At 42.4% G+C, this 52,486-nt stretch overlaps 5 protein-coding genes and 1 long non-coding RNA gene across 6 annotated transcripts; 3 read left to right on the forward strand and 3 right to left on the reverse strand.

Moving 5' to 3' along the window:
* Nucleotides 1-3,542: 3,542 nt before the first annotated feature.
* ap3s2 (adaptor related protein complex 3 subunit sigma 2) lies at nucleotides 3,543-14,588 on the reverse strand. The gene is made up of 6 exons (XM_080756705.1): nucleotides 14,391-14,588; nucleotides 12,868-12,959; nucleotides 12,223-12,334; nucleotides 9,614-9,685; nucleotides 7,077-7,184; nucleotides 3,543-5,726 (listed from the first exon to the last, which is right to left on the reverse strand). The coding sequence occupies exons 1-6, from the start codon at nucleotides 14,457-14,459 to the stop codon at nucleotides 5,601-5,603; spliced, it is 579 nt and encodes a 192-aa protein (XP_080612831.1). The 5' UTR covers nucleotides 14,460-14,588; the 3' UTR covers nucleotides 3,543-5,600.
* A 2,159-nt stretch (nucleotides 14,589-16,747) lies between these two features.
* LOC308310468 lies at nucleotides 16,748-19,585 on the forward strand. The gene is made up of 3 exons (XR_013963494.1): nucleotides 16,748-16,807; nucleotides 18,397-18,578; nucleotides 19,535-19,585. It is a non-coding gene; the product is annotated as an uncharacterized lncRNA (long non-coding RNA).
* Nucleotides 19,586-21,305: 1,720 nt separating this feature from the next.
* LOC308319682 (transcription initiation factor IIA subunit 1-like) lies at nucleotides 21,306-22,715 on the reverse strand (the record flags this gene model as incomplete). Its single annotated transcript, XM_080769806.1, has 1 exon — nucleotides 21,306-22,715. The coding sequence occupies one exon, from the start codon at nucleotides 22,713-22,715 to the stop codon at nucleotides 21,306-21,308; it is 1,410 nt and encodes a 469-aa protein (XP_080625932.1).
* A 5,222-nt stretch (nucleotides 22,716-27,937) lies between these two features.
* LOC308309850 (endoplasmic reticulum aminopeptidase 1-like) lies at nucleotides 27,938-51,363 on the forward strand. Its single transcript, XM_080755785.1, has 18 exons — nucleotides 27,938-27,957; nucleotides 34,299-34,854; nucleotides 35,568-35,706; nucleotides 35,978-36,121; nucleotides 37,149-37,269; nucleotides 38,946-39,100; nucleotides 39,747-39,866; nucleotides 40,299-40,430; nucleotides 42,460-42,591; nucleotides 43,174-43,328; nucleotides 44,231-44,313; nucleotides 45,272-45,455; nucleotides 46,011-46,167; nucleotides 47,728-47,915; nucleotides 49,379-49,546; nucleotides 49,777-49,917; nucleotides 50,616-50,697; nucleotides 50,872-51,363. Exons 2-18 carry the CDS (start codon nucleotides 34,313-34,315, stop codon nucleotides 51,094-51,096), a joined length of 2,868 nt encoding a protein of 955 aa, XP_080611911.1. The 5' UTR covers nucleotides 27,938-27,957; nucleotides 34,299-34,312; the 3' UTR covers nucleotides 51,097-51,363.
* Nucleotides 29,056-29,388, forward strand: LOC308319687 (NADH dehydrogenase [ubiquinone] 1 subunit C2-like; the record flags this gene model as incomplete). The annotated part of the gene is made up of 1 exon (XM_080769824.1): nucleotides 29,056-29,388. One exon carries the CDS (start codon nucleotides 29,056-29,058, stop codon nucleotides 29,386-29,388), a length of 333 nt encoding a protein of 110 aa, XP_080625950.1.
* Nucleotides 32,233-32,553, reverse strand: LOC308319691 (transcription initiation factor IIA subunit 2-like; the record flags this gene model as incomplete). Its single annotated transcript, XM_080769836.1, has 1 exon — nucleotides 32,233-32,553. The coding sequence occupies one exon, from the start codon at nucleotides 32,551-32,553 to the stop codon at nucleotides 32,233-32,235; it is 321 nt and encodes a 106-aa protein (XP_080625962.1).
* Nucleotides 51,364-52,486: the final 1,123 nt, after the last annotated feature.

Raw genomic sequence — 52,486 nt, forward strand, 5'->3', positions numbered from 1 at the left:
GTGTGTGTGTGTGTGTGTGTGTGTGCGTGCGTGCATGCGTGCGCATGTGTGTGTTAGGGTCACTGAAAGAATGTGGCTGTATCAACAGCAGTGAACTCATTGTGAGTGAAGCTTTAGGGAGAGCTTACAGGAGAAGATGCTTAATGGTACAGAATGTACAGCAGGATCAGGTCGGTCAAATGGACACCTACATATTAAATATGACAGTACAGTACACAGGGTTTCACAGGGAATGACCTGAATGACTCAGGGCTGAGGCCAGTCACATCACTAACTTTTGGTAAATATAATGTTACCTTATCGGAAAACAAAGCATGACCAAACATCAGCCGACACCACAAGGAGTCCTTGTGGTGTGTGTGTGTGTGTGTGTGTGTGTGTGTGTGTGTGTGTGTGTGTGTGTGTGTGTGTGTGTGTGTGTGTGTGTGCGTGCGCGCGTGCGTGCATGCGCGCATGTGTGTGTGTCCTTGACAAAAAAAAGTGTGTCGTTTTTAGGGTCGGCCTTAGGTCTTTGGTTGCATGGGGGGCAGTCTGCTTCTCTTCATGTATACATGGCCTTTTATGTCCCAAAGGTGGATCACAAGATGATCTGGCACTGACAGACTCAAGGACAAAGAGAGGAACTGACTACAGTGAATTAAGCTACTTTAATAGGCTATTGTCAAGGAAAGGCCTAGTCTACATCCCAGTCTGAAGTTGTGAACCCAGTAGTTAACCACTGGTCAAAGAGCAGAGAAGAGTTGATAATGGCCACAAATCCTCCAAAGCTAGTCAGCAAAAGGTCAGTCTCATTATTTTTGGTTGTGTTTTTTCACATTGGGTCAATTTCATCTATAATAAATTTGAGAACATTCTGTCTCAGGGATTGAATATAAGCTTTCCAATACTCCCACAGGTCCATGACCTGACAAAGACGTGACAGATACATCGAAACGTTGTAAATTATTACTTGCACCCTGTGAATAAAATAAGGGCTTAATTGTCTGTCTGACTGCCTGCCTTCCTTCCTCCTACTCCCGCAGGTCTGTTCCAATCGTACTCCCAACATAAACTCTTTCAGCTACAAATGTACAGTATATCAAACTCAAATCACCAGAAAATCTAAAAACGGTCTATAGTCAATTCACTTTGATTCAAATTTCTGACCGTTAAAGTTTGATTTTGGAGGCAAACCGCGAACCACAGGAGAATAACTTTTTTTTGTTTCATGCCATTACTGTCCACCACGAGATACAATAAGCATTGCATCAATTCTACTTATACAAGCACACACGACACACCCGCTCAGTCCGCTGGTGGTAAGTAACTAAGTACATCTACTCAAGTACTGTACTGTACAATTTTGAGGTATTTTTTTTAGTTTTACTGAATTTTCAATAGGTTAGCTAATTATGTACTGCTCCATTTCATCAGAGGCAAATATTGTACTTTTTACACCACTGCAATTATTTGAAAACTTTAGTTACTTTGTAGATTCTGATTATTATTACAAAACACACATTAACCACTTCAGCCCTATACATACTTTGGTTATTTGAAAACAACGTTTCACGAAGCGACGAGTTGTGAGTTGCACACACCTTATATTAACATTCAGAGGTCCAAACATGGTCAGACTGTGTATCTGACTGTAGAGAACAGATGTTGGCAAGAGTTGTAGGATAGATGACACAGCAGGGACTTGGCCCGGTCCTAAAAAGAACATTTACATACTTTATTTACATATTTTGTGCTGAACCATGGCATTCTGTACCCAGGGGGAATGAAATCCCATGCCAGGTTTATTCACAAAGCTGGACATCTGTAACACAATTGGAATATGTTGTTGCTGTCGGGCAGAAACCTCTTACCTCCGTATTTTAACTGGATCATACTACAGCGCCACACAAAAACAAAAGTAGCAAATCCACATTCAAAAGTTCGAAACGTCCAGCCGGGGAAATTCCCCTCTGTCAGGTGAAAAGAAGCAGCTTGGACTCCTCATGCATAGAAGGAGGCATGAGGTCAGTCCGCTGCCCCCCCAGGTTGGCAGAGGAAGTGTAGCGCCCAGGATTACATTAGATAATTGGCACAGGGTGAAAAGAAAAACTGGGTTACAAAATTGTGGGATAAATATTATAAAGTAAAAGTTCGAAACGTGGCGCAAAGCGACATGTTTTGAGCTTGTCGATCTGCTACTTTTGCTGTTTTTGAATTTCAAATCCTGAAAAGTACCATAGCTGTTTTGGCCATACATGAGCTTGTAACAGCCTGTGGCTATATGTATTATTATGTTCGATATTATATTTATATATATTATTATTATATAATATCTATATCTATTTTATTAGTAGGCTTGTCTAGCTGTAGGCTACTGGGTTAGGGTCGCCTATTATGCCTGGTACTGCTTGTTGTTCCTGCCGTCCCTGCAGATGATGAGTGATGTGTCCCTAATGAGTTGCCATCTTGAGGGGGGCCTGGCTAACCAATGCTTGGAACGTGATCAGCTCCTATTGGCTAACCGGTCATGTGGCACCTCATAGTCCTGGCTACAAAGCTCAGTCTCTGTCAGCGCTTCAACGAGGGAACACCCCTCCAGCCACCTACATTCTGTTATTTTCGTCATGTCATGTTAATTTTGTTAGTTTGTGTTCTCGTTCTGCTCGTCTTTAGTTTACTCCCTTCGGGAAGGAGTATTACCGGTAGTCTAGTTTTCAGTTCTGTTTAGCTCTCGTTGTTATAGGTTCACAGCTGTAGTTTTGTCTCTGATGTTGGTTAGGGATTTGAGTTAGTCTTGTTGTCACTGTCGCATTCCTTTTGTTTATTCATTCATCACCTTGTATCACCTTGAGATGGGATATTATAGCTCAACGTCCTAGTCGAATATCCCCATGTATGGAGACTAAATATCCACCAAACACTCTGCCAGATCCGATAATATGAATGGAAGTGAGAGGAAATTGTTCTAAATCTTCTAAATGTCATTAACATATATTTGGTTGCAAAAAGGGTGAAGTGTCCCTTTAAGTTCATGTGCTGCAAGCTTGTACATCTGCTATTTTTGAAAGAAATTGAAAAATGCTAGACAGGGACATGGTCTCGATCTTGGCTTAGTGGACAAGGACATGTCTCTTCTTGGCTATAATACAAATTATGTTGTGACACCTGCATTGGCAATTAAATGTAAACAAATGTTTTCTCATAGGTCTACCAATTCAAGCTCCTTTGAATTGAAATTGAATTGTCTACAAAGAACATAGTAATATTAAACGGGCAGATTTCTCTATACCTAAATACGAGTTGAAGAGAGAACAACACCCACAGTATAAGGACAATGAAGCCTACTGTATGACAGGAAACTTGTCAGGATGAATTTTTACATTCCAAGGAATCCTCCCAGAGACAAAACAGATTGAGTGGAAATAACTAAGGTTTCAGAGACAACTCAGAAAATCGATTCTGGGAGAAAAGGAAAATGTAATGGTTTTTATAGGAACATTTCCCTCATAATCCGAATGAACTGTATTAGTTCTGGACTTTCAATTGAGTTGATCACACAGGGATTTGTGCTACAATTTGTTTTATTACATATGTGGTCATAATGCATTTTGATTTCAAAGCACACATTTTTAAATAATAAAATTTTGGGCTGCAACTATCAGTTATCTTATTAGCGATTATTCTATTTTCCCATTAACAAATTATCGAGATGCATTCCTTTGGTTTAATCTGTTATTAAGTGTCAAAGTTTCCCTGAATAAGACGTGCTCCTCTGCGGGCAGCACTCAGCTGGGTGAAGCTGGAAACTGAAATCCCCACGTGGGATGAAATAGGAAAATAATCGCTAAGAAAATAATCAATGGTTTTAACCCTACACTACCCTACAAGCAATATACTACTTTGGTTTGGGTTGTGTAGGTACCTTGCGACGATGTAACTCCAAGATGGAAAATATAAAATAATTGCTCTATTGATTAGAAATTGATCAATCAAAAAATGCTCCTCGACTTACATTGTACAGTGAAACAGTTCCCCAAAGTTGATTCAGACAATATAGAATTAACATCAGAAAACCCAGCACCGTTTGTTATTGTTTTAATAAAAATGTTCACTCCTGTTGATTAAGCTATTTTTATTAGGAGGAAAACTGGATCTGGGGATCCGGATCTTCAAGTTGACATTTTTATTTAAAAACCCATTTAGGACTGAGGCCGATTCTAAAAACGCCTGCTAAATCCTGAAGTTTTCTGAAAAACATCAAATATTTATTAAGAAATTACAAAAATGTTATCCATCTATATTTTTAATTATCCATGATTTCTAATCAATGGAACGATTATTTTGTATTTCTTGTCCACCTTTAGAGTTACTTCATGGCAAGGTAACTACACAACCCAAATCTCTACCAAAGTGGTATTCCTCTTAAGAGAACAAAATTGTAGGCAGTAGCCTATAATATAGAGAAATGCAGACGATAATGCATGCACAAGGACTGTCTGTCCACACACCTGGCCCTCATGTGGAAAGGTGTGAATAGATCTATCTACAGTGTCAGCCACATGAGGTGGCATGAGGGCAACAGGCTCTGAAAACCCTTATAGAGCACAGAAGTGGCAGCAAAAAAGGCAAAAAAAAAAAAAAATTGCTTTTCCATTTTCAAATATCTTTTGACACAGAATCAAATGCGTTATGGTCATGATTACCCAGGAGCCTTTGGTTCCATGCTTAAAATAATGAATAGAAATATTTTTTAGAATTCTCCATGCACTGAATGAATGGGCTTTCGATCTGTGGAACCAGTACCAGTAAAAAAAATGGCCACCACTGCTATGCTCTATACAACCTCAGAGATGTATGAAGTCATCATCGATTAATGATGGACCGCAATAAATAACCAAACACCAACACTACAGAAGTGCTAACGGAAAATGCAAACACATCGTCAAAATAAAAGGAATACACATGATTATTATTACTCTTGTTTTATGCTGCTACAGCAAAAACCTTTACAACGTTGTGCAAATCCCAAAACTGGAGTAATCCTGTAACTTTCATACAGCAGAACTCAAAATTGACATACACACAGCTCATCTCCCATAGGAATAAAAAAACAAACAAACATGTCAGCATATGGGACGGAATGAATGCATGGCTGAGAGAAGTAAGCTGTTGTGGTTCAAAAGTATTCATACACAAAACAAACTTAAAAACATTAAACTGGAACTATTTATAATGGCACACCTGGGCTGGTCTCTCTGCCCGGTTGTCATTGTCCCGCAAAGACAGAGAGCAGTAACGACAACAAGAGGAGTGAAACCAAGAAAGAGTTTAGACTGTCTCCTGGTTCATTTTGATTCGATATAAGCTATATATTATTTATTTATTCATGTTTTCTTCCAGGGACTTATCCAATTGAAACACTGTAAAGGTGCTCTAGTCTAAGTGACATCATGAGAATAGCAGTTCAACAAAACCGACGTTACTGCTGTCTGTATTTGAGGACAGAACATAATCTCAGTAGAATTTCAGCCTTCCAGCACTAATATACAGCAAGATCCTCCCGCTCTAATTTCCCCCCTGTATGCGCCCCAGTTGGCCCCAGACATGGACCCCCCCACTGGTCAGAAAGGGGAGAGGCTGGTCATTTTGATATTGAGGTCTCCTAAGTTGATGTTACGAGGCATCTCTGGAAGGTTCATGTTCTTCACAGCGGAGACGGCCCTCGCTGGGGCTGCAGACAGGCCGCCCTGAAGACACAGGAGGAGAAAAAATTAAATAAAAACGCACATCATAACATACCTGACCTCTTCACACTTTTCTTCATTTTCCCTGTAAAGTATCCCCCGGTAGGACGTAGCGCGTGGAAGGAACGTTATTCCAACCAGTTCCTTTCCCCTTCATCAGGCACCCCAGCTGATCAGGGGGAGGCAGTTTATAAACAGTAACAGGAGGATTACTGCATATTTTTTATGAGGTTACCTACCCTAGGCCAAAATGATTTCAGTCTCATTTATTTATCACCTCATCCACTGAGTCGGCATTGAGTGAGAATGTGGTTGCAATAATCAAGCCTTTGGTGTAAACATGATATGGCAGCCAATGCTATACTTATTTTTAGGACAGTTTGTTGTGGCTTTTATGGTTTGCTTTTATGCTTCTCATGCCCCGTTTGCTTTTTTATTTTTATTTTTTTTAGGATGGAGATGTGGGTCCAAACTTCATATTTCCAAAACTATTGCTTTTCAGGATTCAAAGTTTGTATTTTTGCAAAAATAACAGATCTACAAGCTCAAAACACGTCGCAGATCAACTATTTTTGTTACTTTGTGTGACAGTGTACAGTAGTATGACAAAGTAGGGGTAAAAAAGCATAAAGAATTTATATATGGAGAGGTTTCTGTCCGACAGCAACGATATCATGAAAACAATGTCTGTGTAAATGTATGCACTCTGGAGGAAGAACCCCTTGGGCCTTCCTCTAGAATAGGGGATATCAAACTAGTAAACTACCAGCCAATCTGGCCTGCCAGATCATTTGGGAGTTCAAAAACTCTCAGCCCAAAATAAACTTGATACTGTATGTGAAAATATAGTAGCCGGCTAGGAGGATATAAACCCTACTGATTTTGGTGTCTCCACTCCACAGCCGATCCTCTAGTCCAGCAGTTCCCAAACCTTTTTGGCCATGCACCCCGTTACCTACTGACGTAGCTGACGCACCCCCCCCACATGGAAATACAAATTGCATAAGCTATATAGACACATATATTTCCTATTTATCCACATATATGAACCTGAATATGGCATATATATGCAGCATAGGCTATATTCGGCATATACATGCCAAATATTGTCATAATTTGTTAATATAATATATTTAAAATAAAACCATAGCACCACCATTAGCCTTTTCATGTCGCACACCCCCTAGAAGGCGCTCGTGCACCACAAGGGGTGCGCGCACCAGTTTGGGAACCACTGCTCTAGTCAGTCACCACTGTGTGGTGCTTTCTTTGTTTTAAAGGCCCTGTTTAAAGTTATTTTAATTCATTGTAGCTTGTGACGCTGTCAGTGTGGCATTGTCAGTGGAGTCCTACCTCTGACTTCTCCATGCGGTTCTGCAGCTCCACCTGGGCCACGATCTCATTCATGTTGGTCTCCAGAACCATCCCACCCATCACCACCTCCTGGAGGATGTAATGGACCTGACAGCAATACAGTACAGTTACAGTACATAGTATGATACATACACACATACCGACTCCTGTAATCACAAACCAAGAGTGTAGGCTGCAAGACATTCTGGCATGATCATGGATAGAAGAACAAGATTTAAATGTGGCTAAGTTAGTTAAATTAAGTGTTAAAGAGCTCTATATCAATCATTGTTATAGAGTATGTGTTCAGTAACAGGGGTCTTCCCATCTCCTTAGCAAACAGAAAATGCATTTTAGTCACAAATAGTCTCCTTGCATAAGGCACTGGAACCGCCAGTTCCTCCAGTGGAGCTGTTCAGTGCCCAACAGTGGACTGACTGTGACAGTACTGGGCAGCTCCCAGTGGCCAGTGGAAGACTGGGACTGTACTGGGCAGCTCCCAGTGGACTGAGTGTGACTGTACTGGGCAGCTCCCAGTGGCCAGTGGAAGACTGGGACTGTACTGGGCAGCTCCCAGTGGCCAGTGGAAGACTGGACAGTGGCCAACAGTAGGACTGAGGTTCCTTGAAGATTAGCTGATATACAAATGTTGGACTGAAATAAATACTTCTGCTATGCTAAACACTTTGTCTGCGATGCTAACACTACAAAAACACCTACAGTAAGGCACGGCAAGGCATTTCACATTTTAACGTTCTTTGCGCAGAACACCAAGAAAGGAAACACAATTATACAATGACATACAAAAGTAAAAAAATAAATAAATAACAGTTACAGAGGAGAAAGAAAAATAACAGTAACTCAATGAAAGGCAGCGGCAAACAGTAGTGGCAAAGGTGGACTTTGTCCATCTGGTAGAGTTGATTCTTGTGTGTTGAATCCATGTGTGCATGTCTCTCTTTGGAAGAGGACCAACAGGGTATCTCTCCTCTCTCTGAATGTCAGTGTGTTAACATCCACACTGCTCTCCTCTCTCTGAATGTCAGTGTGTTAACTTCCACACTGCTCTCCTCTCTCTCTGAATGTCAGTGTGTTAACTTCCACACTGCTCTCCTCTCTCTGAATGTCAGTGTGTTAACATCCACACTGCTCTCCTCTCTCTCTGAATGTCAGTGTGTTAACTTCCACACTGCTCTCCTCTCTCTGAATGTCAGTGTGTTAACATCCACACTGCTCTCCTCTCTCTGAATGTCAGTGTGTTAACATCCACACTGCTCTCCTCTCTCTGAATGTCAGTGTGTTAACATCCACACTGCTCTCCTCTCTCTGAATGTCAGTGTGTTAACTTCCACACTGCTCTCCTCTCTCTGAATGTCAGTGTGTTAACTTCCACACTGCTCTCCTCTCTCTGAATGTCAGTGTTAACTTCCACACTGCTCTCCTCTCTCTGAATGTCAGTGTTAACTTCCACACTGCTCTCCTCTCTCTGAATGTCAGTGTTAACTTCCACACTGCTCTCCTCTCTCTGAATGTCAGTGTGTTAACTTCCACACTGCTCTCCTCTCTCTGAATGTCAGTGTTAACTTCCACACTGCTCTCCTCTCTCTGAATGTCAGTGTTAACTTCCACACTGCTCTCCTCTCTCTGAATGTCAGTGTGTTAACTTCCACACTGCTCTCCTCTCTCTGAATGTCAGTGTGTTAACATCCACACTGCTCTCCTCTCTTTGAATGTCAGTGTTAACTTCCACACTGCTCTCCTCTCTCTGAATGTCAGTGTGTTAACTTCCACACTGCTCTCCTCTCTCTGAATGTCAGTGTGTTAACATCCACACTGCTCTCCTCTCTCTGAATGTCAGTGTGTTAACTTCCACACTGCTCTCCTCTCTCTGAATGTCAGTGTGTTAACTTCCACACTGCTCTCCTCTCTCTGAATGTCAGTGTGTTAACTTCCACACTGCTCTCCTCTCTCTAATCCTCCTTGCTTGAATTGCTCCATGTGAGAACAATTTCCTGCCAGGGAAATTGAATCAAGATGGTGTGTGTGTGTGTGTGTGTGTGTGTGTGTGTGTGTGCATGCGTGCACACACACATATACAGTATGTCTAATTCATCCCCTTGCAACCACACATCTAGGTCAGTTTTGTAGAGAGATGGGGATGTGGAAGCATGACACTAATATCGTCTCTGTCGGGTGGAAACAACAAAAAACTGTTACTTTTCAGGATTCAAATTCAAAAGTAGCAGATCTACAAGCGTTGCTTTGCGCCACGTTTCAAGTTTGTGGATCTTTTGCATTACACTTTTTACCAAAAACAATATGGAGATAAGAGGTTTCTGCCTGACAGCAACAATAGGATGCTTCCATTTCATATTGTCAAAGTTTAAAAGCGACATTTGACCCCTATCTGACGTCGTGGACGTATACTGTAGCCTTCATACGGACGGCTAGGACACAATTTACCTCTCAAGGCTTAGTTTGAGGCTGAGCTCATGACAGGTATCCCGTAAAAACACCAAACATCAATTTCCTCTCACCTTATCCATATGGAAGATTAGGTCCAACTCGCAGACATTTTCAAAGCATTTATCCAGAGTTTCCACAAACACCTAGAAGAGGACATACGGTACACGTCAGACATGCGCTATACACAATGGAAATGTACCTTTGGCTAGTACACCCATTACACGATTATGACATTTTACATGACGATTGTACAGGGCAGATATTATATATAATATATATTTAACAACTTTAAAAAACAACATATATTTAACAACTTTAAAAAACATTAATAGTGGAAATATGGTTACAAGCTCAAAAAGCATTGTGATGAACATTTTCAAAATGGAAATGATAATTTAATTACAAAATAGCTAAATTTATGATGGTAGTTACTAGTGACCAACCCTGTATCTTTTTACATACATATCAATTCTGTGTAAAAATAGCGACCGGGGCCCTACCTATTTTAAATTTGTTGTACAAACAAATGTCACCTATAATGATTCATGAATGACATGCCCAAAATAGGGACACCAGGTCGACCAATGAAAAAAACCCATCAACAACAGTGTTTTACAATACTTAACGGTAAACGGTAAAGTAACGGTTCTGGAAATACGCCTAAAAGCTAGTTCATCCTTGAAATGATGCAAATCAGGGGTCTTCAACGTTTGTCAGGCAAAGGACCTCTTAGATGAGAGAGAGATGAAGCAGGGACACCCACTACATATTGGATTGATGTTAAATGTGTGTTTTCTAACATAACTTAAACCCTAAATGTAAACTTGGACATAGACCTTTGGCTCGGTACTGTACACCAAACCGCTTTGCTGAAAATAGCCAGGGATGTGAGGTCTCAAGTGGTTAATGTAACAATAAAATAAAATAAAAGTCCCTATCACACACAAATATTTGACGGCCCCCCTCCCTGTTGAAGACCCCTGATGTAATGGTAAACCTTGCACACATTACTATGAGGTGTGTGAGATTAGATTGATTATCCGCTTCCATATAACTGACATATCAGCAGCTCGGGTGAGTTCAAGGGTTATTGATAGTGTTGGTGTCATTAACTGCCCGGAGTTGCTCTAGAACAGTGTCTTTGAGCCACAGAATATTTTGTTCTATGACGATGTAAACACAGAATATCTCAAAAGAAAGAAGAGAGTACAAAATGTTGAGATGGAGGTCCACGGCCAAATACATATAATTTATGGGGGGCCTTAAAGTTTGAGAATCACTGATTATAGCAACATACGTTTTTCAGAAAACTGTTGGATGGGTTCTAAATGGGTTCAAAGTAAACAAGGCACATAAGAGCAATAACACATCAAGAAATAAAGCCAAAACATTGACTTGCACAAGTGAGTCAGGTCAAGACTTCACAAGAGAAAATGCTAACGAAACAAATGAGTCAACTGACTCAGCATTCTTTTAAAGCCAGCCAAGAGACTAGAGCTTAAGTTTCCACAGTGTCAGAGCAACCACTCAAAGGTCTTGAGTCTGGTCGCGGGTATGGTCAGAAGGCCTTTGTCAGAGGATCTGAAAGATCTCACATTGGTCTTTAGATCATGCAGTAAGTCAGTGATATAAACAACAATCTCTGATGAATACTTATTAGCCAGTAGCCACGCTTGTAGTTGTAGCCATTACTTTGGTCCGAACTAAAATAATCTGTTCATAATTAAAATTTCCTTTCCACTTGCAAATAATCTCAAATCGAATGGAAGGAGAACATTAGATCTAGAAGGTTATAAGATCTTTATTGATTGGACTATGGCCCATATATTTTGGTGACCCAATGGCCTGCGCTCTAGCACCACTGTCTGGCTAAAATATCAAACTGCACAATTTTTCATGAATATGCGTACCACGGTCAAGGATGAACCCCATTGATATTGTGACCATGTGGCCCTTCCTCTAGTGCCAGCCTTTGGCAAAACTCTTGCACACAAGTTATCTCAAAAACAGGCAAAAACTTATTGCAGGATGAGGCCTACTGATTTTGTGGACTCATTGATTGACCTTCTCATTTTCAGATGGATCTAAGGAGCAGCACTGCCTGCAGCCTGTGTAGGACTAGGGACTGCTAGCAGCCAGGGCTTTTAAACTCACTTAGACTAATTTGAAACAAATTTAGACCTGAGACTTTCTAAATCCTGACCTAAGATTTCTGAAAAACTTCAAAGAATGACAAAAAATAACACCACAAAAGGGGTTCTCGGATTTAAAGGTTACGCAATACATATAGGGGTTCCCAGTCTAAATGGGTTAAAGAAGATGTTTTCCTATGCATTGTGTTTCATAAACAATTGGCACAATATGTAGATTGACCACTATGTAGATTGATACTCTTTCATCTTAAAACAATGAATGGTGCATAGCATGCTTCTATAGAAGACATGCTGACATCTATGGAATCCAAACTGAAATCGGTTGTGGCAAACTGGCAACTTTAGTCCATGTAAATGTCATCTTATTTGCAGACAGAGACACCAAACATAAACAAGGCGATATCTTGGACTATACCGACATACGTCCCTAGTAAACAATACATACAGCCCACTGAGCCCAGTACACATATCAATATCTATATAAAACAACAGACAAATTATTTCCAGGGTAACCACAGGCAGCTCACCTGAATGAGGTCTAGAATTCCTAGCTCGCTCTCTGACGAGTCCACACAGAAGACAAAGTAGAGTGTGGCATAGTGCCGGTAGATCAATTTGTAGTCCGATCCACCGATGAGACTGAAAGCAAAATGATGAGAACTGTGAAAATCACATCAAATGTTTGTTTTTGTGAGATCCGTTCTAGAGCCTGTGGTGTGTCTACTTGTGTCAATTTGGGCGTTGACATGAAAAGGTTTGAGAACCAGTGCACTACTACAGTGGTTCCCGAAGTGGGGTACAGGGCCCCCAGCGGTCCTTGAGGGAGTTCCAGGGGGTCCCCAGCTAAATTATAGTTTGTAACCAAATGGACCCTTATGGGTCCGTAACTCTGAGAGTGTACCATTTGTACACTCTTTAATGGCATTTCCCAGAGATGGAAATGCCATTAAACAGGGGTCTGTAGACTAATGCCTGTCAAACTGGGGGTCCATGAAATTAGACGGGTTGACAATCACTGCTAGAGCCGTACACATCTTCTCTTATGGGGGGTCCCTGGCACATCTTTCTAAATGGGGGTCCGCGGGCTAATTACCGTAGTGTCAATTTGGGCGTCGTTGACATGAAAAGGTTTGGAAACCAGTGCACTATACTACGCTCCACACAGCGCTCACCTTCCTCCCTCCAGGAAGTTGCAGACATTGTCGTCTCTCTTGGATACCAGATGAAACGTCTCCCTGATGATCTGCTGCTGTAGATCCTCTGCCTAACAGGAGACCAACGGACAGAGATAACGTCAACAATGAACAATAATGCAATCAATAATTTACAACAACAATTTGCAAACACAGAAGCACGATTTGTGAACTGTAGGAACTGAAGGAAGGTTAGCCAATGGAAACATTGTGTTTTCTGTAGTAGACCTCTAGAGAACTACTGCACATATAAACATTTTAAATCTGAGACATTGTTTTTGTATACTGTAGTTTTTGTAAAAATGCTGCTGCTGTCCCAAAAGTGACTGCAAAATCTTGAAAGTTTGCTGCCATTTGTTAAAAATCAAAACTGAGTGGTGCAACTCTCCTCTCCCCCCCCCCCCCCTCCCCTCCCCCTCCCCTCTCTCTCTCTCTCTCATTAGCAGGCAAATGTGCAGCACCCTTGCCAACGATGCAACATGTCTAGGCTGTTTACGTATGTATCAAACTCGAACACTTCACCTGCACAGAATTTCTTGCCAGAAAGAAGCTATCATAACATGACCGGTGGACTTTTGTTTTTTTTCTGTGGTGTGCAGCAATGTTGGTGAGTTTAACGTTGTAATTAATACAGGACATTATTCCTGTTTGGCATGTATATGCTGGGGCTATGGACTGTCAATGGCTGCTGTTGCAACTATGTATTGTTAAAAATCTAGTGTTGCAGTGTCTATTCTGCCTGTAGGCCTATGTTCTCAATCTCTAGTTCTCTGTCACATATTCTCCTGTAACAAAGCTCAACTCATATGTATGTAACATCATTGCAAAGTAAAAGTAAGTACATTGCAGGTACAACAGACTATTGTCAAAGACACATGGCAGACAGACAATATTTTTGGTAACATATGCTAGGCCAGGGAATGCAGCCACTGTGCCACAGATATATAACAGCTATTGGTGGCAAAGAGTCAAAATATTTCAGATATCAGATCGGCCGTAATTAAGGGACCAATGGGTAACAGGTACGGTCGCCCATTTTCCTTCTCGCCCCACATATCTGTAAATAACAAACATAATTCATGTTGGTGATTATATAAAAAGGTATTAATATCATATTAATTTATCATTGTTAAGTTCACTCTGTATATCCACGGGCATAATACAATAATGTCAGCAACGACGTCATTTATTGGTGCAGAAATAGCATAATCGTCTTTATAATTTAACTGACGTTCATAATAATTAATCTTCGAACAAATGTTTCGTATACTGTACATCTGTAGTTGTGAATTGATCACAGTTTACATTAGCAAAGCTACTGAAAATACAAGTTCCCCATTCTCTGTAGGTTATGAAGAAACATAGACCTGAATGCCTGTGATCATTTAATTATACTTCGTAGTACAGTATTTCACATGAAATACTGTACATACTGTATGAAACAACAAGAGCCGTTCTATAGGGCTAGAAGAATTAAACAGCTCTAAAAAATAAATACTTACAAAATACTGATAGAATCGGATTAACCGAGGTTTCCCGTGGTTGTTGAATATCAGAATGGCTTTAATCATTTTTACACGATGGTGTTTTTCTTTTCAAATGGTGATTTAAAAAATAAACAGATAATAATCTGTTAGCATTGGTGCTAATGTTGACTTGTCTACCAGCTGTCGGATGTATTTGTTGAGCTTCTTCTTAGGTTCCCGGCCTGCAGGCTGTACACTGACAAGTGTAATGCTGCCCTCCACAGGCGAGGGTTTGTTTTACTACTAAGGCGTGACATAGCTCAGCTCTAGTCCATAGCTCTAATGCGAAATGCGACGCATTAGAGCTATGGAGCAGAGCTAGGCGGGCGTGACATATATATTCAGAATGTCAGTATTATGTGCACGTGCCGATCGTGCGTCGATAATTAATAAACTAATCTTGAAACTCGTGCCTTCTTAATTACATAATGTACCAAATATAAATAAATGTCATAAAGTTAATGCACATTGATTGATTGATTGAAATAATAACATAATAATTATTATATAACACATTCCTAAAACACTCACCTCACTCACTCATACACATTCATTGTTGTGTTTCATTTTTAACTAAGGGACTGCAATGGAAATAAGCCGTTGGCTTTCTTGCATTTATCCTTTTGTGGGGATGTATAACTATATGTGCATTTTTCTGTACATGTAAACATTGTCAATAAACATATAAATCAATCAATCAATCAAAAAAGATTGATTACACTTGTTTACAACAGGGTCCACCATTTTCAATTCATCAGAACATTTCGAGACATACAAATAAAATACAATAAAACATACAAAAATATAGAACAGAGTGTCTGTCACGTCGTCTGTGGTCACGCGTGTGTTTATTATGATTAGTTTTGAGTATTAGGTATCCAGAGCAGAGGTCATAAAGAACTGTGGTCTCGACTGTGGTTTACCAGTCGCCTAGCAAATCCACTAGTCGACTAGTTTACCAGTCGACTAGCAAATCCACTAGTCGACTAGTTTACCAGTCGACTAGCAAATCCACTAGTCGACCTTGCTGGTAGAACTACTAGTTGATAAGATTTTCCCAATTTTATAGGCCTGAAGATCAGGTAGATTATAGTTATAGTCACTAAATGTACACAGTTTTTAACTGTACAAATATTTATTTCCAAAAAAATTAAATACATAACATAATAGGTGGTTAAACAACTAGTCGACTAGTAAACTAGGCAACTAGTCAAAATGACTAGAAGTGAATGCCCTAGTGTGTAAATGTACAGCAATGCGCTGTGAGCTTGTACGTCGGCTATTTTTGCTTCTTTTGTGTGACACTGTAGTAGATTGAGTAGGACATTAATTTACGAAATATAAAAAACTTAAAATAAAAAAAAGGTGTCTGGCCGACAGCAAACGATACGCCCACACTGTTATTCACATGCAGTATGAGCAGGTGTGAACACGTATACATTCACACTTTCACACATATAGTAGTAGTAGTTTTTTTCCACTCCTCTCAGGCAAAAGCAAAACATATATTGTAGGGCTTCGTTTTCGTCACCGCTAAACCCCTTATCCCTAAACTTCTTTGCCTTTTTTTTTATTATATTTTGACAAACATTTTTGAATAGTTCAACTAGCCAATCTACATTGACACGTTGTGAGCTTGTAGACTGGCCATTTTAACTATTCAAAAATGTTTTGCAAAATAGTAAAAAAGGCAAAGAAGTTTAGGGATAAGGGGTTTAGCGGTGACTGAAATGGAGCCCATCATCTCTGGGGCGGGGGGAAACCTCATGGGGTTCATAATATGCGCCGACAGAGATGATATTTTGAGACAAATTTGAATCCTGAAAACCTTTCAGGATTCAAATTCAACGATAGCAAAAGTAGCAGTTTGATCCAGCTCAACCTTTGAAGCTTGGGTATTTAGCGATTTTAGAAGATAAAAGAAAGAGGGGATTAATTACTTAGATTAAAATAATGTCAATGTATTTTAAATGGTTACTGTATCGATTTCAAATCATTGAATCGTATCGTATCGGATCTCCATAATGAACCAATATCGTCCATGTATCGTCAACCATCGAATCGCTGTTAATGGGCGGGAACCCTTTTTGGTGTTTTAACTAAGCATTATGTAATACTTTAGCTATTTTTGAAAAATCGTGAAAATGCGGCACAAAATATATTCTTTCAGAAGACTTTTTTTAATTTCGGTGTCAGGCCTAAATGGGTTAAAATGTATCGTGACACCCCTATGTATTATGATCTACAAAAAAAAAACGAACAGTTATAATATGGAGATAAGGAGGAGGGGTTCTGCCCGACAGCAACTAAATGTAGTGCCTGTTTGAGTTGCAGGTGGCGTTACAAACACTGCACAGTACCAGAACCGTCTGATGGTGTACGACCCAGAACAGGTACCTTCAGCGTCCAGTCATCATCATCATTCATCACTGCTCATTTCATTCAACTCTGACACATCATGCAACAACATGTTTTGCTTCCATTCGTCAACAAGATTAAAAATAAATAAAAAAATAAAAAAGTGGTGGAAATATTAATTAAAGTGAACCGGATTTGAAGTTGAATCCAAAATGCTACAGGGAGGGGGACGGGGGTGGCAATTATAATAGTGAGTGACTGAGTGAGTAACTGACTGACTGACGGAGTGACTGAGTGACTGACTGACAGAGTGAGTGAGTGACTGAGTGACTGAGTGAATAAGTGACGGAGTGACTGAGTGACTGAGTGAGGGAGGGAGGGAGGGAGGGAAAAAAACAAGAGTGGGAGAGAAGACAGAGTGAGAAAAAGACTCATTTGTATTCACCATGAATCTACTTTTACCTGCCAGTGCAACGCCAACCCCCACCCACTCTACCCTCAACAGATGGCCACCCGTCAGCTAACTACACACACGCACGCACATACGCACGCACACATACACACTTTCCCTGCCTCAATCAAATACACTTTCACACACTGCCACACAAACATTCCCGCAAATACATGCACGTATGCACACATCCGCACGGTCGCTCATTCGCATACTCTCTCTCTCTCGAACACACACATATACACACACACACACACACGTGCAACACAGAACAAGCTTCAGCGGGCTTGGGCCAGTGTGCGGTGTTCCTGGGTGTATAAAAGCGGAGAGGCTGAAATGTATGATTACAAGTGGAGGAGGGAAGTCCCATTAGTAGGAGGCTAGGAGCCAGAGAGGCCCCAGTCAGTGTCACATTATTTATCTAGCAGTGAGCATACATCAATTACCCATGCATGGATATATGCTAAAATATTAATGTTCTTATTCAACCAGCCACCCCATCGCTCCTATATCTGTTCTCTCTCTGTCTATCTGTCTCTCTCTCTCTCTCTCTCAGCTGCTCCATCTCTGCCTATCTTTCCATCACTTCCGTTAAAGGCAAATCACGCTCATATGGCTGCGTTGTACTACTAGGGATTGTTAATTATTATTGATTTATTCGGTCAACTTATTGATGCTGCTTATCGATTTGATTCCTTAGTATCGTTCCCACGATAGATCCTTTTCTCCGTCGGGAGGAAACCACCTAACTCCATTTTGGAGGTTTTCTTCTTCTTTTTTTGTTGTTGCATAAATTAGTGCAATTGAACACCCTATATAAAATACTATTGAAGCTACTAAAAAGACACAAAGGTATTCTATTATGTACTGTAGTGGTGTACATCTTTTTGAAACAAATGGCACTGTTATGGCAGCAAGTTTCTTTAAATAGTACACATAGCAGCAGTTCTTCTGTGTTTCACTAGTTGCTCTTCTTCATAATGTAATAAGGAGTTCTAGAATCAATTAATTGATTGATTACTTTATTGTCAGAAAGGTAAGCACTGCAGCATGTAAGGATAACACAATAAAGTCCTGGGGACTTGTATCCATTGTGGTCCTATGATATCTATTCATTTCATCAACGTGTGAAGTGAGGGGCGCTCTTATCATCGTACTCTCTCTGTGTATCAGAACCAGTGGCTGTCTCGCTCGCCCATGCTGCAGAGGCGTGTGTACCATGTGATGGCGTCCGTGCGGCGGCGGCTGTAACGACCTGGACTTCAACAACGACGCGTGCTGGTTCGTCACATCGACTCCTACAACATGGGGCTGGACCAATGGACACGCTGCACCTTCAGCCTGCTGACTGGTGGGTGTGGACGCACGCACGCACGCATGCGCACACACACACACACACACACACGCATGCATGCACGCATGCACACATGCACACATGCACACATGAACACAGCCGCACACACACACACACACACACACATTACACACTCCTATGCCATGGACCTGGACCAGTGGACACGCTCCACCTTCAGCCTGCTGACCGATGGGTCAGCCCCATATACACACGCGCACACACACACACACACACACACACACACACACACACACACACATAACCGATCTACAAATAGCTGATCTACATGCTCACAATGCGTCGTGCAACTTTCTATTTTTGGTCCTTTAAGTTCATTTTGATGCCAATAGTTTTGTACTTCTACTCAAGTGCATATTGAATTCCAGACGTTTACTTGTAACGTAGTATATAGTTCTAACCTGACAGTATTGAGTTCTCCAGTTCCCTCCTCCTGCCTGGATCTGGTCTCTCTCAAGCAGAAACGATAAACCGGAACAAAAATTATGATATCTCCATAATAATTGTGAGTTTATAGTCTTGTTAGGTTGTGTTTACATTTGCACTGTGACAGCGCTTCAATATGTCATCAGTATCGCGTCTGTTGTTTTCCTCCATTAATCTGTGGCTCTCTCAGGGGATGTGATGGAGCCATGAGTTCAGAAATGCCCCCCTCTCTCTCCCTATACTGTGTGTCACAGTGAATCATGGCCGTGTGTGTGTGTGTGTGTGTGTGTGTGTGTGTGTGTGTGTGTGTGTGTGTGTGTGTGTGTGTGTGTGTGTGTGTGTGTGTGTGTGTGTGTGTGTGTGTGTGTGTGTGTGTGTGTGTGTGTGTGTGTGTGTGTGTGTGTGTGTGTGTGTGTGTGTGTGTGTGTGTGTGTGTGTGTGTGTGTGTGTGTGTGTGTGTGTGTGTGTGTGTGTGTGTGTGTGTGTGTGTGTGTGTGTGTGTGCTCTCCCCAGGTCAGAACGAGGCTGGCGTGGCCGTGCATGATGACAGGATCTATGTGGTGGCCCTGGGTGGATAGTCCATTTGGACCAACAAGCCTCTGGCATGTATTCAGGTGAGAGAGGTGTTAGTTCTTTATATAACGGCCGAGACAGCTTTAATGCTGTACAGTGTACGTTTTATTGATGATGGAGGGAGAGGGCTTATCATGTTCTGCAACCTTGCCCTGCTAGGCAACAAGCTGCCTGACATGTGGTCTCTCTCCAACATCATCCCAGTGCCTAAATCTGGAGACCTCTCGAAGCCAGACCACTACCGAGGCATCAGCCTGACCTGTGTCGCTGCAAAGGTCTACAAGTTACAACCTTTGTATTTTATTGTATTTTATTTAGCTATAGAGCCATTTATTGTAAATATACACACATTCCTTTTATTATATTATAATATAACGTTGTATTCGACCATGGTTTCCCGTTCCTCCTTTACATGTTGCTCACTCATTATACCCCTAGACACATGAGTTTGTAACACAGGGAAAGTGCTATGAGGCAAGAAGCCCGTGGGGCTGTAAGATACAATAAAACATTTAGAACATGATTGTAAACAAGAAATATAGAATTTCCAATGTGCTATGTATTAATGTAGCACAATGTTCTTATAATTAAACTATTGACTATTCTATACTTGATGATAATATGTAGCAGCAATGGTGGTTTTCACTGCACTGTTCAGTAATCACCGAAAATGTTGCTCACACACGTTTACATTTTGAGCGGTGCAAGCCACTCCATATCATTTGAGTTTGTGTGTCTATATGACTATTACACCGAGTAGCTGTGGTTACCGTGTTTATTTCAGTCTCAATTATGTAATCATTAAGTCAAAATTCCTCAATGTAATTAACTCATCAAAGGCACTGCTCACTTCACAATTGGAGTGATTTGTTTTTCGGCCGGGGCACGCTGCTATCACCTCCCAACGTCTGGCTTTCGGAAATGACGTGATGTGGCAGCCAAGTCTATGGCTACTTTTAATGTTTGTTTAGAGCCTAATTAAAAATAACCGGTCACTAAACATTAGACAAGTCTATGTGCTTTAATGTTTTTATGGTAGGTATGATGTAATCTTTTGCCAGCCAAGTCTATGGACTTTAATGTTTGTTTAGGGCAGTAAATGACAACAATTTATCTACACAAATTGATAAATGCTGTTCGCTGGATTGCATACATAGCCTTTACAAATTGGACGTTGGACAACACAGTTGGGCACAGCCGTGCATAGCGCCCCTCAAAAAAAGATTGGAAGCCAAAGCCTATCAGTGCAACCAGAGGTCAGAAAAGTGCAGTTCAGACAATAGTGGATGCTGAACAGAACAGGAGATGGCTCTTCGTGTCAGCACTTGTGACAAGCACGTGATCGGGGAGACCTCCTCTACCACACCACACTCTCAGCTATGCCACAGGTGTAAAATAAAGCGGGCGGGTCGTCCAGTGCGAACATAAGTCAGAAAAGTGCCATTTTCAGCAAAAAGTGAACGCTGGACAGGAGACGGCTCTTTATGTCAGCACTACGCTCACTTTCAGGGAGGCCTCCTCTATCTCAGGTCGACAGTTTCCAACAATTTGCGCAGAACCTTTTTACTTCCGACTGCAACAGATTGCTAGTCTGTTGTAATCTTTACTATGACATCAGTCAACTCCATATTTGGGCATTGCCACCTGGAGACGCCCACATCATCAATTATTTGTTTTCCTGGGGTAATTTATCCTCAACACAGCTGGTGTTTCACCATTCGGCCTCCCCAATGGCCTTGGAGAATATGTAGTCTCTCCCGTTCACGTTCATGATTCCATCCTTCAGTTGGAACTTCCATCTGCTCTTGATCCTCTGGGGCTTTTTTTCATACTGACAGACCATCACGTACTCTGCGTCAAATTCATCGTCCTTGGCCTCATCGCCACTCTCGTCATCCCCACTGTTCAGTGGCGACTCCTCCTCTATTTGTCCGTCCTCGTTTTCCTTCTCTACTTCATATTTAACATCCTCCTCTTCATCCTCTCCCGAGGAGGACGTGTCGCCTGTTCCATCCACCTGTAACAGCACAGGGGGCTGCTGGGCTTGTGGCTGTCTTGGGGCCTGTGGTGAAGCGGCACCCTTGGCCCATTCAGCTGTTGACAGACCGGAGGCCTGTGAGGCAGCTGCGACGTGGGCCTGTCGAACCTGGAACCAAGGTGTAGTACCAGAGGCCTGTGGTGCAGCTGCTGCACCGTGGGCCCAAGCAGCTGCTGTCTGACCAGAGACCTGTGGTGCAGCTGCTGCACCGTGGGCCCAAGCAGCTGCTGTCTGACCAGAGACCTGTGGTGCAGTTGCTGCACCGTGGGCCCAAGCAGCTGCTGTCTGACCAGAGACCTGTGGTGCAGCTGCTGCACCGTGGGCCCAAGCAGCTGCTGTCTGACCAGAGACCTGTGGTGCTCCGTGGGCCCAAGCAGTCTGAGGTGTCATGGTTGTTGCCTGCATCACCTGTTTTCCAGGGACAAAGGCGTACGGTGGTTGTTGAACCATAACTCCTGGTTGCTGAGGAAGGCCACCTTGCAGCGGAGAAAGGAGCTGCTGCTGTACGACATGGGCCTGCATGCCACCGGGCTGCATTGGCTTCTGAAGCAGCATCGGGTGCTGCTGGTGAAGCAGGAACGGCTGCTGCTGGTGCTGGACATAGAAATCCCCTTGGGGCCCATGCACCCGCACAAACTGGCCTTGATTGTTGATGAGCTGTGGGTGTGGAGGCATGTACCTCCAATCCATCTGGGGAGCTTGTTGCTGCGGAGGAGGCAGCAGACCTTGCTGCTGGGTCTGCGCTGCTGTTGCTGGCTGTGCAATATGCTGGCTCTGCTGGAACCGCCGCATCTGCTGATGCCGAGCGGCATGAAGGGCTGCCTGCATTTCAGTATTGAAGAAGCCCCCCTTGGGCTGCATTAAATGTTTGTTGTCCCACGAGGGCAATCTTTCAGTATGGAAGCCCTCCATAGCCCTGGGCTTCTTGGTCTCCCACCCAGGTGTTTCAGTGTGGAAGCCCTCCACAGCTTTGGATTGTATTAGCTTGTTCTCCCACAGCGTTTTCAACTCTTTCAACACGTGCTCCTCTGGTCCCTCATCCAGTTCACGAACATTATTGATGACATCCTCAATCACAGACATATAAAGTTTATGCACTGGGTTGGGGTTTAAGCTTGCCATATTAGTGTAAATACCACACGGGAAAGAGATGGGAAACAAAGACGAAATTAACAAAAAACAATCAGACCTGAAATGCACACCTTCAGAGCTCTTCTTTATTCTCTTATATATCTGCGTTATGCCTTATATACAGATATCTGGTGACATACTGTGATGTCACAGCTGTGCCCATTATGAGTTTCCATGGCAACATGTCAGTGCCTGGATGATGCCCTAATATGGACACGCCTCATGTCACAATACTGACATCACTGACATCATCCAATGACATCATAGCTGACTGACATCATCCAATGACATCATAGCTGACTGACATCATCCTGCGCACCGGCGATCCGAATCAGGGGTCATCAATATGTCCGTCTGTGGCATGGACCAAATGGACCCTTACAGGTCCATTTGGTTCCATTTGTTACAGACTAGTTATGGTGATTCAGACCAGGGTAATATTATTGTCCACTCATTTGTGGCAAAAATTTGATTTTGACAGAAATATCCATCACAAGCCAACATGGTGATGACCCCTGATCCGAATGGATTGGTGGCATATCAGCGGCACCCGGGACACAAATCTGTGTTGATCATCATCATCATCATGTTTTGGATGAATCAAAAACAACTAACTGTCTGTGTCTCTTTTGTGCCCATATATGGTCATCTCTGTATGTATGTCTACCTGTGTCCCCTTTTTGCCCATATATGGAGATCCCTGATGTCATCAGCTCTAAGATATGCCTATATATGGAGATCTCTGTATCTGTCACTTCTTGTCCCTTTTATGCCCATATATGGAGATCTCTCTCTATCAGTCCTTGTCCCAATTTTGCCCATATATGGAGACCTCTGTATCTGTCAGTGCTTGTCCTTGTTGATTTGAACACTTTAACTCCTACTATTCCAACTGCTTGTGAGGGTGGAGGGAGGGGTCCCCAGTTCAAATATGCTTATTTTGGGAGTGACCGCCTGAAAGGTTTGGGAACCCTTATGTGAGTAATGTTTTTTGAGGGGCGCTAGTTAATGAATAGAGAATTCTACATCATATAGTGTCTGAGCAAATAGGCATATATAGTGTCTATTTTTGTCCTACACAAACTTGCCAATGACAATGAATGGAGAATTTTATGTCCGTGTCTGAGCAGATAGCCTGTGTCTATTTTACGTCATGATGATGTATGATGATAAAAGCGCCCCTCACATAGAACCTTTATAGCTAAATGGGGAACATAGAACCTTTTTTAGTTGAGTGGGTTACATAGAAACCTGGGAACATATAGAACCTTTTTTGGGTAAGCAGGGAACATAGAAAGAGCTCCCCTCACTTCACACAGGTGTGATTTTTTTATAAACATATAACTAGTAGATCTGCAGGAGTTAGAGGTGGTCTTACATTTATCAGGAGGACACCTACTGGTTGCGAGAGGTATGGGGGGGGGTCATCCCAAGGTGGATTTTCACGCCTGTTTTAAAAGGTGTACGTGATCTGTTTTGAGGGAGGGGGTCAGGGCATTCCACGTGTTTTAAAAGGTGTACGTGATCTGTTTTGAGGGAGGGGGTCAGGGCATTCCACGTGTTTTAAAAGGTGTACGTGATCTGTTTTGAGGGAGGGGGTCAGGGCATTCCACGTGCTGTAGAAGGAGAATTCCACTTTTTGTTTTTTTACTTCTCAACAGGAGACGTTTATTTTACTTTAAGTGGTTCCAACAAAGTTCTGCCAATGACCTAAATCACATTCACAATAATGAACAATATAGCCCAACTAGGCTATTTATTGTCTCGTGTTAACAATACAGGAATGGGGTCGGCATAAACAGAAAACAAAGATTCGGCAGCATATGTTTCTCTTCTCTCCATCTATCGTCACCGTTTCAGTCCTCCAGGAACTCTGATCACTAACTGATAACTGGATGATTGACTGGTGCTGGATTCCATAAGATGACAGAAGTGTTGAATTCCCATCCAGTTTGTTTGCGAAGATCAGCCGCAGACTCACTGTCAATGATGCCTGGAAGCCTTTCTGCCATTTTCTTTTTCAGCTGCAACTGTCAGTCTTCATTTGATCAGCTGTGTTGCACAAGTCAGCCAGTGTTTTTTTTACTGCATTCAGTGGCGCCCATAGGGTGGCGCCACGGGTGCGTTACTGAAAAGTTGTCCCATGAATAATTTATTAAGAATTGCATGAAATACAATTCAATGTACGTCATCAACGGTTGGTCTCCAGACGGATACCGTATATAATATAGACCCTTTTTATTTTAACAGAAAAATCAAGTGCCAGTTAATTGTACCATAAATAACTGGACAAACTGGAAGTGCAGATATTGGTTTGTTTATTAGTGTTGCACTGCATTCTAAATCTGAAGAAGTCTCAAACGTTCATATAATTTTGAAGGACCCCCAGTTTTATATCTATTAGGCCACAAACTCTTTTGTAAAACATGTAGGCTGTAACAACTGGTTCCATTATCTACACAGATCCTTAACACTTATACTGTGCAACGTTTTCAATAAAACAAATTTTAATTTGATATAATTGACTGGCAAAAGTTGTCAGTCATAGACCTAGACTCCGTGTTGACTTCAAGAATCATCCCAAAACCATCTGCAGCTAATTTGTCAATAAAAAAAAAACAAGAGTGTAAAAATTGACCAATCTAATATACAACAGTGGGTGACGTGGGTCCTTCACTTGGAGCCGTGCAATCTAATATACAACAGTGGAGCCTGGATCCTGTCTGGGCCCAGGTGTTCTTCCTCCAAGGCCTGCTGGCTGTGGATGGCATGACGGGTGACCAACCCTGACAACTCCAGCAGCCCTGAAAAAGATGCACAAGCTGAGGGCCCTTTACTCATTTTCAACTGGTATTCGATTCTATGTTATGGCTTCTACCAGTTGCTGGACTAACTAACTAATTGTCGGTGGTAATTTATGAATGTATAAATATAACCAAATGGGCCTGTAACACTGAGGATTTTACGCAGTATTATTGGACAACGTGGGCATGCTTACTCGGACAGCTCGTGACTGATATCCTTTGATGCCTTTTTTCATTTCTCTCAGGCATGTCACACAATTGGTGGTCTTGATCTCCATGCGTGCAGTCCATCAGGATCCTCTCACCGTCCTTCAGGCAAGCTTCTGCTTTATCTGGTGGTGAGGAGATCCACAGCTTACCAGTGTTCCAACACAGGTCAGGTCAGTACTGCATGTGCAAAACTATAACTTTTGATGAAATTCAAAACATTGCCCATGTTCCAATGGATTCAATGTAATTTAGTCACACTTTGCATCATGTTGTGCAGGTCATATTTGAAAAGATTTTCTAAAATAGCAAATCTACAAGCTCACATAAACATTGTGAGTTTATAGATCAGCTAGTTTCAGTACATTTTGCAAGACTGGAATTCAACAAGTCTAAAATAGGCAATAGTTAGGTTATGAAAAAAAAGAAAACATTAAATATGGAGCTACAAGGTTTCTGCCCAATAACACTACTTTACGGTAACATGTCATTGTTCCGACGTCCCGTTAGTCCGACCACTAACAACACTATTCCTCAGACTTAACTGGCCACGTAGTTCGCTAACCCTAACCTCAGTCTTAACCGGCCACGTAGGTCAGACTTATGGGCAGTCCCCACTTTGAGACGTGCATTTCCTCCTGGGGATAATAAAACATGATTGATGTTGATGTTCCATTCAGATGGCTTACTCCAGCAGAGGTACTCTACCACCTGTGGAGTTGAGGGCTCACTCTACCCGCAGTGTGGCAGCATCCTGGGCTCTATACAAGGGCATTTCGGTGCAGGATGTTTGCTTGGCGGCGAACTGGTCGTCGCTTCAACCTTTGCAAGGTGTCCAAGGACGGGTTCAGCCGGGAATGGTTGTTCTCTCTCTCTCTCTTAGTGATAACGGAGGAGTGTATGAGAGTCTCACATGCAAATGTTGAAGGTTAGATAACTGTAGGTTATAGGATAACCGTGGTTATTTAACCATAACATTTGCGATAGATACGCCGGGTGCCGGGTGGCCCTTCTCGCTTGCTTTTGCAGAAGAACCTGGGGTGAGATATTTTTTCTCTATCTTCATTAAGGGGCTAATGTTTCTTTGTGAATTCATCTTTGCGTCTTTTTCCATCTCCGAGGTCCCTGTCTTTCCGATCTTGACTTCTCTTCAAGATAACCTTGGAGAGTCCAGCAAGTTTCCCTCCTGCTTGAAATGAAAGAGGATTTGCGTCTTCCTCCATGTCAGAACTTGATGGTGTAGTAGCATAGCAGAGAGACAAATGGCTGCAATTTGAATGACAAATATTATATTTGCATATCACTTTCATTAAAAACTTCATAAAACTGTTCAGATACCCAGCCATAACTCATAAACCACTAGCCGCACACAAGAAACAAAACACAATGACACCAAGGTAGAAATACTGAAAGAAAAACCATCATCATAATTATTGAAATTCAAGGAGGTACAAAGGAGAGAAAAAAACATATACAGTGAGGGGAATAAGGGGTGGGTGAGGGGGATTCATATTTTACGGGGGCCAGTTTCGAATTGCAGCCGTCCAGAAGGAGTCAAGGGATTAATGACTGTTGGTAGGGCGTTCCACATTTTGGTGGCATACGTAGGAGCGAAAATAATTTACTCCCTTGTTTGTGCCGAATCTGGGTTGCACATCTTATAACTTGTAAACCCCATTTGTCGAAGTCCAAAACTGTTACTTTTCAAAAGTAGCAAAAGTAGCCATTTTTATAGACGTTGCTTCACTCGAATGACGCCACATTTCGAGCTTGCGGAGGATCTGCTACTTTTGATACTTTTGTGTGAAGCTGTAGTAGTATGAAATAGGCAGGGTGTTACGGAGGGATGTTTCTACCGACAGCAACGATATTGAATGCATCCATTTTATTTATTTGGGTATAAGTTTGGGTCGTGGGCAGACACCAAATTTATATTTTGAGTCTCAAGCTGAATAGGTTTGGTAACAAACCCCTGGATTAGTCATTGGTATGCTATAATGGTGGTGGTCATAGTAAGAACAGTAGCTACATGGTTAAACCGTCATGCAGCTCTGAATGACTCTTTATCAGTGTGGACACACTGGACAGGGAGATAATAGGACAGGGACTATTTCTCTCACTGCTGTTTTGTATGAGCACCTATACCTGGCACTTCTCTTTATACTGGATCAAGCACCGCACAGGTGAGTTATAGCTACACTATTCTCTACTTTCAGTGATGTTAATCGGAGAGATGTACAAATATAACCAATTGGACTCAAAGGCATATGGTCTGTAATGTATCATCATTTTACCCCTCCTATATTCAGCTATTAGTGTAGATTCCACAAACATTAAATTCCCATTGACAATGAGCAAATAGACATGTTACAATGATGTACTATGATAAGAGCACCCCTCACTTCACACAGGTGTGATTTTTTTGTTTTGAAATGTGATGAAGACTTGGAAATGTTGAGTTCCGTCAGTGTATGATCCATCTTTTTCATCTGGGCATCAGGTGTTCTTTAACTATTTTAAATTAATAACATATTCTTGTTTTGGTAAACAAAAGGGAAAAAAAATACTCCTGGTGCAATGTTACTCAACCATTACTGTAAAGTTGCTCAGTCAAAATTGTACTTGAGTTTAAGAAATTAAAAAACTATTCAGAAAACAAAATCAACTCAATAATAGTGAAAATATTAGATCTACAAGCTCACAACACATCACCTCACAACTTGTGGTGAGCTTGTAGATCTGCTATTTTCACTATATTTGTAATAGGGCATATAAATGGTTAATTCACAATGTGCTCAAGTTGTACAGAACCAGGCTGATCAAATGGGGTACTGTATACTGTAGTGTATACCTATAACAGGTACCCCATTTTGAACAGGCATGGATCGGGGTACCTATAGATAAGTAATTGCTGAAGAGGCGCTCTAGTGAAGCCTCAGCGGGAATAGAGAACCTGTGTACAGTATTTGAATATTATATCTATTTCCTTGTGCTTCATCACGATTACGCCTCACAACGCGTTGCTTTACAACTCATTGTGGACTGTCATCAGAGTGGCCTCTCCAAGTTACTCTGTGCCAATTTCACCTGCATGCGCATTGCACAATAATAGCCCGTGCAGGCAACTGTGGGTACCCAAGTAGTGATGTTGTCAGTGACTGATGTCATCATATAGGCCTCAAAGTACAGGTTCTGACCTCATAGTACCGTCATCATAGGGGTAAATAGAGGCACGATGATACCAGACGACAATCAAGAGTAAATACATTGAAGTTGGAGTCATGGGGCTGATCCCAGACGAGGGGAAGGCTCTGCCTCCCCCCGGCATCGTGAACAGGACGTCTGTGTGGCTGGGTCTGTGTGGCTGGGCCTCGGCCATGCTCCAGAACGCCATTAACAACAGACCACCACTCAAATCAGGTGCACATCGTCAAGTCCTACTAGCAACCATTGGTTGGTTTATTGGCTACTATGTTACGAAATATGAAAATTACACCTATGCCAGACTCGACAGGGACATGAATGAATATATAAGACTTCACCCCGAGGACTTTGCAGAGAAGAATAAGAAGACCTTTGCAGAGATTGTGGAGCCTTTCTATCCAATACGCTAAGCTTGGCGGATGGCATAACAGAGGACCATCCGGCTGCTGTGTCCCTTTTGTGAAGGCTTTGTCACATATTGTGCTTTGCTTTGTCATGTTTTTAATAAATATTTTAACCCGAAGAGAAGATGAAAAAAAAAACAAAAAAAACATCATAGATGAATCTGCGTGTGTCCATGTGCAGTGTACTTTCAGTGTATATTTCTGAGGACCAAAGTTGGTCGGATCAGTGGTAGCTAGGCCAGAACCGGTATGCAGAATTGTTGTAGTCACTGTTGCCGACAAATGTAGCTTGAGGCAATATGCCCTGTCCCAAATTCAGAGTTCCACACAGCAAGTGCTCTGACAGGTACAGGTGCATTATAGATATGCCCATATTTGGTCAGACATCACAGATGATCAACGTCATAGACTGGCCTCATAGAACTATGATAAACGGATACTGCACGGCAGTCGCTAGGATTGAGACTTGTATTGTTAACAGCAAACCAAAACAAGGACTGAGAGGGTGAACTGGGCAAGCTATACTCGCCCAGTATAACTCAATGTATGACATGACCACAGTGGGGTTGCAAGCAGTGCGGTGGAAGTTATGTTATGAGGGCGAATAACGCCTGTCGGAAACGTGTGAGGACATCGGCTGTGAAGAACAGGCCTATTTCAGATGTGTGGACTGATCATCAGGCGCAACCCAATCTTCTCCATTTGGGTCGGTCCAGTGCCAGGGCTTCAGTCAGTGAGAAGCCAAGTTGGAGTAAGCATCAATCCATCGGGTGCAGGGGGCACCGCGGGGGAATTTCCAGCCGGGGGATATGTGTGGACTGCTCTGTAAACATTATGGATGAAGGGACCCGTGACGTGACCCATTGGTTTACTTTCTAGAGACCCGTTTTGAAGCCAATTTTTATGCAAATTCAAATCCGACATATTGGAACTTGTGGACGAATGCTATTGGCTGGAAGTGCGGGTCTACACTTGGTGGAACCAGTCGAAGCGCTAGAAACATACCCTACTTTATCATTAATTATAGAATGAATTGCACCAAAATGTATTAAATGCATATCATGGTAATCCATGCGTCCATCTTCTACCGCTTATCCGTAGTCGGGTTGCAGGGGCAACAGCTCCACCAGAGTGCTCCAGACTTCCCTCTCCAGAGAAACATTAGTGACTTCCTCCCATGGGGGATCCCAAGGCCAGTGAGTCGATGTGTTGCCTACAACTGTGCCTTGGTCTGCCCCGGTGTCTCCTTCCAGTGCGACGTGCCGGGAGGTGAAGAAGCAGCGACTCGACTCCGTCTCCGAGTCTCTCTTGCGTGACTGAACTTCTCACCCTATCTCTAAGGGAGATGCCAGCCATGGTTAGCCAACCATCGAAGAAAACTCATTTTGGCCGCAATCTTATTCTTTTGGTCATGACCTGAGGGTCCTTCATGGCCCAAGGTGAGAGTAGGAACGAAGATTGCTCGGTAGACAGAGAGCTTTGCCTTCTGGCTCAGCTCACTTGAATGGAGTGAACTGCTTTTGCAGCCAGCAGAAGGGCAAAAAGTGTCATCTGGGCCACTAATGGGAACTGCGCACCCTTAAGTGAATCACTTCCTGCGCTTCAAATCCAACGGAGCAGTACTGCTCCACAACAGCACCCGGTTAGCAGTGCAGCCACAGGGCAACCACCAAGTAGAGAAATGCTCAGCCCTGTCCGAAAAAAGAGCATACAAGACTTGGTGTCGCCTAGCAACAAAGTCTCCGATTTGGTCGTGATGTCATCCCGACAACAAACCAACCAAAGTCAAAACCAAGTCATACCATCCACAGACTCAGTCAGCGTAACATCAGCTGACCACCTCCTCAGGCTTTAGGATCAAAACACTACACTCTCCAGAGATGGGATCCAAAACTCATATTATGCATTGTTTACAGAGAGGAATCACCCCAACGATCTGAAGAGATTGTCAGCCGGTCTAATACAAATAGTGAAAGTAAACAATGGTCAGTGTTGAAGCAGTTCATTGGCACTTTTTATTAGTAGTTGCAGAAGCAAGTTGGCAGTTTGTAATAGTTAGGATATTCAGTAGGCCACAAAAAAAAGGAAAACTGCTAGTCAACGAGCAGACCATGTATATATCCGTCCTTCATATTGACGTAATTCACATTTGACATGTATTTAACATTTTCATATATTTGTCACATGGGCAGAGAAGAGAGCATTACAGAATGATTCTCGCACTTCATTGGTCCACATGATGGTCTCCGTGGACTAGCACCCAGCTGCTGGAACACTTCAAGCAGGGCAAGGTATGAAGAATACCTTGGGGAGCGCATGGGAGACAACCTTGTATCCGCTGACGAAAGGACCTCATGCAGGTCGGTGACTATAATGCTTCCATCCAATACACTGCAGAGTTGACGTCTGGCAGATAATGGGGGCTGGATCCTTCTGTAGCCACGTGGGATGCAAATTCTGCTTAAGATGACTGGCTGTCGGTAGCTAACCACCTGGGAAATGGATTGGTGGCATACTCAGCATCCATGCACATCATCCAGCTATGTAACCGCCTCAGCCATAAAAGGAGCAGGTGTTAGTAAAGATTCTCCCTCTCCAATTTCCGAAGCTATTTAAAGTTGCAGTGGTGATCATTGAAGACACCTTTGCTTGGTGGTGAGCGGAGGTAATCTTCTGTCTTGGATGTGTGGTGATGCTGTCACAGTGAAGGAAGGCTACTTATACTCATATAGCCCATACCATGTGCTCTGCTTGTCGTTGGAACCAGTGGCTAACACATTTAAAATATGTAATGAATGTACTTAGACTTTTCATTACCATCAGATATTTAAAATCACACTGAACCCGGGTTTAGTTTTTGGTTTTTGGTTCACCGTCACAAGCCACAATTTTGACTTTGTCCACCCTGACAAGGCCAGTGACCTCTTTGAACTCCACGTCGTTGAGGATAAACGTCCACACGTTTTCGACAAATCTGTAGGTGTTCAGCGACCCTTTGAAGTTAACCCTGTTCCCAACTCGATTGGCCAGCGCTGTGTTGATGGCCTTGTCAAACTGCAGCTGAACCTGATGGGCTAAATCCTTTGTTATCTTCTGGGTCTGAATAAGCTCGTCCAAGCTCTCCTGAAGAGTGATCCCCAGTGTTGTACGTCTGTACGACTGATATGCCATTGTGAGTCTTACTTCACTTAAGGTTATCCTTTATATATCTGGTCTGCTCAAACTCTACATCTGCGACCTTTGAGGTCTGTGGTTCGCTTTATAAAGGAAATAAGCTATGACGTGACGTGATGTCACCAGCTGTGCCCATCGCTTTACATAGACAATAAGCTGTGACGTGGCGTGATGTCACGCCGTGCCCATTATGGAGTGTTAGCCATGCCCATGAAATATGGAGTCCAGGCCAGACTATGTCAGTACTCTTACATCATATGACATCAGAGTAGGCTACTCCAAATATGGGCCCCTGATGGTTGTTTCGTGCACAAAATGCACTGACATCAGAGTCAGACACAAATAGAAACGGTTGCATAACCACACCGAATTGCGTGTATGTGGACCCCCGGGACCCCTGATACACCCCCAAATCACGGCCCACTCACTCATTAGAAGGAAGTCAACAGTCACCAGAAGCAGGGACTTGTGTTTTCATTGAATCGAACATGGTTAAAATGGAGAAGGTTTATATAGGGAGTCTATAACATGCACTGATGTCAAACACAACATCCGCTCATATATGGAGATCTCTGTATCTGTCTGTCTCCCTTTTATTCCCATATAACGAATTAACGAGATCTCTATCTGTCTGTCCCGGATGTCAACGATATAACAGAGATTACATGCATTTTCAGGGATCTCCATATATGGGCGGATATTTAAAATAAAATGAAACAGTCGCAAAAATCACAATCGTGTAAAGTGAGCGGCACTCTTATCATCATACATCACATTCCGTGCTCAGCCAATCAGCTGAGCTCATTTGAACAGACACACAAAGCTGTGCATACGAGCATGCCACAAAAAAATAAATCATACCCGTGTGAAGTGAGGGGCGCTAATAAATCTAACTTATGTTGATTAGGTGATGTTGTTGGGTTGCCATGGCAGAGGCTGGGATTTCTACAGGTGTGGGGACATAGGGTCCACTGGCAGAGCCTGACCAGAGCCTTTTGTGTCGCTTCTGGACAACCGTGTATCCGACCGACTCAAGGTTAGGCCCGATGTGGAGTCAGTCGGATACCTGTCCGACTGATCTTGAGATACACAAAGGACATATACAGTATGCACACTGACACGCTCGTACACAGAGATGTAGCACAACTATAGTAAAATGTTAATTTCACCATTGAGAAAAAAATAAACTAAGAAATGTTTCTGGATTGATGAAATGTCCCATGAGGTATTTGTTTTAAAATCCTTTTCGATAGTGGTCTTGTTCCTTCTTCTGGTATAAGACCTTATACCTTCTTATAGTCTAACTACCTTATATGACCTAGTCTTTCAAACAAAGATTACTGATAGAGGCATGAGTCTTGTCATCAATATGCAGTATATTCCTCTCCTTTAAACAATAAATCATCTTGAAAGGTTGGGTCTACCTGTTGATGAGCAAAGTGGCCTCCGCAAAGCAAGAATTCCTGTTCTGTTCTTTAACTACATAGAAGTGTCTATTTGTTTGTCTCTAAATGTTTTGATGAATTGAACAATGTGGACCCTGTTGTAAACAAGTGTAAGGCTTAATTGGGTCGTCCACTCACAGTTAACAGTCTTTGTATTGAGTTTGTGCTTGAAATGTACTGTAATTCTGCAAACTGTTAATAAAGATTTCAATCAATCAATCAAAACCTCATGCATATTTACTCAGTCAACCTACAGGATGAATATAACATTTCACTTGTATGTCTTCCTTCTCCTAGATCAGGCTGTAGTCATGTTGTCTCTGTCTGCAGTTATGTGCCTGAAGCTGCTGTGTGCCTGGGCTGATTTTAATGTACAAACGGACACAGTCACCCGAGCGACCCGGCGTCCAGAGGAAGCCTTTCCGTGGAGTCAACCCCAACTTCCCACCAGCGTCAAACCCGACCAGTATTTCCTGTCCATCCACCCTGACCTTGGCACGGATTCCTTCACCGGCCGCGTTCACATACTGATCACGGTGCTGAATGACACCAGGCTCATCGTCTTGAATAGTAAAGGCCTGTCCATAACGGAGGCAACTCTGCAAGACGTCACTGTGTGGGGGACGCTGCTCCACAGAGACACTGCACGACAACAGGAGAGGCCCGCGAGAGATCCTGTGACCCTGCGCATGTTGGAGTCTACGGGTACCGAACAGCTGGCTCTGCTCTCGGATGTGCTTCTCGTACCCGGGTGCAAATACAAGCTCTACCTCTCTTATTATGGAACGTTTTCTGGAGGCTACTCTGGAATCTACAAAGCCTCCTACCGGTCGCCCGCAGATGCCTCTCCCAGGTGAGGAAGATTCCATGACAACAATTGAATTTAGGTATTTAGCAGATCTGTCAGTCTGTGAATCAACTTAGGATCTCTCGATAGCTGGGAGGGAACTCGTAAAGATTTGGCTCTTGATGATAAGTTTCAGATTTTTGCACAAACATATCATGCGTAAGGCGGCCATGGTCAGCAACGTCCCTGCATAAGGTTTTCTAAAAACATCACAAACTATTTGGGCTCGTCCCCTAATGGTCAGTTTGCAATGAATCCAATATTAGATTAGTATACCCCAAATAATTGACAATATCTTCAATGGATTCTGTTACTATGGTATAGGCTATACTAAATAATATAATATTACTCCCCATCTCTCCCCATTTCCTGTGAGCCTACAATCCTATTACATGAGGACAAATTTCATTATGTGCAAATATAGCCTACCCTACAGTGACGGGAATAACACCCAAAAGGACTGGGGACTAAATAATAAATTCATCATTGTTACTAGAGTTTAGTATAGGAGCCATGATTTAAAATCACCTTGCTGATGGCTGTATAACAAAAAGCATTTTACCCTTTCTACATTTGTATGTGTATGTGACAACATATTTCCTTAAATACAAACCTGTGGTAGAATAGTTGAAATAGAGTTGCCTCAATTAATATCACATCGCTAGTGTTTTACCCTGTTTTTCTGCCATAATTTTTGTTTTTGTGTTCTATATACCTAGATATATCGTAGCCACTCAGTTCGAGCCCAGCTCTGCCAGGATGGCATTCCCCTGTTTTGATGAACCCAACAAGAAGGCTAAGTTTTCTCTGGCAGTGGTTCGACAGAGAGGGCACGTAACCCTTTCCAACATGCCAAAGGTGTGGAATAAAGATTTGGTTTGGTTAGAGACTAGAGCAAACTTTTCAGGCCCCAAAATAATTTGAACTGGTGACAAGCACTTGGAGCATGATTGACATTTTACAAATGTGCTGATATCCGGGATAATACTGTATGTTGGTTTGTTTACTGTTGAGTGAGAAAACAATGTTGTACATTCAACTAGTCCTCATGTTTGGGAACCACTATTCTAATATACACCTATCGCTATCGGCTCACGCATCATAAAGTTGTTTTTCTCTCTTCGTTTAGCTTTACACAAAGGTCCGTGAAGACGGCCTGGAGGAAGACTTCTACCAGACCAGTGTGAGGATGAGCAGTTACCTGCTGGCCTTTGTGGTCTATGATCTGTGGTCCTACTCTGTCAACTCAGCAGAGACAAAGCGAGGAGTCAAGGTGAGGTCAACAACATTGGTGCTGGCCACCTATAGGCTAATCCAGCCTGACAGGCAGCGTGTCGTGGGTTCACTCCGATCCAGACGACCTTCGCTGCTTGTCACTCCACATCACTCTCCCTCCATTTCCTAAAAACAAAAAAATCACACCAATGTGAAGTATGGGGCGCTAATATATTAAAGTAAAACTCATGTTGATTAGGTGATGTAATGGTGATGTAAAACAAACGGTGCAAACACAAACATTAAACGCCATTAACAATAAAGAGACAATATGACGTAAATGTCACATTATGACGTACATTTTCCCTTCATTGTCAATGCGTTTACAAAACAAGCATTGAACTAGCGCCCCTCAAAATAAATAAACATTGGTGCCAAAATCTGATATTGTTATATTGTAATATTGTCTGTCTGACAGTGACAATATTTATTATAATATATTTGAAGCCTCACTGTATGTAATCTTTTTTTAACCCATTTAGGACTGAGGCCGATTCTAAAACGCCTTCTAAAATAAGTTTTCTGAAAAACTTAAAATATGTATTCAAAATGTACAAAAATGTTATGCTGCTATATACTGTACATAGCGACAAGAACCTCAAAAGGGGTTCCCTTCCTGAAAATCTAATGTTGTCGGTATGGTAGAGTATATTAATACAATATAACTTATAACTTGGTCTCCCTGCTCTTCTATTGAGACATTCGTGTCAAAGGTCATGTCTCACAGGACACAGGATCTGACACGAATTTTGACCTGATGGTCAAGATTCAATTCATCCCATGAGCAAGCATGCAGGCTCTGTTAGCTCAATTAGCTCTTATTTCATCATAGAAGAGTGTCACACAAAAATAGTGCAAATAGTGCTATTTGCACTATTTTAAAATGTTTTTCATAGAATCATATGTCCACAACAATGGACGTACAAGGTCCACATGGCCCCGAATCCGTGATATCACAATCACAGTTGAGAAATGAACTATTAATGAATGTCATCGTCGTGTCACCATGCTGTGTGTTGCTGCAGGTGTCTGTATTCACAGCCAGCCACCAGGTGAACCAGACCCACCACGCCCTCCACACAGCTGTGGACATCTTGGACTTCTATGAAGAGCTTTTCCAGATCGCCTACCCCCTACCAAAACTAGGTACCTGATAAAGTATTCACCTACCCCCTTCCAAAACTAGGTACCTGATAAAGTATTCACTTACCCCCTACCAAAAGTAGGTACCTGATAAACGATTCGCCTGTCCCCTACCAAAACTAGGTACCTGTTAAAGGATTCGCCTACCCCCTACCAAAAGTAGGTACCTGTTAAACTATTCGCCTTCCAAAACTAGGTAGATACCTGATAAAGTATTTGTCACCACGGAAAAAGACAGATTTTCTATCAAATACGTATGCCATGAAACCTTGATGTTTTATATTATTCACATTCCTGAGCCAACAATCCAATATTTGACTAATTGACGTGAATAGGAGACCAATCTTAACAAGAGCAGGCAAAGCTTCATGGAGTGAGTAACCATTGTTTCTCAAGCATGTGGGCCCGGGGCCCACTGGTGGAATGGAAGTTAAAGATGAGATAAATAGGAACTTTCAAAGTGTATTGATGCAAGCTGGAACACAATCGATTCACTGATCATTAAATTCTCACACACACGGGGCACGGTGGCACAGTTGGTAGTGCTGTCGTCGCACAGCTAGAAGGTCCTGGGTTCGATTCCCACTCGGGGCACTGTGGGCACTGGCGGCGTTTCCTCCTCCGCGTCATCAGTGCCCATACCTGAGGTGGCGTTGGCGAAAGGGCCTTTCTGTGTTCTCCCCGTGTCCCCTAGGGTAGGTACCCTCACAAAAAACATAATAACTTAGTAATCCTGGTCTCTAAACTGCCTCCCCCTGGCCAGCCGGGGCGCCTGATGGAGGGGAAAGGAACTGGTTGGAATAACGTGTTCCTTCCACACGCTACGTCCAACCAGGGAAACTCCCCCCTGTCAGGTGTCAAGGAGCAACTTGGACACTCAGGCATGAAGGAAGCATGAGTTCAAGTCCGATGCTCTCCCCATGTCCCCCATATATGGAGAGCCCAGGATCACATTAGATAATTGTCACAGGGGTGAAAAATGGGTTACAAAATCGTGGGCTAAAAATTATAAAAATAAAGGGGCGTGGTTAGGTACTATAGTCACAATGCCAGATGGGTGAACCCAAGGGTTCATGTCAGTTCTAACTTTTCAAATAAAATACATTTTGCGATCAATTGTCAAAGTTAAACTCAATCAATTTGTATTACTAGCCCTTACCCGTTGTGAGATATTTGCCCCATCTTGTGGCCGCGGGGGGTACTGCACCCAGGCGCATTGCCCATGGGATCGTGTGGTGATGTAAAAACAATATTTGTACAGTAAATATGACAGTTGCGTCTGTAAAAAGTCTTCTGGGAGCGTTAAGACCTCCATATAATCATGGTCCATGCCTGTGTGAAAAGTGGGAGTGATTCGTGCAGTCAATGATGAGATAACGCTCTGTCAGTGACATTCAGACATTCAGACATTCGCTGAATTATAGTATGATGATGATATTAATTGCAATCGCAATTAACGTGTGTGTGTGTGTGTGTGTGTGTGTGTGTGTGTGTGTGTGTGTGTGTGTGTGTGTGTGTGTGTGTGTGTGTGTGTGTGTGTGTGTGTGTGTGTGTGTGTGTGTGTGTGTGTGTGTGTGTGTGTGTGTGTGTGTGTGTGTGTGTGTGTGTGTGTGTGTGTGTGTGTGTGTGTGTGTGTGTGTGTGTGTGTGTGTGTGTGTGTGTGGCTACTGTGTTTGTAGACTTGGTGACCATCCCAGACTTTGAGGCCAGTGCCATGGAGAACTGGGGTCTGGTGATGTTCAGGGACTGGTCTCTTTTCCACCAGGACCACAGGGATGGCGTGAGGGACCAGTTCTTGGTCAGCCTGATCACTGCTCATGAACTGGCTCACCAGGTACACGCTCTACTGAATTAATAAATACAAAGAAACTGTACAGTACGAAACAATCTAGAATCAAGAAGTGGTTTAAGAAGACTTTAGTAATTCTGCTAAAATAACTGACTAATATTATTTAGCCTTAGCTAAAAAATAAATTTCAATAGTAATCGTTCAAGGTTTATTATGATCCTTAGGTAAAAAATTTTTTTTATTAAATTGATTATTCATCAATTGAAATGTGAAATGTTTGCCTTATATAGGTTTTCAATGGTACCCCAATGTTCAACCCCTGAGCATGGGACGCAGACGTTGTTGCCTGGATCAACGACTCCAGGTCTGCTCATGAGGGGCGTGACAAAAGCAAGCGTAAAAAAAAGCTCAACACAATCCAGGTCTAGTCAGTTCAGTTGCGGGCGTGTGCAGGAAAACGAGCATGCGAGCAACAATTTCACAGGACTGCGCCCATGTAAATACACTTGTGTTGTCGTCCCTCAACTTCTCCACTCGTACAGAAACAGTTATTTAATTTATTACAACTCATAATGCAGTGTAAGTTAGTACAGCTCTGACAAACATGACAACTTGTTCACTCAGGTGGACATGTGTAAATTATTTTATGACATGAGACGTTTGAGAAACACTGCTTTGGTTACTTTGGCAGTGGTTTGGCAACCTGGTGACCATGCACTGGTGGAAGGACCTCTGGCTCAACGAGGGTTTTGCCAGCTACCTGGAGCACGTCGCCCTCAGACACATCAAACCTGACTGGTGTGAGCCGGCGGTGAGTTGGCCTTTCGCAACCGCTCTTTAAATGCCGATCAAAAGCATTTCCACAGCAGACCGACAGCGTGTCCAGTTACAGAAATGACCTAAGTTACGCATGGTAACGCAACTACTTTGGCACGTTCAGAAACGTACTTTGTGCTCTCTAGATACCTTTAGATACCTTATTTCCATGGACAGAATATTTTACAAAGGTAGCAGTCATTCAGAAATAATGTACCTCTCTGTACCTGGTAGTACCTGGAGGTTGTAGCTCCGGCCCGGGAGCTTCAGGTCCTTATGCCTGGTGGTAGTAACTGGAGGTTGTATCTGGAGGTAGTGCCTGGAGGTTGTACATCTGTGCTAAAGTCTTTTCACTGTGTTTAGACCTGTTTATCAAAGCAAACTGACATCACCATGTCTGTCTGTCTGTCTGTCTGTTCTTTTGCAGGATGAACATCTGCTGATGAACACCTTAAGGGCCCTAGACAGTGATTCCATGTTGACGTCTCACCCCTTATCCCTCTCTGTTAGCAGCTCCACGCAGATCAAAGAGATGTTTGATGAAATCTCCTACTACAAGGTTTCTCTCTATCTGTGTTTCACTCTAGGCCCAAGGGCTTAAAGGAAAACATTCTATCATCAATAAGAAATTATCTTTGGCCTAGCTGTGTTGAATATGTAATACATAATCTAATATAAGTTCCCTGCTCGTTATGGGCAGAGTACATTTCTAAGGATTGCATAGAGTACATTTCGATTGGAAATGAAGAATTTAATTGATGTCTGCCAACCAAGCTATATCTACAAATGTATTATTTATCAGACTACCAAATGAAATCATTATCAAAGCATCAGTTGCAAGTGTCTATTTGAAACACAAATAGTTATTTTGACTGGGTAGTCATATTTTGACAGCAACAACTGCCTGTCATAATCTCACCTCCCTCACTATCTAAAGTATTCGACAGTAATACTGATTTTGTATTCATCGTTAGGGCCTCAAATCATGCCCTAGAAAGCACTAATGTCTATTTAAAACACAATTATTGTGTTACCTAATTATTGGCCAGTATTAAGATGTTGATATTCATTTTTGCGAATTCAGTGAGCACTTACTATGAGACCTAGCAGATCATGTCTGTCTGTCTGTGTGTGTGTGTGTCTGTCCCGCTATCCAAATATGGAGTGTGTTGCATCAGCAAAAGGGGGGCACAAAAGGGGCCAGGTCCACTCAGCTCCATATATGGGCACAAAAGGGGCCAGGTCCACATATACAGTAACAGCGGGACAGACACACACACAGACAGACAGACAGACATGATCTGCAGGGTCTCAGCTGCGTTCGCTTCCCGCGTTTGCGCGTCTTACTGGTGTATGTATGTCAGTGTCCTCTCTTGTTTAAGACCGTAGCCCAATCAGGGACCAGCATCTCTGGCAACGTCATTATTGACAGCTAATGAGGGACCAGTTCCTGGTGATGCCAGTGGTGATTGGTATCCACTGGTTAGATTTCCATTGGTGTCCACTTGATTGTCACCGTTGTATGTCTCCAGCTTGACTCTGTTTACCAGTAAGACGGATGCGTGCTTGTTGACGGCAGAATGCTGGGCAAGTGCTGGCGCTTTGGCAAGGGGTGTCAGATCAACATGGAATGAATTCTGTACTCGCCATATATGGAGCATGTCTTGAGTGTACAGTGTTTGAATAGGTCAGATCAACATATGGAATGTCAGAACAGGTCAGCTCCATATATGGAGATCTAAGGGTGGTAGTGGGGACATTCTTTTGAGTGTACAGAGTTTGATGAGGGCCCAGGTAGGGCCGGGCCTTAATTTTCGGGCCTGTTGAGAACTCTAGTTTTCGCCGTGTGCTGGGCGTGGCTGCACTAATAACTTTGGGGCAGGCCCGTCTAGAGTTTGAATGGACAGGTATAAATAAGTCAAAAGGGAGACATCGAAGAGGAAGGATGGATGGGGAAGGATCAACATATATATCAACATCAACATATATCCATATATGGAGATCTAAGGGTTTGAGGTTTGAGGTCAGATGTAGAGTTGCTGGCCAATATTGATCAGGGATCTCCATATATGGGCGTAACTGCGACAGCAGGTCGCATTTACTATGAAGTCCAGGGATCTCCATGTCACGAGACCTGGGCACCATATACTATATGGGAGCTTTCCCATGTCTGGGGATTTTGAGTGATACACTGATGGACAAAAATTTACGATTTCATAGTAAATTCGACCTGTGGTCGCAATAAAGACATGACTGGTCGAGGTTATGTTACTCTTTGAATGCTACTTTTTGAATGGTTTTCGAATGAGTTTTGCCAGTGGCTGTACGTTGTGTGACCCTGCAGGACCTCAGCGTTTTTTTGGATACTGTATATATATGGTCACGATGTGGGACCATTATACTGTATGGAGATATGATGTCACGATGCGTGACCATATATGGAGGCGTGGGTGATTAGACGTGATGTCATGATGCGTGACCATATATGGAGGCGTGGGGGGTGACAGACTAACGGATTAACGGGAAATGCAACTTTTCATAGTAAATGCAACCTGTGGTCGCAACAAACATGTGTGTCTTCGTTTCAGGGGGCTAGCATCATTGCTATGCTTAACGCCTACCTGTCAGACCCTGTGTTCATCTGTGGAATACGCCACTACCTGAAAGAACACTGCTACGATACTGCCACGCCAGATGACCTATGGCGAGCAATGACAGAGGTACTACTACCTGTCCTTCTGCCCTATGTTAAATGTTGTTGTGGAGTCATACTCATAGATGCTAAGATCTCCAATCCTGTAGTGTTGCCGGGAACATCCATAACCGGGACTGTTTACATTGCCAAAGCACACATGAAACATGATGCATTTATTATGATTAAAATTAAATTAAATAAATATAAGGGAATAAAGAGATGTGTAAACAGTAGTGGTGTAACGATACATTTTAACAGCAATACGATACGTATCACGGTACATGGTTGACGATACGATACATGGACGATATTGGTTCATTATGGCGATACGATACGATTCAATGATTTGGAAGTTTCTAGCTGTAACTATTTGGCAGCAGTCATTGATTTCTCACAGTTTATTCTTCATATCCATGAGTAGAACTACCAGGATCATTTGTTTATTTTTGGAACAGTTCTTATTTGATGCGATATATTAGAAAAGTCTATGGAAATTCAGAATGGGGCAAAAAAACATCAGACTTTGGTGGTCTATTAGAAAACTAGCGTGCTTTTAAAAAACGAATAGTTTCAGTAGAAATCACAGGCCTAGCTCTTTCCTTCACAGGCTGCCCAGAGGAGAAACATGACAGTGGATGTGAAAGCTCTGATGGACACATGGATAACCCAGAGAGGCTATCCGCTGGTGACAGCGTCTGTCCGCGGTGCTTGGCTCTACCTCCGACAATCTCCCTTCACCATCTTAGCACACAACGACACAGAGTAAAGCAAAACAACAGCAATATATTCCTTCTCTCATCGTCTGAATCTCTCTCTCTCTCTCTCTCTCTCTCTCTCTCTCTGACTACCTTGTTTCTCTTCTTCTCCTAGACTATAGTCATGTTTTTTGAGTGGTGCAACAACTCCAAGGAACAGCAATGTCTGTGTTTACCTATGTGACGTTAATGTGTGTGTTAATGAGCACCAGTATGACTATGAGTACCAGTAGGGAGATAGTGCTGCCCTGTTGCCTGCTAATGAGAGAGAGAGAGAGAGAGAGAGAGAGAGAGAGAGAGAGAGAGAGAGGAGAAGGGGGGGGGGGGGAGAGAGTAGAGAGGGGAGTTGCACCACTCAGTTCACACGGGTGTGATTTTTTCAGTTTCTCACTGTTTGGGTCACTTCGCTCTGTTTGTCACTAGACTGGAATCAATTGACTTTGCCAGGTTGAACAGACAGTCTCTGTCTGGTGGAAACCCCATAGGCCTACTGTATGTGTGTGTGTGTGTGTGTGTGTGTGTGTGTGTGTGTGTGTGTGTGTGTGTGTGTGTGTGTGTGTGTGTGTGTGTGTGTGTGTGTGTGTGTGTGTGTGTGTGTGTGTGTGTGTGTGTGTGTGTGTGTGTGTGTGTGTGTGTGTGTGTGTGTGTGTGTGCGTGTGCGTGTGCGTGCGCGTGTGCGTGCACGCGTGTGCGTGCGCGTGCGTGCGTGCGAAAATTAGCGGTTTTGGAGTAGGTGGTCTTTAGACAATGATGACACTGTCTAAAATTTTGAATAGAAAGAAATCCAACACACAGGTACTGTGGAAGGCCTGGTGACACGAGGTTAGTGTCTGTCTGTCTGTCTTTCTCTCTCTCTTGTCTCTCTTTCTGACGTGGAGAATAACATGTATTGTGTCTCTGCTGCTGTAGCGCTGCTGTATGGCAGATCCCGTTTACTTTCTACACCAGCAACTCCTCGTCTGTCTTCACCCATCTGATGAAGGGCAAAGAAGGTCATCTGTTTTTCATTTTTAACAAATCACCATGCTGTGAAGTGTCATGTATACTCCAGAACTGAAAACAATATAGTCCACTTTGTATTCATTCCTGTGATGGTTGCAAATTGTCATGTTGGTGATATTCTGTATCCGTCTGACAAACTGCACTAAAGTCCATTTACTGTCCCTTAAAAATTAGTTGTGAAAATCTATAATTATAATACTTTGTTGATATGATATCAGCGTATTTAGCAATCTCTCTAAACCTCATCACTGTATCGAGGAAATGTAGTGTTTTCACTACGTGCCAGTAAGTTACTGGCAAAACAATTAGCATAACTTGCTGGAAAGGCAATGGGAGATAAGTTGAGACATTAGACATTTGGAAACAACTTGTGTATGAGAAAGTCTCCCCCAGCAGTGTATTCAAATACTAAGGGTAGCTCTCTTTATAATGTCTAGAGTATGCAATTTCTTATCATACACTGACACCCCTCTACTCAAAGAGATTTTATAACGATATATTGAAAGAGATATCCACACTTGAACGATGAAACACACCAAATGAGTGCTGATGTTACGTGAAGTAGTAAAATCACCCTTGAACAAATTGACTTCATAAGCTGTCTTGAACTCTATGCAATTCTTCGTTTTGATCAGCTTTCAGAGCTGATCTGCATTTACTAACGACCATGAATCAATACCGCCCCCCATCTGGTGGAGTCAGGTTACCTGAACTGAACAGATCGACTCATTGTATTTACTTGAGGAGTACCTGTACCATCTATGCTATATCGGGGGCAAAACAAACTTGCTGCAAGCTGATGTTTTATGTAGGCCTATACCTCAATTGTATTTATCCCCCTAACATTGATGGCATTCTGTAACGTGTCCCTGTATTTAGTAAGAATCTGACACCCTTTTCCACCAAAAGAACTCTCTCTCTCTCTCTCTGCCCCCTCCCCATCATCAGAGGCGATCCAGCTTCCAGAGCAGGTGGCCTGGATCAAAGCCAACGTGAATTCCTCAGGGTTCTACAGAGTGTCCTATGACAGCCTCACGCTGCGAGCTCTGGTCACACAGCTGCAGGGGGGCCAGTCTGTCCTCAGCCCTGCTGACAGGACCGGACTGATGGACGACACCTTTCATCTGGCCAGGTACCGTACACCCTGGGATTTGAACCCTGGTCTCCCGCGGGGAAAGCCAACATCTTAACCACTAGCCTAAAGGGGAATTCCTGCCTCTGCTACCTCTGCACATACTCGGTCATATTCTGGGTGTTGATTTACCGAACCTGAGCGCCCCTATTCTGGGCGTGTCGCAATTAGCAAACATTCTGTAAAAACAGGTGAACGTTCAGAGAAAATAGCAGATCTACAAGCTCACACAATGCATCGCGCTGCGGCTCTTTGTGAGCTTGCTGAGGGTATGAAGTATCAGCTAGTAACTGATTATCCAACTGACTATCCATGCAATATCAATAGTAGTGTGTTTGATTACTTCTCTGTTCCTTTCTAGGCCCATATATTATTTCATGTAGGCTATACAAAATCTAATAATTTTGTTAACAACACTGTAAAAACGACTATTTATTTACGAGCCCTCGAGTAAATCACAAATCATTAAATCCTCTTCATTTGATTGTTTTACCTTCATTCACTCAGGAAGTAAAACTTTAAGCATGTGTAAACTTGTTGTGTGTTTATCCACAGACAAGGATCAGTGCGGTACAGTGATGCTTTCACCCTCAGCATGTTCCTCCTGGTGGAGGAGGAATACTTACCCATCACTGTATTCATTCATAACATGAGGAACATCATCATCAAGATGTCCTTTGCCAGAGAACCCTGCATCACTCATCTTCTTAAGGTAACAGGGACGTAGCTGACCATTTGGTTTCCCTACTCGTAGGATATTTGTGCTGCCCCCCTCCCGACGAGAGCGCTGCATTTCCTCATTCAGATCGGCTATTTTCGCTGTTTGTGAGGACGCACACACGGCTGCTCGAAATTTGTTATTATGAGGGTCGGCTTGGCACTTTTTGGCACATTTTGTTGCCCCCCACTCGGCGTGTTGCCCTGCAGTGCGTATTGTGCATACACGTAGCGACGGCACTGTAACGTAAAGTTAATGATGAACACACACACACACACACACACACACACACACGTCCCCTTTTTTATTTGGTTAAAATAAGTGTAATATTGTGATAGTACTCATTATTAGTGAAAATGCATTTTCTGAAACTGATACTGAAAATGTATCCAATCAGGATAGAGAATGCAGTCAGGATACAGATTAAACAAGTGGAATGGCAATGGTAAGTAATGACACAAAGAAATGAGAAGACAAAATTGGAACTGGAACACTATCAGAATTAAGCTCATACATATCTACTCTGTCCTGATTGGCTGAAATTTGAAAATGTATTTTCTGTTTATTAAAGAGCTGGAGAGACTGGTAGACCACTGTTACTGAACAAACACTCTGTAGCAATGATTACTATCAGAATATAGTGATTTAACCAAAAATAAGTTTTGTTTTAATCAAAAAAATATCACTTATACGCTACCTTCAACCGGTCCTGTTTTTCCTGCCTAATGTTTAACCAAATTAATAGGTTCAGATCCCTAAAAGTTGGTTCGGAACTGGAACCAAGAAAATACTTTTCTTCTTACTGTGAAGTGGGAACCAAAGTGGGCGTGTCACTATTCAGGTTGGAAGAAGATGCAGATATAAAACCATCATATAAAATAATAATATGATATAAAACCATCATAAAAAATAAAGATCAGAACCAGTTCTAGAACCAAACTTCTTTACAGCAATAGCTCAGCGAGAACTTTAAAAAAAAGTTGGTAGGCTTAAGTGTTGACTGACTCCAAAACAAAGCTACCAGAACTTAATTAAGGGACAATAAATTGGAACAGTTAATAATAAATCCCTATCCCCTTTTATGCATCTGTCACATTATTTTGGTTTCTCTATTATGTCTATTTGAAAAGCAAAATTGGTGACCCTGAAAAGGAACAGCAGAGAGGTCCAGTGTATTTTATCACTATAACAAATTTGCAACCCACCCACTCATACTTTCCATCAAACATAAAGGTTCTATAGCTTTTTAATAGCATTCCTCTGATATTTAGGCTTGTTGTATTTAAACAGTGTTCAGATTTGACATCACAGTTTGATTTGGTAATCTCTCTCCAAATTGGTCCGACTGATGCAGACGGACCACTGTTTATGGGCAACTTTTTCGATTCTGCATCCAGGTCCTATTTTAAGGGAGTTTAGGACATAGAGATATTAGCCATGTTCTGCACCATGAGTATGAATTCATGCCTTCTGGTATGGTACATGGTAGCCAAGTCCAAGTGCGTCTGAAATAGATTCAAATACTCCTTTGCACCACTATGTTCTGTTCTGTAGCAGCACCTGTGGTCCATGTTGGGAAGGCAGGCATTGGCCCAGCGCTGGGAGGACACCGGCTCTCTGGCTGTCCAGAATAAGAGGAAGAACCTGCTGGAGGTAGCAGTGCAGGCGGGCCGCTCACACACCTCCGAACAGGAGGCCCTGCGTCTCTTCCACTTCTGGATGGCTAGAGATGGAGACTATCCGTAAGCAATACTCACAAGAACGGTGCTTCTTGCTTATCCAGTGGTGCTTGGCAGCAAACCACAAGCACTAAATACAGCATTGGTAATCAAATTATACGTTTATAATTAGTGTAATTAAGTGTAAGTGTAAGCCTCAGACAACTACCGTATTGGTATATTCATAACGGCATGGCATATCCTATATTCAAATTGGCTAATGCATGGGAGTGTGGGTGGCGCCGAGCGGACCCACAGCCTCTGCCAGAAACAACTGGCAGAGTTTCTCAAAGTATATGGGCACAAAAGGGCAGAGACAGACAAACCACTATGAGTCAGACATATTGGCTGGATCAATGGTGTGACATATAGGTGTGAGGGCCGAACTCAAGGGGCTCCATCTCACGCCAGGAGCCCTATCTCCTTCATTTTGGGATTTAGTATTGTGTAAGAGGCGCTCTATCTTGTGCCACCGTGCACCTAAATCCTTAAAACACCTAAGCTACCCATTACATTATGCATAGGTGTGGTTTGGGTGTTACGCAACTTAAACCAATCAGTGTGCCAGGTGCCATCCCCTTTAAGAGATATATTATCCATAATCCAGAATGCCCTGGATCTTGCCTTATGGAAGAGCAAAGCGTGCTGCCTGGAATACATTTATTTTAGATACAGAGGGTTGTTTTGTGTCCAGTATCTGACTATTCTGCCATCCACTCCACGGCTAACACAGCTGCAAGTTGCACTAATTCACGGAAAATGTACTACTGTATTACTTGCGGATAAAGAATGGCACACGATCGAGTCCCTTGTGATCACCCCAAATTAAATTAGCATTATGACTTGAGTTGATGTTGATTTCAGTGTGAATCACATGCCTGATCACATCACTGGACTGACCTAGAAAAGTAGCCCACAGAAGCTCAGGCTTTATAACATGTCAATTATACCGGACGTTACAAATACAATTACATACGATACGTACAAAACAATACCATAGGTACAATACCTAGGTTACGTGTGCTGATTTTTGGCTCGGCACAAATTCATATTCATTGGCACGTTTGGCAGCTATCAACTGCTGTGCACTGTTACACCATATCTAATTTAGAGTTTTAGACACATTCATAAGTCATAATTCTGCTGTGTTCCCTACATGATGTATGCCTCCACCTGGTGGTCAAAATGAAACAACAATGTTGTAACAATGCTGTTAACTTGTTAGATATATACTGTCATGACGCCATATGACTAATGCAGGGTATCTCCTTTTATGAATGGAATGCATTTTAATCCATTTATTTCTATCACAAATTAAAATAACGGTTATAAAGGACATTACATAATGAATAAATGAACTAAAGACAAGTATCATGTTTGATTATCCAAGACATAAATAATTGTTCACTCTTATTGTTCAAATGTTGCATGTGTATACATGTATGTATGTAGACTACTGTATGACTATTTTAACCATTGTGACACAGACTGCCTTCCAGTCTGCGGGGGCTGATATTCCAGGTGGGGGTGATGAGAGGGGACGATGTGGAGTGGACATTCCTGCTCCACAGATACTGCAACTCCACATCCAGTAAGGAGAGGGCCCTGATGCTGGCAGCGCTGTCTCGTACCTCTGACCAGGAGAAGATACTGTGGCATGTATACCTCTATAATATCTGTGTACTGTCATAGCTCAGTTTTTATTTTGCAAGAAAAGAGTAGTCGTTGAAATTAACACTCGCACATGTTATTTATCTGAATGCTCTGTGTGTGAGCATTTGCGGATCTGGATGCTTACAGCTTGACACTGTGAAAAATAAATAGAATAAAGAAATGTGTTTTTACAAGATGGAGATTTGTGTGTTTTCCTACTATTTTCCATCAGGTTGTTGAGTAATTCTCTCCAGAACCATATCATCAAGACACAGGACTTGGCCATCATCGTGGACATTGTGGCAGGTCGAGCGAGGAGCAATGAGATCGCCTGGACGTTCCTGCAGAAACACTGGGACCAGCTGGTAGAAAAGTAGGCATCATCTGATTCTTGTTCAGGCTAAATGTTGCAGCATTAATCCATTAACCCATTTAGACCTGGTGCAACGTATACGTTGTTATACCTTTGAATCCGGGAGCTGTGTGTCTAATGAGTCATTCCTTTACATGTAGCAACATTTATTTTTTATTTTTTAATAACAATTAAAGGTTTTCAGAAACCTTAGGTTAGCTGTTTTTAGAATCGGCTGATTTTACAAAGGCCTTCTAAATCGGTACTTCTCAAATTTGAGTAGGCCTACTTCTCTTTTTTTTTCATAACAAGGATCACCAAATTGGCCGCAAACCCCCCAATCTGAAAATATTTTGTGCCAGGGACCCCCAGACTTCAAAAGCACTTTCAAGATGTTTTTTTCCTGGTGGCTGGGAACTACTTTCTTGTAGAAATAGTTATTGTAATTGTAGTTATTAAGAATTGTTTTAATTGGGACGGATGTCTAGGACTTTCATGTTGCCATATTCGTAACAATTTTAAAAAGCAACAAGCCACGCAAAATACTCAGTAAACCTTGACCTCTATAGCATGCGTAAATGGTCATGAATAAAATGTTTCCCCAGCTCATTACTTCAACTTTATTCGACATTATTTATTTATTAATTAATTTTTTTGAGCAATGTATGTAATGTATCTGCAGTAAACTGACTATTTATGTTGTTTTATTGTTTCTAAAGGTTCCCCTTGGGTTCACCCTATCTATCTGGCATCGTGACTGCTACCACATCCCATTTCAGTTGTACCGATAAATATGATGAGGTGATTGATATATTTTTATAAAATGACATTTTTTTATAAAAACTTAAACCAATTCATTTAAAGGTTTAGAATTGGACTGCAAGTGTTCATCTGTGTGTGTGTGTGTGTGTGTGTGTGTGTGTGTGTGTGTGTGTGTGTGTGTGTGTGTGTGTGTGTGCACTATTTGTACATTAGGTCTATGAATTCTTTGTGATAGAAAAGAGACTGGACCAACTCCACGTTGTCAGGAGAACACTGGAGACAGTCAAGGCGAACATCCTTTGGCTCAAAACCAGCAAAGTGGCCATTCAGACTTGGCTGCAGAATACCTACATATACACATTTAAAACCTGTCCACTTTGCAAGAAGGAATACACCTACCACTTCAGATGGGGAACAACTTTTCATATCGATGCCTAGGATTTCAGCTGTCAAGCACCTGTGAAGTGATAGGTGATAGATAGTTATTTATATTAATAAGTTCAAGAGAAAGTCATGCCTACACACCAGGAACTGCAGTTAATACAACTTTATTTTCTGTGATTTAATCCTATTTTTCATCAAGGCCTATATTCCATTATATTTATCATAAATCATATTTATCATTAATTTGTCTTCTTCATTGCTACGCAGCAGCTACGTACAGTATAATTGTCATTTGGAACTGTCTACCATATGAATATTAAAGTCACCATTGAAACTAGATGGTCAGCGGAAATAATAATGGACAGAAAGTGGTATTTAAAGGACAACTTTAGTTTTTTTCAACCAAGGTTCATGTTTTAGTTTGCTATTAGAGAAAGTAAATAAATATGATATGAAATAAAATATCAAGACAATTGCATACCAGAATTAGTAGAGGAGGAAGGTATATGGGAGACTTCAATCCGAATACTGCAGTGGTTTTCAACGTGTTAGGACCACTGGACCAGGGGGGTTCCCATATCAAATCAAATCAAATCAAACTTTATTTCTAGAGCCCATTTACAAAGACCAGAAGGTCAACCAAAGTGCTGTACACGATCATGAGGCAAACATACAATCAACACAAGTAGCATAGCAAAACAAAATCAAAGCAACACAAATAGTACACAGGTTAATTAGGTCAAACATTGAAAGCCAGGGAGAAGAGATGGGTTTTAAGTAAAGACTTAAAGGCCTCTAAGGAGCGGGCAGACTTGATATGTAGGGGCAGACAGTTCCAGAGTTTGGGGCCGGCCACTGAAAAGGCACGGTCACCTCTGGACCTGTAATTGGAATTGGGCACAGTCAGGAGCCGCTGGTCAGCTGACCTCAGGGCCCTGGATGGGGTGTAAGGGTCCATGAGTACCGATAGATACAGGGGGGCCAAACCGTTTAGGGTTTTAAAAACAAATAATAAAATCTTGAAATCAATTCTAAATTTAACGGGAAGCCAGTGGAGGGAGGCAAGGATGGAAGAGATATGATCGAGCGGCGGCATCTTGAACAAGCTGCAGACGTCTGAGGGAGGACTGGTCCATGCCTACATATAGCGCATTGCAATAATCGAGCCGCGATGAGATAAAGGCGTTGGATGACTCTCTGAAGGTCAGGTTGGGAAAGGTAGCCCTTGATCCTGGCCACAAGCCTAAGTTGATAAAAACTAGTTTTGACCACGGAGCTGATCTGTTTATTAAATTTAAGGTTGTTGTCAAACAACACACCCAGATTTTTCACTGATGAGTGGATATTAGCACTGAGGGGTCCCAAGGTGGCAAGGGACGGGGCTGACTGCTGGCCAAAAATGATTATATATGATTATGTTTTGGGGTGGGGTCGCAACCAATGG

Source organism: Protomyctophum bolini (genome assembly GCF_963924005.1).
Source record: "Protomyctophum bolini genome assembly, chromosome: 1".
NCBI lineage: Eukaryota > Metazoa > Chordata > Actinopteri > Myctophiformes > Myctophidae > Protomyctophum > Protomyctophum bolini.

Bases quoted from the DNA above. Each gene is read 5' to 3' on its own strand.
- LOC308309850 (XM_080755785.1), top strand. From the start codon at position 34,313: ATGTTGTCTCTGTCTGCAGTTATGTGCCTGAAGCTGCTGTGTGCCTGG. The intron at 36,122-37,148 runs GTGAGGTCAACA...GTGTTGCTGCAG, and splicing joins AGACAAAGCGAGGAGTCAAG to GTGTCTGTATTCACAGCCAG. The intron at 42,592-43,173 runs GTACTACTACCT...TTTCCTTCACAG, and splicing joins TATGGCGAGCAATGACAGAG to GCTGCCCAGAGGAGAAACAT.
- ap3s2 (XM_080756705.1), bottom strand. From the start codon at position 14,459: ATGATTAAAGCCATTCTGATATTCAACAACCACGGGAAACCTCGGTTA. The intron at 12,960-14,390 runs GTAAGTATTTAT...GTCTCCTGTTAG, and splicing joins TCCGATTCTATCAGTATTTT to GCAGAGGATCTACAGCAGCA. The intron at 5,727-7,076 runs GTAGGACTCCAC...CTGTGTCTTCAG, and splicing joins ACCGCATGGAGAAGTCAGAG to GGCGGCCTGTCTGCAGCCCC.